Below are 72,089 nucleotides of genomic sequence, written 5' to 3' on the forward strand. Positions count from 1 at the left end.
GCCTTCGCGAACGCGAGAGCTTGAACGCGAACACGATGATATGCATGGCAGGCCTTCGCGAACGCGAACGCGATGATATGCACGGCAGGCCTTCGCGAACGTGACGCTTGTAACGCGAACGCGAAGAAGAAATTGAGGCAGCGAGTTTTTTGGCCTTCGCGAACGCGAAGCAATGGTCGCGAACGCGAAGAAGGCCTATCTGGGAAGAATTAAAAGTCCCAAAAACGGGGGTTTGAGTTCATAACTCAAAATCTATTTTGGAGCTCGGTAGAAGGCGATTTTTGGAGAGATTCTTGCGTGGGTGTTTGGGGTAAGTGATTCTTATCCAGTTTTGATTGATTTTTATGATTATGTCTTTGAATCCATCATTTAATTCGGATTTAATGGAGGAAAAATCAAGATTTTTGTAAAATCTTCCAAAAACAAAAATTTAAGATTTGGAAGTCGAGTTGTTATTGGAATTTGATAAAATTGGTATGGTTGAACTCGTATCGAAATGGGTGTTCGGATTTCATGAAAATTATATCGGGTTCTGAGAGGCAAGTCCTGCGTTGACTTTTTGGAATAAAATTTTAAGTCGACGTATTATTATCTGGAATTGTTTCCGATGAATTTTAATGAAGTTATACAATTAATTTGGATAGATTTGAGCTGTCCGGAGGCCAATTCAAGCAAGAAGGCCATTTTGGAATATTGGCCTAACTTCAAAAAGGTAAGTGTCTTGCTTAACCTCGAGTGGAGGAAATTCCCCTTAGGCATTGAGTCTTATATACAACTTGGGTAATTGAAAGCCATGTACGCGAGGTGACGAGTACGTACTTGATTTATATGTACAAATTTTATTGGGTTAAAGTCTTGAGCATATTGTGTAGCAAATTGGATAATTATTGGCATATATTTAATCATCTACTTGTCGTGCCTAAACCCTTGTTGTTGACTTTGTTGTTATATGACAATGGGATGTGATTGTTATTTGATTATTTATGAAATTTCGTGAATTTGCTGGTTTGATAATTATTGGAATTTAATTTATTTTGGATTTTTCCCTCTCTAAATAATTAATTAAATGAGCTTAAGAAGAGGTGTTTATATAATTATTGAAAATTTAAATTTAATGAAGACTTTGCTTTATGTCGAGTAATTTCTATCTCTATTGATTGTTTTTGGGTGTTGTGCACCTTATGGTCGAGCCATGGGCTCCTTATTGTGGGAAATAACGTATTGTTGATTTCTGTAGCAAGTTGTAATATTGGGGCACTTGATGTGCAATTTGTGATATGTTGTAAGATTTGAGCACCTGATGTGCAATTTGTGATATGTTGTAAGATTTGAGCATCTGATGTGCAATCTGTGATATGTTGTAAGATTTGAGCACTTGAATGTGTAATTTGTGTAAATTTGGGCATTTGAGGTGCAAGTTATATTATGTTGTGATATTTGTGCACTTGAGGTGCAAGTTATATTTTGCTGTGATATTTGGGCACTTGAGGTGCGATTTGTGAAATATTGTGATATTGATACGCATGCGGTGAGATAAGGGTGGCTTGAAATGCGTGGCTAGTAGGGGAACTACTAGAAGTCATGCGGTGATATAAGGTCAGAGTGTTGAAATGCATGCGGTGAGATAAGGGTGGCTTGAAACGCGTGGCTAGTAGGGGAACTACTAGAAGCCATGCGGTGTGATAAGGGTGGCTAAAATGTGGGATGCTATTTCGGGAAAATAATTTCTTTAAAATTTAATGTGAAGGCTCCCGCGGTGATATAAGTAAATGAGATATTGTGAATTTATTTATGATTTGGGACTACGAGGCGGTACCTCGGAAGTGCCCTGTTGATATTTCTTTATTCATGTTCTTGCCTTGGGTGATTTTGTTTCATTTAATATGTAAATTCTTGTCTTCTTCCGTGATGTACTAGTTGACTTTATTATTATGTGTTTTGTGCTCCTAGTTGTATTGTGTTGACTTTGACTTTTTAGCACGAGACTCTGAAGAAGTATATTTCTGTTTTTTCTTACTGATTTTCGATGATTGAGTTGATTTAAATAAAAGGAATTATTATTATGTTTTAAATTAAATAGTTTTACAACCAAACCAGTAGTTTATCTGATGCTTTGATATAAGTGCAAAGTTATTTTCTTCACCTAAATGATTCTAAAATAAATTCATTCATTTATTGATTTCTTACTTGATTTAAAGATTTTCTAACCTTACTTTATTGTAAAATAAATTGATCATGTGGATCTTATATACATTGAGGTTATTGACACGTGAGTTGTCCGTGCAGTTGAGATATGAAATGAGGGCACGAGGTGATAGAGAAATATGATGATTTAATTATGGGCACGAAGTGCCGTGGAGATATGAAAAATGGGCTGAGACCCGTATTTATGAAAAACATGAAAATGGGCTGAGACCCGTATTTTTATGATTTTGAAATGAGGTGTCACATGGTGACTTTTTAATTGAAAGAATTATATTCAAAATATTTATTTGAAAGGATTTTTATTCGTAAGAATTATATGTGAAAGATAATTAATTGATGAACTTGATTTAACTGGGTGTAATTGTATTTATTAATTGTTGAGCGATATTAAATGAAAATCTTATTGTCTTACTGTGCATATCATTGGTTGTTTTATGTTGCCTTGTTGTGATATCACTGGTTGAGTTGTTGTTATCATTGCTGGTTATTTTCCAGTACTATTGTATACTGCTATATTGCACAGGGTATTAGACTAGTGAGTGTCTTGATTGTACCTCGTCTCTACTCCATTGAGGTTAGTCTTGATACTTACTGGGCACCGCTGCGGTGTGCTCACTCTATACTTCTGCACATTTTGTGCAGAGCCAGGTATTGAAGATAACGGACTTGAGTAGAGTTAAAGCAAGATCGTAAGGATTCAAGGTAGAGCTGCTTGGTCGTCGCAGTCCCTTGGAGTTCTTTCATTCCATTGTACTGTTAACTTGTAATCAAACAGTATTGTATATTCGGTCCTCGTGATCATTCTATGTATTCAGTTAGAGTTCGTGACTCAGTACTACCAGTCTTGGGAGGTTGTATATTGTAATTATTTCCGCTGTTAGTTTTGATTATTTATTTAAATTAAAATAAAACCAAAAAAAATGCTTAAAAATGCAATGGAAATCGGCTTACCTAGTCTTAGAGACTAGGTGCCATCACGACTCCTGTGGTGGGATTTTGGGTCGTGACAGTGTCCCGGTTTCAAATAGAACGAATGGACCTGCCACCGTTCGCTGATGATTGGTCTGTTTAGACTTTAACCCAAGGGCTCAATGTACGAAGCTCGGTGGCTTCACAGCAGTTGAAATAAAATCTGATAGAATATCCGGCCATTACTTGGGCCGACGTGCATAACCGGTATCAATCGAAAATCAGAGTCAAAGATGATCAACTCGGGGCCCCTTCGGGATCCTTTTATCCCGTCATAACCATTGACAGAGTCAAGAGAGACATCGATCGTGAACCGAGATCAAACAGGAATCAGTATAGGCCGTATAATGGAGACCGAAGAAGTAGTGGGCCTGGGCGGAACACTATGAGAAATGAAAGGAGAAGTGATCGAGGTAAGAGAAACCGGGAACTCATGAGCAAAAGCAGCTTCGAAAGGCCCATCGGGCCTAAAGAAGCACCAAGGTTATCGGAATACAACTTTAACGTCGATGTTGCTTCCATTGTATCAACTATCAGACGCATCAAAGATACCAAATGGCCTCGAACTCTACAATTCGATCAACCCCAAAGGGATCCTAACCATATGTGTAAATATCATGGCACTCACGGCCACAGAACGGAGGATTGCCGACAGTTGAGAGAGAAAGTAGCCCGACTATTCAACAACGGGCATCTTCAAGAATTCCTGAGCGACCGAGCCAAGAATCATTTCAGGAATAGGGATTCTAACAAACAGACCGAACAAGAAGAACCTCAGCACATCATTAACATGATCATCGGTGGGGTCGATGTCCCTTAGTGGCCGATGTTGAAGCACAACAAAGTGTCCATCACGAGGGAGAAACGAACTCGAGATTACATACCGGAAGGAACCTTGTCTTTCAACGACAAGGAAGCGGAAGGGATCGTACAGCCCCACAATGATGCACTTGTAATATCTGTACTCATAAATAAAATTCGAGTTAAGCGTGTGTTAATTAATCCAGGCAGCTCGGCCAACATTGTCCAATCAAGGGTCGTGGAGCAGCTCGGTCTACAAGATCAAACTATGCCTGCAATCCGAGTTCTAAACGGATTCAACATGGCATGTGAAATCACTAAGGGTGAGATAACATTACCGGTGAACACCGCTGGGACCATCTTGGAAGCTAAGTTTTATGTGATCGAAGGAGACATCAGGTACAACGCTTTGTTTGGGAGGCCATGGATCCATAACATGAGAGCAGTGCCCTCGATACTGCACCAGGTACTGAAATTCCCAACACCCAGCGGAGTCAAAACAATTTATGGGGAACAACCGGCCACCAAGGAAATATTCGCAGTCGATGAAGTAATCCCAACATCTACAATCTCAACATCAGAGGATCAGAACCAGATGGTCAAAAACGGGGCCAAATAGCAATCACTAATACCAGCCTTGATAGAATCGGAGGAACAAGGGGTAGACGAGGACGATGACTATGGGGTCCCCAGATTTTTCATAGCCCCCGATGACTCTGACACTATAAAATCAACGGTCGAGGAACTTGAACAAGTCGTATTGAGTGAACACTTACCCGATCGAAAGGTATACCTGGGCACGGGATTAAGCCCCGAGCTCAGGAAAAAACTCATTCAATTTCTTATAGCTAATGAAGATTGTTTTGCTTGGTCCCACCTTGATATAACAGGGATCCCGCCGGAGATAACCAATCACAAACTAAGTCTGGACCCGAAGTTCCATCCGGTCAAGCAGAAGAGGAGACCCCAGTCCGAGGTCAAACATATTTTCATCAAGGACGAGGTATCTAAACTCCTTAAAATAGGGTATATTCGGGAGGTTAAATACCCGAATTGGTTAGCAAATATAGTAGTAGTCCATAAAAAGGGAACAAATTAAGAATGTGTATAGACTATTAATATTTAAATAAGGCATGTCCCAAGGACTCTTTCCCTTTGCCCAACATCGATCGCATGATCGACGCCACGGCCGGCTACGAGATCCTCAGTTTTCATGATGCCTACTCCGGGTACAACCAAATACGGATGAACCGGTGTGATCAGGAAAAAACCTTTTCATCACTAAATACAGCACATACTGCTATAGCGTGATGCCATTCGGGTTAAAAAAATGCCAGCGCCATTTACCAACGCCTAGTAAAATGGATGTTCGAGGAACAAATAGAAAAATCAATGGAGGTTTACATTGACGATATGTTGGTTAAATCCCTACGAGCAGAAGACCATTTAAAACATTCGCAGGAAACCTTCAGCATATTGAAGAAATACAATATGAAGCTGAACCCGGAGAAATATGCGTTTGGAGTTAGGTCAGGTAAATTCCTCGGATTCATGGTATCCAACCGGGGAATCGAGATCAACCCAGACAAGATCAAAGCCATCGAAGATATCACAGTTGTGGACAAAGTGAAGGCCGTGCAAAGATTAACCGGGCGCATAGCCTCCCTGGGGCGATTCATCTCGAGATCCTCCGACAAAAGCCAACGATTCTTCACACTATTGAAGAAGAAGAATAACTTATCATGGACCCCGGAGTGCCAACATGCCTTGGAGGAACTCAAGTGGTATCTATCGAGCCCACCGCTGCTTCACACGCCGAAGACAGACAAACAACTATACTTGTACTTGGCAGTATCAGAGATAGCGGTAAGTGAAGTCCTGGTCCGGGAAGATCAAGGTACGTAATTTTTAATTTACTATGTTAGCAAGACCCTAGGTGAGGCCGAAACTAGGTACCCTCACCTAGAAAAACTGGTGCTCGCTTTGCTAAGCGCCTCTAGAAAGCTAAAACCATACTTTCAGTATCACCCCATATGTGTTGTGACTACTTATTCGTTGAGGAATGTTATGCATAAGCCCAAGCTCTCAGGCCGGTTGGCCAAATGGGCCGTGGAAATCAGTGGGTACGATATTGAATATCGACCCTGGACCACCATTAAATCTCAAATTTTGGCAGAGTTTATGACCGACTTTACACTGGCCCTAATACCTGAGGTCAAAAGAGAGTTATTAATCAACTTAGGGACCTCCTCGGGGATCTGGACCCTCTTTACAGATGGCACCTCAAACGCAAAAGGGTCCGGACTTGGCATCGTATTAAAGCCACCAACAGACAATGTAGTTAGACGATCTATTAGGACTGTGAAATTGACTAACAATGAGGCCAAATATGAGGCCATGATTGCACGTCTCAAACTAGCCAAAAGCTTGGGGGCAAAGGTGATCGAATCCAAGTGCGACTCCCTCCTTGTGGTGAACCAAGTTAATGGGACATTCGAGGCCGGAGAAGAACGAATACAAAGATACCTGGACAAGTTGCAGGTAACATTACATCGGTTCAAAGAATGGACTTTGCAACACGTACCTTGGGATCAAAACAGTGAGGTTGATGCCCTCGCTAACTTAGGATCATTGGTCAAGGACGACGAGTTTAACTCGGGGGTAGTCATACAACTTATGAGATCGGTAGTGGAAGAAGACCATGCCGAGATTAACTCAACGAGCCTAACTTGGGACTGGAGAAATAAATATATAGAATAAGACCGGAAAACTACCCTCGAATACAAAAGAATCGATGGCCTAGCGTACAAAGGTAGCAAGATTTAGCCTGTCCGAAGACGGAACCCTGTTCAGAAGAACATTCGATGGCCCACTCACGATATGTCTAGGACCAGGGGATACCGGGTATGTTTTGAGAGAAATCCACGAAGGCACCTGTGGAAATCATTCAGGCGCCAAATCATTGGTTTGAAAAGTGATTAGAGCCGGCTACTACTGGATCGATATGGAGAAGGATGCGAAGGAGTTTGTACGAAAATGTGATGAATGTCAAAGACACGCTCTGATGATTCATCAGCCCGGGGAGCTACTGCATTCAGTTTTGTCACCATGGCCGTTCATAAAGTGGGGAATGGATATTGTTGCCCCCCTTTCATGGGCACCAGTAAGGCTCAATTTATATTGTTTATGACTGATTATTTTTCTAAGTGGGTGGAAGCCCAGAGCATACAAAAAGGTCAGGGAGAAAGAAGTCACCGATTTCATTTGGGACCACATCATATGCCGGTTTGGAATTCCGGCCGAGATCGTATGCGACAATGGGAAACAATTCATCGGCAGTAAAGTAAGCAAATATCTCAAAAATCATAAGATCAAAAGGATCCTATCAACACCCTACTACCCTAGTAGGAATGGACAAGCAGAATCGACCAACAAAACCTTACTCAAAAACCTCAAAAAGAGGTTGATCGATGCCAAAGGAAAATAGAAGGAAATCCTACCCGATCGAAGTCCAGTACCGAGGCTACCCCATTCTCATTGGTTTACGACGCCGAAGCTCTACTACCAGTCAAAGTCGGAGAATCGAGTCTAAGGTTCCGATATGCAACTAATGAATCAAATGACGAGGCTATGAACACGAGCCTAGATCTATTAGATAAAAGGTGCGAAGCAGCCCTTGTCCAGTTGGCTGCCCAAAATAAAAGCGGATTGAGAGATATAACAATCGAAGGACCAACCTTCGACATTTCAATATCGGGGACTTGGTGCTAAGAAAGGTCACGCTAAATACCCGAAACCCGAATGAAGGGAAGTTGGGACCAAACTGGGATATGACCACTGGCTGCTTCTGTGACCCTCCTGGCTGCTTCTGTGGCTCCGCACCTACGGCCAAAACCTCGCAGGTGTGGTTACACCAGATACCAGCTGCCTTAGCATTTTCCTTAGTCCAAAAATCGACCCGTTAAGCATCTGAAACACACCCGAAGCCCCCGGGACCCCATCCAATCACACCAACCAGTCCAATAACATAACACGGACATGCTCGAGGTCTCAAATCACATCAAACAACATCGAAATCATGAATCGCACCCCAATTCAAGCTTAATAGACTTTAGAACTTCAAACTTTTATATTCGATGCCGAAATCTATCAAATCACGCCCGATCGACCTCAAATTTTGTACACAAGTCACATTCGACATTACGGACCTACTGCAACTTCCGGAATCGAAATCCGACCCGATATAAAAAAGTCCACTCCAGGTCAAACTTCTTAAAATTATCTAAATTTCCAACTTTCGCCCAAATGACCCCAAAATGATCTACGGACCTCATCCACTCCGGATGCGCTCTTAAGACCGGAATCATCATACAGAGCTATTCCTAGACTCGGAATCCCAAACGGATGTCGATATCATTGAAATGCACTTCAACTCAAATTTATGAAATTCTTCCAAAATGATAACTTCCATAATAGGCGCCAAAACGCTCCCGGGTCATCCAAGACCCACTCCGGACATACGCCCAAGTCCAAAATCATTATACAAATCTGTCGGAACCTTCAAATCCCGATTTCGACGTCGCTTACCCAAAAATCAACCCTGAGCCAACTCCTCCAACTTAAAGCTTCTGAAATTTAAATTTTCTCTCCAAATGAACTTTGAATTTCTCGAATTTCAATTTCGACCACATGTACAAGTTATAATACCCGAAGTGAAGCTACTCAAGGCCTCAAATCGCCGAATGACATGCTAGAGCTCAAAATAACCGGTCGGGTCGTTACACATCTACAAGATGATCACATGTGTGCTTGTTATCAACCCGCATTTGTCCTTTACGAGGTTACTAGCTCAATTAATAAGATTAAGAGTACAGTTTCCAGATTATACAATTAAGACACTTTGTCTTGATAATACTGGTGAATTTACGTCCCATGCCTTTAATGATTGTTGCATATAAACTGGGACAATAATTGAGCATCCAGTTGCTCAAGTTCATACTCAAAATGGTCTAGCGGAATCATTGATAAAATGCCTTCAATTAATTGCCAGACCAATACTTATGAGAACAAAACTTCCCATTTCAGCATGGGGCCATGCTATTTTGCATGCGGCAGCTCTTGTGCGGATCAGACCCACAAGTTATCATAAAATCTCCCCAATACAATTGGTTTTTGGTCAGGAGCCAAATATTTCCCATCTTAGAATATTTGGATGTGCAATATATATTCCAATTGCTCCACCACAACGCACAAAGATGGGACTCCAAAGACGACTGGGGATATATGTTCGGTATGAATCTCCTTCTATTATAAAATATTTGGAACCTATGACTGGAGATTTATTTACGGCAAGATTTGCTGATTGCCATTATGATGAATCAGTATACCCAATATTAGGGGGAGAAAATAAGCAATTGCAAAAAGAGATAGATTGTAATGCATTATCACTATCTCATTTAGATCCTCGAACAAATCAATATGAACACGAGGTTTAAAAGATAATTTATTTGCAAAATATTGCAAATCAACTGCCAGATGCATTCACTAACCTACCAAGGGTGACTAAGTCACATATTCCAGCTGCTAATGCTCCTATTCGAATTGATGTCCCGGTTGGACAATCTATAAATATAAATGAGTCTAAGCCACGCTTGAAACGTGGTAGACCAATTGGTTCCAAAGATAAATATTCTCGAAAGCGAAAAGGAGCAAATGATCTAGGAGATCATAATATGGAGAAAATTGCTCAAAAAGAGCCCCGTGACATAACAAATGATAAGACTTCAGAGGAGGTCCAGGTACCTGAAAATAATAAGAATGAAAAGATCTCAATAAGTTATGTCTCTACGGGAAAAAGGTGGAACCGAAATAATATTATTGTCGACAATATTTTTGCTTATAATGTTATTGTTGAGATAATGCAACAAGATGAGGATCTTGAACCAAGATCTGTCGATGAATGTAGACAGAGAAATGATTAGCCAAAATGGAAAGACGCTATCCAGGCAGAAGTAGCGTCACTTGAAAAACGTGAAGTATTCGGACGAATAGTCCGAACACCTGAAGGAATAAAGCCAGTGGGATACAAATGGGTTTTTGTGCGAAAACGAAATGATAAAAATGAAGTCGTTAGATATAAAGCACAACTTGTGGCACAAGGATTTTCGCAAAAACCTGACATTGATTATATAGAGACATATTCTCCTGTGGTGGATACAATCACTTTCAGGTATCTTATAAATTTGGCAGTCCATGAAAAACTTGATATGCGTCTGATGGATGTTGTCACAACCTACTTGTATGGCACATTAGACAACGAGATTTATATGAAAATCCCTGAAGGGATTAAAGTTCCCGAAACTGATAAAAGTTTTCGGAAAACTTGTTCAATAAAGCTTCAAAAATTCTTATATGGATTGAAATAATGAGGGCGAATATGGTATAATCGCCTGAGTGAGTATTTTCTGAAAGAAGGATATAAGAATGATCTAATTTGTCCTTGTATATTTATAAGAAGGTCTGGACCTGAATTTGTTATAATTGTTGTGTATGTTGATGATCTAAATATCATTGGAAATTCTGGGGAGCTTCCAAAAGAAGGAGACTGTTTGAAGAAAGAGTTTGAAATGAAAGATCTTGGAAAGATAAAATTTTGTCTTGGTCTACAAATTGAGCATATGAAAGATGAAATTTTTGTCCATTAATCAACTTATACCGAAAAGATCCTAAAGCGTTTTTATATGGATAAAGCACATCCATTGAGTACCCCGATGGTTGTGAGATCACTTGATATAAATAACGATCCATTTCGACCTCATGAAAATGATGGAGAGTTTCTTGGTGATGAAACTCCATATCTTAGTGCAATTGGGGCACTAATGTATATTGCAAATAATACTCGACCAGATATAACTTTTGCAGTAAGTTTATTGGCAAGATTTAGTTCCTTTCCAATAATAAGACATTGGAATGGTATTAAGCATATTTTTAGATACCTCCGGGAGACTATTGATATAGGATTATTTCATTCTTATGAATCCGATTCACAAATGACTGGCTATGCAGATGCTGGTTATTTGTCTTATCTATATAAAGCCCAATCTCAAACAGGCTATCTATTTACTTGTGGAGGTACAACTATTTCATGGCGTTCAACAAATAAACTTTAGCTGCTACATCTCACAAGCATGTAGAGATAATAGCTATTCATGAGGCTAGTCGAGAGTGTATATGGTTGAGATCAGTGACTCAAACACATTCAACAACTGTGTGGTATTTCTTTAAAAATGAAGATTCCAACGATATTCTATGAAGATAATACTGCTTGCATAGCTCAACTTAAAGGAGGATATATCAAAGGAGACAGAACAAATCACATTTCACCAAAGTTCTTTTTCACACACGATCTTCAGCAAAATGGTGAGATAGATGTTCAACAAATCCTTTCAAGTGATAATCTAGCAGATTTATTCACTAAGGCAATGCCAACATCAACATTTGAAAAGTTGAGACATAAGATTGGAATGCGTTGTCTCCGAGATATCAAATAAAATTTTTATCATGGGAGTATAATACGCGTTATACTCTTTTTTCCTTAACCAAGATTTTGTCCTAATTGGGTTTTCTTAGTAAGGTTTTTAATGAGGCAGCACTCAATGCGTATTATAAGATATGTCTACTCTTTTTTCTTCACTAAGCTTTTTCCCACCGGGTTTTTCCTAGTAAGGTTTTAAAGAGGCACATTATCTATGGACATTCAAGGGCGAGTGTTATAAATATATTAAAGTGGATGTCCATTGAATACTCCATACATCCCTATTCCATGAACCATTTGAGTTCATGTATTTAGTTAATTCATCACTTAATATTTGTAACCTTTAGGTATATTCTTGTAACCTTTCATGTATCTCATATCCTATAAATAGGGTATACTTTATCTTATTAAGTACACACAAGAAACACACTTGAATAAGATAACGTATACATTCTCTTCCTATATATCATGTCTCTATTACTATATTATTCTATTTTGCTCTCATTTCTTAATACGTTATCAACACGAGTTGCTCAAATCATTATTACTTTGCCTGCTCCACCGGGCTCTAATTTCATTCTCGTCTTTTGAAGTTGAGTCTTTTTCATACGGTATGTATTTACAGTTTTATTCTTAGCTGCGTTTTAATATATATATATATATATAAAAGCTATTAACTTTGAAAAGCATTATTTCTGAAATAGAATTTTATAGGAGCACTCCAAATGATGAACTAATTCTCGTCACCAACGTAACAACATTTCATCCCTATAGTATATAGTATTGTCAAAACAAAGGGTAACAAAAAAAAAACTATATGCCAAGCACCAACTAAACATTATAGAAACCTAAAATCTAAAAAATCAAGAAGAAGCAAAGCCCTAACAAGCCCATGGGAAACCACATGAAATAAAGGGGTGATGCTCCATTTGTTTGAGAACCAACTTTTATATAAACTTTTTGGCCAATTTGGCAATGGCCAGGAATTCCGCAGATGTAATAGTAATCGCCAGGGGCTGAAAGTGTAAAAGAGTCTTTGCCTGTGTTTAAAGTGGCTATTGGAGATGTAACTGTGCATGACTCATATTCTTGGCTGCTCACTTGCATCACATTGTGGTATTTGTTGTAGTTGAAGACTGCACGTATAAAAAAGAAGAAGAATATTATAACTTGACCATGCAATAAAAAGTTGCAACTTATATGTCTTAATTTATGTGTCATACTTTCCTTTTTAATCTGTCCCAAAAAGAATACCATATTTTCTTATTTAGAAATAATTCAATTAAATTTCCTGTTTTACCCTTAATAGGATGATTTAATTATAGTCATACAAATATCTACGACGTATTTTAGAGCACACGTTTTAGAAATCTTCCGTTCTTTCTTAAACTTCACATAGAATCAAACACCGCCACATAAATTAGGACGGAGAGTAGTAACTTTTTTGTTTGTATTTAAAGATACTAGTGTTCATATATATATAAAGACGGATTTCCCACTTAGTTGAGAAAATTATAATTTAGTATAGAGTAGCATGAATGTAATTTGGGAAAACCATGAAAACATCTTTTGTTTTTCTTATATAGAGTTCTGAATATGTCAACTTCGTACATTAAAAAGTCAAAGTAAAGCATTAGACTAAAATCTCAGCCTTCAAGCATTTACTTTGAGTTGTATCAAGTCGGCATAAGGAGAGCAATATATGTCCTTATATCAAGTCCTTACTCTACCCATTAGTAATTAGGAGAATAATCTTATCCTTTGAGAATAATAAAAAATGGACAGTGTTTAATTGGAATATGAAAACGTGACTAAATTGGTCCTAGTTATTCTTCGGGGCGGAGTGGAGGAAGGAAATTCTCGAACGCGGAAAGGATCCAATGAATTCGAAAGAATTGGTATGAGATGAAAATCTCATATACGAGTGACAGTAAGGGTAAATAGTTTAAGTTACGTGCACGACAATATATAGATTTCTCTTCGAAACACGTATGATTTGGTAAATATTATGTCAGTGTATATAACTTAAATATTCCTAACCCCAATTTCTTCGTCGTCAAAACATGAAAGAGCTATATGATGACACAAGAATATACAAAAGAGAGGAAAATATTACTTACTCAGGGTATCATTGACTTGAAATTTCTTCGTAGAAGCCCAGTGATTGTAATCAACCTTCCCTATAATGGTCCAACCTTGTGAGTCTCCAACCTCATACACAGTGGCCATGGATAGTCGCGTGGAAGTGGCTATAACTGCAATGATGAAGCAGAAAAGTGTTCTCTTTGTAAAAGTCATGGCTGAACTTTGGAGAGAATACTGTGAATAATAAGGGGAAGTGCATGGTTAGCCATTGATTAGAGATGTCTTTACTCTTTGGCCACTGTTTAAAATATATTTACTTTTTAGTCAGTGCTTAATAATCTTTTACCTGTCCGGACGAAAATGCCATTGTACTAATATTAAGGACATGGTGTCCTTAACTTCATGAATGCTGTGTAAATATTAAGGACAATGTCTTATATTTGCACTTTTCGTTGTTAAACTTTAGGACATCATGTCCTTAACTTCATATGTGCAGTGGAAATGTTAAGGACATGGCGTCCTTAACTTCATGTGTGCAGTGTAAATGTTAAGGATATAATGTTCTTAACTTGTATTTGCACCTTCTGTTGTTAAACTTTAGGACCCTATATCCTTAACTTCATATGTGCAGTGTAAATGTTAGGACATGGTGTCCTTAACTTCATGTGTGCAATGTAAATGTTAGGGACATACTGTCCTTAACTTTATGAGTGTTATGTAAATATTAAGGATATTGTGTCATTAACTTCATGAATGTTATGTAAATATTAGAGACAAAGTGTCTTGTATTTGCACCTTCCGTTGTTAAACTTTAGGACATCATGTCCTTAACTTCATATGTTTATTGTAAATATTAAGGACATGATGTCCTTAACTTTATGTGTGCAGTGTAAATGTTAAGGACACCATGACCTTAATATTTACACAGCACTCATGAAGAAAGGGTAAAAACGTCTTTTCGTATTAATTTTAATAGAGTTGTGATTATTTTTGCTAACATTAAAAAAACTGGATAAAAATTAAATACTATATTAAAAAATGGCTATCCCACGCCATTTCTACGAATAATAATGCTTTTATGGATGTAAAGGCCCCTTTAAATAAGCACGATATAAAACCATAATTACTAGGAAACCAATTATATAATTTTTTTGGAATTTTTTTTTACTCTATTTATGGAAATTAATATTAAGGAAATAATGTAATAATTAAGTACTTAAGCATCACGACACGTCGACACCTAAATGTAGCTAGGAAAAGAAAGGTTTGCATTATTACAGAATTCTCCTTTCCTGCTAAGGAATATGAATAAAATAGGAAAATGTCAAAACTGAAAACTTTGCCAAAGTGGCGTTACCTTTGTACACTCAAAGAAATACTTTAAGTAGAATTTTAATTTTTCCGCGTACGCAGCATAAAAATATATATGCCCTCATAAGGTTAGTAATATTTTTCGTAGTTTTATCGAAAACAATTATTAGGAAATTTTTTATTTTTAACTCTTGCAATTGTTTTGGTCAACACCGATAATAAACTTTGTTTTTCTCAACATTTTGAGGCTTTTTGACGCAAAATATAATAAAAAGTTACAACCCAACACAACACTTTAGACCCACGTTGCCACAATTTAAGTTTACTTTCTAAAATAGCATGTAAGTGATATTTTCTATTGGAAATAGTCTATCTATCCTCACATGGTATGAATAAGGTTTGCGTACATACTATTCCCAGACCCCATAATATGAGATAATATTGTATATGTTGTTATTGTTGTGTGTAAGTGGTATTTATTGTAAAGCCTTTTCTATTTGAATCCTTAAGCCTAGAGTTAACACTCGTACGTGAAAATTTTGTGGTAAGATTCATTTTAAAGTCTTAAGTTGGCAAAAGTGTCTAAATAGATTTTAAATGATGATTAGAGTTAAGTTGCGTGGGTGCTATCTTGGTTCATTATGGTTATCCTGCTTGCCTTGCCTAAAAGTGTATTAGGCGCCATATTGATGGGTTGAGATTTTGGATTGTGATAACTATGACATAAGGATTATGAGATGATGTTATTTTAAGGCCCTCAGTTAGTTGACCTTCGGGTCTCATTCTTATGTTTATCCGTTTTCTCTATATTTTTATTGTCTTTTGTTTATTATTCGTACAGGTTATACCCCTTCGTCGAGATTAGGCTCGATACTTATAGAATATATGGAGTCGGTTGTACTCATACTACACTTCTGCACTTCTTATGCAGATTCCAGTATTGGCCCTTGTAGCGCATAGAGGAGATTGCTCGGATCAGATCTATTCAAAAGACTTGAGGTAGAGCTGCATGGCGCCCGCAGTTCTTGAAGTCCACTTTCTTGTTTGTTTTACTATTTATCTTGTATCAAACAGTTGTATTCCATTTCAGACCGTGTTTGTAGTATTCTAGTCGCTCATGTACTTGTGACTCTGGATTTCTGGGATTAGTATAGACTATATATATATATATATATATATATATATATATATATATATATATATATATATATATATATATATCCTAACGTCCCTACCGTTGGGTAATTCTTTAGCTAACGTTGGCTTGCCTAGCAAGTGGATGTTAGGCATCATCACAACCCCGTGATTGGGATTTCAGATCGTGACATCTCTTTTCAATCAAAACATATATGTCTTAGTTTAATCAATTTGTCTCTCGAATATAAATACAACTCTCTTCTCCTCTTTTTATTTTTATTTAATTATATTTTTATTAATTAAAAATCTTGATATATAGTTTTATTTTATGGTTTAAATTTTCGACTGGTAAATAAAATAAAAAATTTAATAAAAGTCTTTCTTAAAAATATTTAAAATAATTTCTCTATTTAAATAGTAAGTATTAATTATAAGATGATCTTAATTATATTTATATTGATTAAAAATATTGATATATATTTTTATTTTATGGTTTAAATTTTAACTAGTAAATAAAATAAAACTTTAGCTAATGTCTTTCATAAAAATATGTAAAAATATTTCTCAATTTAAACATTAAGTATTAATTATAAGATGATAGTAATACTATCTTTTTTCGTAGTTGCACTAAAAAATACTTTTTAAAAGATTTGGCCAAACATAATTTTATCAAATACTAAAAGGACTTTTTAATGAATTTAGCCAAACATAAACTATTTCTCTCTAAAAGTATTTTTTTGAAAAATCTGTTTTGACAAAAGTATTTCTCAAAATTAGTAGTTTTAGGAAGCTTGGCCAAACAAACTCTATTTATAGCCGATTTGGCCAAACCTTAGAATCTGCTTAATTTGAAAAGTGATTTTTTGCTAGAAATACTTTTCAAAAAGTACTTTTGAAAAAATAGGAGTTTGTGTATGCCTAGTCAACTTGAAAATCACTTTTGTCAATATTAGGTATCAATTTGTGTTTGGGCAAGTTTTCTAAAAATATTTCTATTGAGAAGCAACTTTATCACCTTGTCAAAGCAACTTGTGTTATTACACAAAAGTATTTATTTTTTTCCTAGAAACTTGGCGAAATACATCAAATCTCTAAAATAAATATATTTATTTTTTCAAAACTTGGCCAAGCATGCTGTTATTAGTATATTTTATTTTTTTTATTTAAAAGGAGTGTAAAGTTAAAAGTGGACAATTAAAAATAAATGGGAGTACTTATTTTATGCCTGTTCAAGTTGTAATCTTTTCCAAGTCAAAGATATTGGTGTCAAAGAAGGAACACAAAGTCAATACACATAAAATCGGCCTTAAATCCCCTTTCTTTTATACTGAATATAAAGCCAAAAACAAAATCAAAAATCCATTTATTAATCCAACTTGGCTCTGTCTCTTACCATTTTCGGACACCAGCAACAATAATCCACAATCTAAACCCCCCCCAAAGTGCACACATTTTTGAAGTTGCCAAAAACTTAGCTTTAATCTGGTTCTGACTCTATCCAAATTAAGGAAAAAATTCGGAGTTGAAGTTGCCAGAAGTGAAAATTCTGTTGAATTTGAGTCGATAAATTCTTGAGAAATTTCCTCAAAGCGCGTTGATTATTGGGTTGGTGGAATCAATTAGGTGTTCAATATTTGAGCCGTATCTTCTAGGGTTTTGTTCATTTCACTGTGTGCTCAAGAGCCTCTCTGTTTGGTCTTTTCTGATTGGTGAGATTACTTTTCTTTGTTTTATTTCATTTCAACGCTTGTTGCTGTGTAATTAAGGTGCCATTTTCTTTAGTAATTGAAAGGGCTTCTTGCAATTACCTGTAATTTCATCAATAATTGCAAGTCATTTTTACTGTGCTGATACTTGTTTGCTTGCTTATTTTCTATTCCCTCTGACCAATTTGATGTGACACGCTTTTCTTTTTAGTAGAATGACGAAATAATTTTGATTTTTAACTTCTTGTTTTACCTTAATGAGATGAATTATAGCCATACAAATATTTATGTGATGTTTTAAATCACAAATTTCAAGTCTTTTTTTCTTAAGTTTTGTGTTCAATCAATTTGTCGCATAAATCGGGACATAAGGAGTATATTGTTTGTATAATACAACAATGAAATATCTTTGTGCTACATTGTGGTGCTAATTTGGGGAGCAAGTCCAAACCCCATGATTGAAACTTAAAACGTAGAGGCTATAGAGAAGGATTTTATTAGTAGTTGATATTGATGAGATCAGAGTGAAAGCCATGGCTTGAGTCATTTAATAGAATAGAGTGTAGAATGAAACTTTTCACATAGTAATAGAGTTTAGTCTTATTATAAACCCATCTTAGATTCCCACTTGCTTTTCTGGCTTTCTGTGTTTCAAGTCTCAAATAGAATTGTGTTCGGATAGTATCTAGCTGCAGTGAAATAACAACTTTGAAATCTAAATAGTGAGTGTTATGTTGTCGGAAGAATCGCTGAGCAGTTAAGGCATTGGAGTGACGATTTGCGATTACAGGTCAAAATCCCCGTTATGACACTCAGTATGAGCGCAGCTGCTCCAGTCTTCTCGGCAGGATTATTTGGTACTTGTGCTTGTGTTTAGTAGCGGTTTGCTAGGTGGATCAGTTAGCAAGTTGTCCCGAACACCATTGTCACGATAAAAAAGGTGAGAGTTATGTTCTATAGACGTCCTGGAAATTAGGTTAGAGTAGGAAGTCATTAAACTAGATAGTAAAACTTGTAGTGAACAAACAACAACAACAACAACAACAACAACAACAACAACAACCCAGTAAAATCCCACTAATGGCGTCTGGGGAGGGTAGTGTGTACGCAGACCTTACCCCTACCCCCAAGGAGTAGAGAGACTGTTTCCGAAAGACCCTCGGCTCAAAAAAACAAAAAAACAAAAGGACAAAAAGGAGACAATATTAGTATCACAACAACAATCATAGGAAAAATAGGAACACCATGAAATCCAGAAGAAAGATGTAAAGCAAAGGGAGACAATATTAGTATCGCCACAACAATCATAAGAAAAATAGGAACACCATGAAATCTAGAAGAAACATGCAAAGCAAAAGCGATAGCTAGTAAATAGGACCTGCACTGAAAAGTGAAATAGTAAGACACAACATTGCCACTAGCTATCTTAAACAAAAACCCTACATGGCTAGTCCGACAATGGTACGAAGTAAGGCACGACTCAACTAGCTCCTAACCTACAACCCTAATACTCGACCTCCACATCTTCCTATCAAGTGTCATGTCCTCGGAAATCTGGAGTCTCGCCATATCCTGCCTGATCACCTCTCCCCAATACTTCTTAGGCCGCCTTCTACCTCTTCTCGTGCCCTCCAGAACCAGCCGCTCACACCTCCGTATCTGGGCTTCTCCTTTGAACATGTCCGAACCATCTAAGTCTCGCTTCCCTCATCTTGTCATCAATGGGAGCCACGTGGACCTTCTCCCGAATATCATCATTTCTAATCTTATCTATCCTAGTGTGCCCGCACATCCACCGCAACATCCTCATTTCTGCTACTTTCATCTTCTGGATATGTGAGTTCTTAACGGGCCAACACTCAGCCCCATACATCATGGCCGGTCTAACCACCGCTTTATAGAACTTATCTTTGAGTATCAGTGGCACTCTCTTGTGTAACAGGACTCCAGATGCTAACCTCCACTTCATCCATCCTACCCAATACGGTGTGTGACATCCTCGTCGATCTCCCCTCCCCCCGGGATAACCGAACCAAGGTACTTGAAGCTGCCTCTACTCGGGATGACTTGCGAATCAAGCCTCACATCCACGCCCACTTCCCCTGGTTCAGCGCTGAACTAACAAATGTTGACTGAATACATATGCAGAATCAGCCAGCTACAGGAGGGGTTTTTGTTTGGGGGGGGGGGGGGGCTGAATAAAAGCTTGACCCTAATTTGACAGAAATATTCTCCATTCAGATATTAAAGTTGCTACAACACGACAAAATCTTACGTGGTATTTCTCATGTGGAGCATGAGGTTCTCAGTAAAAGTACGCAACAGGAATTTATAATTTTTGGATTCAGAAGATGTCTTATTTCCCTTCCCGTATGTGTGGTAATATTGACTTTAAAGGTCACGTCTCTAACCAAACTAAAACGACTAGATAGAAGATTCAAGTCAAGAGGGCTCTCTTAATCTCATACTTAATCTCACATGGATGTATAAGTTGCTAATCTATGTTCTGACAAACCAGACGTAATGCAAGTGTAATAACAACTAATCCTAATTCCTTAGTTACAACTAGTGAATATTGTTTATATAGATTCTTTGTTTCCATTATATTATGTTCTTAGCTTAGTCTGCATTGATTTCAAAAGAGTTTTAGGTCTTTTGGAATAACTTTGCTCTTTGTGATTTTAGGTCAATCTTGTCCTGTTTTAACACTGTCAATCATCGTATCGTTGCCCTTAACCCGTACATCTAGAGGTTAGACATGTACTAACTCAGGCAACCTTGTCATATTTTATCTTCTATGTGTACTACTTGCACCATCTGTCGGCTGTGATTATCTCTAGTGGTCCAATCTTGTATGATGTATATTCATCTTATTCTCTACAGTTCTACCACATTCATATTATGGATATATTGGACCTTCGAGGCAACTTCGATACAACATTGTTTACCTCTATTCAGCAATCTCTTCGCAATGTCATTTTTCATGCATGATGTTGTTAATCCCATGGACAAGTTGTAACAAATATACAATTTGATTGTCCTTGTTGTAGTAACCTCGATGTAGTTCCAACATGACTGCTAAATCTCCATAACTGCTAAATTTGCATAGTGGATATTCCTTTTCTTTGTAAATACAATTGTGCAATAAATGAGTTTATATTTATATTTGTATGACTTTTAGACTTTTATTTTTTTGATACTCAGTGAAGTCGTCGGACTTCCCGGTTATGCACTCTAATAACATGCCTCATACAGATACTGTAAAGGGCATAAATGTTACTTTAAGGGATACACCTTCAAAGTATTTAACTCAAACAGGTAGTGTAGTACAGAATTGAAGGAGGAGACACGTTGTTAGTAAATTTCTGAAAAAAGCAAGGGAGGAACTCTGGGAAATAAAATGTAACACATAGAGAAGGATGAGGGAGCACGTTTAGTCCAGAGTGGCATAGTCCAAGAGTAGGATCACTAAAAGTGTGATATGAGAACACATTAAGATTATGAACAAACTTACGAAAAAAAATTAAGAGCATGACCAAACACTGATCATCTTCCTCGTGACACTTGTGTCTTTGAAATATACTTTTTTTGGCTCAAATGAAGCAAATTTTAAATCCTTTTAGAATGTCAGAGATCCTTATCTGAATGAGTTTTTTAAAGATAAGAATCAGCTGTATTCCTGGAAATTCTCAGCTAGTGATTTAGCTAAAGTGCTTCTATACAATATTGCGACTTAATTTTCTCTTAATTTTTAGCATAGTTTGCAGATCAGTTTTCTTATCTACTGAATTGAAGAGATAACTTATCCATTTTATCCTCTGTGATTCAACTGAAGTGTATAACCTTAGTGTATATTATTGATTTGGTTTACTGAGGACTTTGATTTTAATTGACCAGGTGGAATGGAGATATCATTGTTAAAAGTGCTTCTCAACAATATCACCTGTTTTTCCCATTTATCATCAAGTGATCACATAAGTGGTGAACTGGTTCGTAAATATTATTGTAAGATTGAGGATATACTGAAGCTTGTAAAGCCGATTCTTGACGCCATCGTTGATGTTGAAGCTGCTTCTGGTGAGCTGCTTCTGAAAGCATTTGCTGGGCTGGCTCAATGTGTTGATGAACTGAGGGAGCTATTCGAAACCTGGGAACCGCTGTGCAGTAAAGTTTATTTTGTACGTTTGGAGATCTATCCTCTTGTCATAACTTTCATGTCTTCAATAAGCAGATTATCTTATTACAGTCTGCACTTAATAGTACTTAAAACTTTTAAAATTAAAGAAAACTCTATTGTTGTTTCTTTTTGTGCTTATAAAATCTTCATGACTAACATGTAACACATTTTCAGTATTTTCAGCTAAATTGTATAGTATCTTTCTTGCTGATGTTTTGATTTTGGATGATATGTAGGTCCTGCAAGCTGAACCATTGATTGGGAAAATTCGATCATGTAGCCTTGAAATACTTGAGCTTCTTAAATCTTCTCATAAAAGCCTTCCTGCTGATGTAACTTTGACAACTCTTGAGGTAGGAACTAAGAACATGTCTGTTCTTTCTATCCTTTTAGTTTTCATCTAAGTTGCTCGAACTCTTCACTTTTGGTGACGCACCCGTGTCGACACAACGTGGGTGTGGGATCCGTAGCGGATCTGGTCAACCGCTTTTGGGTACTTTGACCAAAATCGACGGAGAAATTCAGGGTAGAAACAAATCAAAGCAAAAGCTAGGGTTGAAACTGAAGAAAATGGAATACCTTGTATATAGAAATTTTTATGTCAGTCTTTTTCCTTTTATCCCCTTCTTTGATTCTCCTCTTGATCAATATTTTCTCTTCTTGGAATACCTTGTAATTTTTTCCACATAATGTTTTTAATTTAGACATATTTCTAGAACTCTATTTTTAGATATTTGAATTACTTTTAGCTGTCCCCGCACCTATATCCGTTACCTGGATCTATACCCCGAATCTGAAAATTTACATCATGAAGGAGCCGACCTCTAGATCTACACCCGAGTCCGAGCAACTTAGAGTTTCATTCATCTGACCCTGCTGTGAAATCTGCCTCCCTTCTCTCTCTCTCTTTCTTCATTGTGTTTGTCAATTTTCCCCCATTTTTAACGTGGATGTCTTTTGTTTGGATGGCAGCTCTATATACTGAAAATTAAGTATGTAGATTATGAAATGATATCAATGACAATCACAAAGGTTATTAAAGCTCAAGTGGAAGGCTTGGGAACCAGCTCAGATAGCTTTGCCAAAGTTGCTGATTGCCTAAGCTTGAACTCAAACCAAGGGCTTTTGATTGAGCTCGTGGCCCTTGAAAAATTGAAAGAGAATGCTGAACAAGCTGAAAAGAGTGAAGAAGTTGAATATATTGAGCAAATGATAACTCTTGTTTCTCATATGCACGATTGCTTTGTTACTACAAAACAGTCCCAGAGTTGTACCGCTGTGCCAATACCTCCTGATTTTTGCTGCCCTCTTTCACTTGAGTTGATGACCGACCCTGTAATTGTTGCTTCTGGTCAAACCTATGAGAGAGCTTTTATTAGGAGATGGATTGATCTTGGCCTCACTGTTTGCCCCAAGACACGGCAAACTCTGGGACATACAAATCTCATTCCCAATTACACTGTTAAGGCACTTATCGCAAACTGGTGCGAAATAAACAACGTAAAGTTGCCTGATCCCATAAAGTCCTTGAGCTTGAACCATCCATCTTTGTCACCAGACTCCACACAATCTTTAGGTTCTCCGAGAAAGAGTTTGATTTCATCAAGTGTAAACCAAAGAGAGGAATCATCTCCATCTGATCCCCGTTCCTCTTCAGAGGAATCTTTACCTGGAGTTCATGGTAATGTACTTGCTTTTGATGTTGAAAGGATACATATTAAGAGTGAAGACCGGATGGCCCACTCTGGAGAGATAAGTTCACATGGTCATAGTACATTAGTAGCTGATGAACAGTTCCCTCTGGGTCATAATCGAACAACCTCGGCACCCAGCACGCTTTCTAATTCAAACTTTTCCCCTGTAATTCCTGGTGATGGAAACAAGGTGTCAGAAGATACTGCTGTTGCTTCAGGGGATGTTGGGTTGGATTCCAAGCCTGCTGCTTCTGTCCTTCCAAAGGAGCCAGAATTTCCATCTACACCAGAGATGAGACCTCGTAATCAACTGATCTGGCGTAGACCAACCGAGAGGTTTCCAAGAATAGTTTCTTCAGCTACAGTTGAAAGAAGGGCTGATCTTTCAGAAGTTGAGGAGCAAGTAAAAAAGTTGATTGAGGAGTTGAAGAGCACTTCCCTCGATATGCAGAGAAATGCTACGGCTGAACTCCGATTACTTGCCAAGCATAATATGGATAACCGTATGGTAATTGCAAATTGTGGTGCTATCAGCTCGTTGGTTAACCTACTTCACTCAAACGACATGAAAGTACAGGAAGATGCTGTTACTGCACTTCTCAACTTGTCAATTAATGACAACAACAAGTGTGCCATTGCAAATGCTGATGCAATCGAACCTCTGATTCATGTCCTCCAGACAGGGAGTGCCGAGGCCAAAGAAAATTCTGCTGCTACTCTTTTTAGCCTTTCCGTGATGGAGGAAAACAAGATGAAGATTGGGAGGTCTGGAGCAATCAAACCTCTTGTTGATTTATTGGGAAATGGAACTCCAAGGGGCAAGAAAGACGCAGCGACAGCTTTATTTAACTTGTCAATACTTCATGAGAACAAGTCTCGTATTATACAGGCTGGTGCGGTAAAATATCTCGTAGAGTTGATGGACCCTGCTATTGGGATGGTTGACAAGGCTGTTGCAGTTTTGTCCAACCTTGCTACCATTCCTGAGGGACGAGCAGAAATCGGTCAGGAAGGAGGGATTCCTCTTCTAGTTGAGGTTGTTGAGCTGGGCTCCGCAAGGGGTAAAGAGAATGCAGCCGCTGCTCTCTTGCAACTATGCACTAACAGTAGCAGGTTCTGCAACATGGTTCTCCAGGAAGGAGCTGTACCTCCATTAGTTGCATTGTCGCTGTCTGGCACCCCAAGAGCAAGAGAAAAGGTCTGATGCCAGAAATTTCATCCATTTTCTTGCTTTAATTTCTTTGCAGTGATAGTGGAGTAATATTTTTGCACCATCAGGTTAAGTTATCCAGCAAATAACAAGTAACTATTTATAGCAGAAGTAATATGATAACTTGGAAAATAGAGTAAATAACCTGTTATAACATGTTAAATTATACTTGTATCACTTAATCAACCCAATAATAACACCTTGAAATTGGAAGATAGATGAACTAGGGATTAGGGTTGAATTAACAAGAACTTAACCATAAACTTGATAAACCCTTGAAATCACAGTAATAATCACTAATCAAGGATAGAAGAAAGAAATGATTAACCTAAATTAAATGACTCATACAAGAATTACTTAAACCTAAATTAATCCAAGAGAGGTCATTGAGGAGAAATGAGACGAGCCCTGCACTCACATTGAGTATCCATGTTCTTCATCAAAAAGCTAACTAATGAAATAAACCCTAAATGTCACTATTTATAGTAGCTATTAACTAATTACAAAAATGACCAAAATAGTCCATGGCTAATTTGCTCCTTCAATCGGACATTTAAGCTTGATCATTGTCCTTTTAAAGCAATCTAATGACTTGATATCAACTTGAAAGTTCCCCTTGCATTAAGTTCTAATACGTGCCTTAACACTCTAACCCTTTTTCATTTCACTTTTGTGGCTACATGCAGGCTCAACAACTCCTCAGCTACTTCCGAAATCAACGGCATGGTAATGCAGGAAGAGGTTGATTTATATATTCAACATTCAGGCACATACTTTTCTTTTATTTAACTGATAAAATGATGTGGGTAAATTTGATGTTATAAGTACTGTATGTGGAGATCATAGTTCCTAGAATGTTTCCAACATTTGTGATATCTGCAAAAGAATGGCTCAGATGATTCTACCTGAATAGCTTTGTATGTAAATGTGGAGAAAATTTTAGACAAGCAAGAAGTTGCTGATTGCAGCCTTCGTAATTTTACAGTGGTGAGATTGGTTGATGACAACTATTCTTTCTGTACTTCGATATATAAGTACACTGTACCAATACTTGAGTTCTAGATTTCAAATATTTAGATACCACTGTTAGTTGCTCACTGAACTTGTATTTTCCCAGATCAGATGTTTGGATTTAGGGGCGGCTCAACACGGTTGGTGGCCTAAAGCCAAATCTTGCTGAGAGGCTTTATTTTTTTTTATAATTTTTTTTTTGTATATATTTTATTTGAAGTCTTTTTTCCTAACACTTTTTATTTGGAAATTAAGTTTAAACCATCAATATCAAATTAAGTGACTACTTACTATGTTTTAAGGAGCTTTCAAGGTTAACAAAATATATTTCCAGAGATTTTGATCATCTAGTTGAACTCAATTTTTTATCACTAAATAGAAAACAAAATATATTCTCATACCCGGTCAGCAACAATAACAAATCAATTAAAAATAATACTTTTTACTTTGTAAAATACTCATTTAAAATAAATAAATAAATCATAAAAATGGGGCCCCAACATTTTGGGGGCCTAAAAGCCGTTGCTTTACTCGCCTTACCTTTCAGCCGGCACTATAGATTTGGTATATCATAACTGTAGCAATTAGACAATCTTTTTTGGTATATGAGTATTTGTATTCAGTAATATATTAATTCACATAATATCTTGATTGATGGAGAAGAAAATGTTCACTGATTATTGAACCTATTCATTAGTCTGTAAGAAAACTTGGAGAGATAGATCGATGGTCCATTCCGTTGTACAAACAAGAAAGGTTGGATGTATATGGAAGAGAATACAAAATGGAAAATAAAAACAAAAGATAAATGAAGTAACGCTCTTCAGAAATGAGATCGAATGAGAAAAATTGGAGCTGAATTGGGAAGATTTTGCCAAGCCCCTTACAGTAAAAAGTGATGGTTTAATTAGGTTGATTATTGAACCTACAGTAAAACGTTCATAGATTATTGAACCTATTGGTTGGTTAGTGTGCAAGACAACAATGGAGAGATAAATCGATTGTTCATTCCATTGTACAAACAAGATTAGTTGGCCGTATATGGAAGAGAGTACAAAATGGAAAATAAAAAGAAAAGATAAATGAAGTAATGTTCTTTGAGCTGAATTGGGAAGACAAGAAGCCCATATTTTCATTTGGGCCACATGACTCAACCCCATGCTTGGATAGGGCAGGCCAGGCATTAGCCATTTAAATCCCAGCCTTCAAGATCAACCTAACATTCCACCACATTGTTGCCCCTACTTAGGTTACAAGCACACGTTACAAGGCTCGGCAATGGAAGATGTCATGTCATTCAATTATATTGTAACAAAAGTCATTCTTCAAAAACGATGTGGGAAATTTGAATTAGATATGTTGTCATATGTTTTCTTTTGCAAAGTAGTGACAATGAGATTACTATTGGAAAAAAAAACAATGAGATTACTTGTATAGGAAGAGAATGAGTGACGAATACATATAAATACTTTGTTTCCTGCTGACTGAAACAAATTTCTTTATCTTTAGATCTCCTTGGAATCATTTGTAGCACTCAATAATACTATTGTGTGGGTAATATGTAAGTAACATTAATTTCTTTTGATTTTCAAGGTTTTTAATTTTTTATCATTGAGCAATAATAAATTAAAAGTTATGATGTTCATATCTATTATTTTTTGTAAGTTTAGTGCTTTTTATACATAAATTTATATTGCGCGTGAAAAATACTTAGTTCAGATGGACCCGCAACTTGAAAGATGCATCCACCCCTGATTGAGATCCGACAAGATTCGAATTCGCACCGAAACATTCTACATTGGAAATAAAAACGCTCTCTAACAAAGGATCTTTCAGATCTTCAACCAGTATAGTACCATTTTTATATGGTCTATGCACACTACTCGCTAATGATATTTTCAATATATTCTCAACTAAAGTAAATACTCCTATCTTGTAATTATAGTGTTTCTACTGAACTTAAAAGAAGGAAATAAATGGAAATTAGACCATCCTCTCCTCACACAATTTTTAGCAATATGAGATTGCATTTCTTATGAAATAACTAAAACTACAAAAATGTAATAAAATCTACCATGGAGAAACTTTATTGTGCTTATGAAGAGGCGAAGTTTTTTTTAATGAAATTGATACTACATAAGGTTTATTATTTAACCACTATTATTATAAACAAGAAGATAAAACAATCACCTTTACAAGTCCTGCATGAACTGGTAACACACAATGCCAAACCACTGGAGATTTAGCATGCAACAACGGCTCCTGTTAACTGTGGAGAGGAAATGGATGATGAATCAACAACAGAAAAATTTAAGGCAATAGCAAGGGAAGCAGATTTATCACCCAGAGCTGGTGAGAAGAGTGGTAAAAAAGGAAGGAAAAAAGGCCAAACAAAAGAAATACCAAAAGCTAAAAGGATTCTGCCTAGAAGGGTTGCATCTCAGACCAAATAATGATCAAGATATTAATCTGGAATATTAGGTCTGTCAACACTCAACAGGCCTTTTCTAGGGTAATCAATATGCAAAGGGAGCACAATTTCTGTGTGATAGCACTAATGGAGCCTTTTAAGAATTCAGGGCATATACAAAGATATAAGAGCAGATTGAATATGAAAACTGCCTTCTCAAATGTGAATGAGAAGATATGGTTGTTCTTCAATACTGTGGTTGAATGGGAGTTGGTTACAGACAATGCTCAACAAGTGACTGTAAAGGTGTTCCATCATGATCTTGACCAGCACATTTTGATGACCTTTGTGTATGCAAAATACTCATATGTGGAGAGATTCGAGTTATAGGACAACTTGTATTACTTGGCAAGTGACATGGAATTACCTTGGTTGGTGGGAGGTGACTTTAATATGATATTACATGAAGATGAAAAGATAGGGAGACGTCCAGTATACTCAATTGAATATGAGGACTTTGCTTTTTGTGTAAACTCATGTGGTTTGTTTGATCAAGATTATAAAGGAAGCCCTTTCACATGGTGGAATGGAAGACCTAATACAGAATGTATTTTTAAGAGACTGGACAGAATTTTTGTCAATTTATAATTTTAGAATTTGTTTCCAACAACTGAAGTGGAGCACTTGATTAGAACTGGATCAGATCATGCACCATTGCAAATGACTTGTGGAGAATAGGGCAACAAATATGTCAACCATTCAGAATTTTAAACTTCTGGACAAAACATGCTACATTCATAGATGTAGTGAGACAGAACTGGAGTTCTGATTTTATTGGAGATCCTTTTTTAATGTTCAAGCACAAACTAAAGAAGGTGAAGTCAATATTATCTAAATAGAGTAGGGATACTTATGGTGACATTTTCAAGCAGTTGGCAATCTTGGAGGATATTGTTAAGGTGAATGAGATTTTGTTTGAAGAGGAGCCTACAACTGAGAATAGAATTGTCCTTCAGAAAGCTCAGTAAGAATTAAAAAGGTAGCTAAGCATAGAGAAATAATACTGGAAATAAAAATCTGGAATGACATGGTTTGCCGAGGGAGATAGGAACACCACATTTTTCCACAACATTGTTAATGGAAAGAGGAAGAAGCTTACCTTAAAAAGAATTCAGAGTCATATTGGGATTTGGCTAGAAGATCAAGAACATATGGCTTCTGCATCAGTAGAATTCTACCAAAATCAATTCACAACAGAAGGGGATATTACTGATTTATCAATACTGGACAATGTACCAAATATGGTCTCAGTGGAACAGAATTTGGAATTATGTAGATTCCCTATATTAGGGGAGGTCAAAGCTGTAATTTTTGAGCTCAATGGAGACAATGCAAGTGGACCCGATGGTTTTACTGGTTTATTTTATCAAGGATGTTGGGAGGTGATATGTTATGATATTCACAATATGATACTTCATTTCTACTCTGGTGCTAGGCTGCCAAAGTCAATCACTCACACCAACTTGGTACTACTTCCAAAGAAGCCAAGAGTTGAAACATACTCAGACTTAAGGCCCATAAGTTTGAGTAATTTCATTAACAAGGTGATCTCTAGTGTTATCCATGATAGGCTGGAAAAGTTTCTGCCTTCATACATTTCCCCTAACCATCTGGATTTCTAAAGAGAATGAGTATTTTTGAAAACATCCTACTTACACAGGAGATTGTCACTAACATAAGGATGAGAGGCAAACCTGCCAATGTGGTGATAAAATTTGACATGACAAAGGCATATAATAAGATTTCATAAAATTACTTGAAGCATGTACTGAGAAGGATGGGCTTTGTAGAATATTTCATCAACTTGATTTGGAATATCCTTTCAAATAATTGGTACTATGTCTTGGTCAATGGGCAGTCTTCAGGTTTTTTTAAATCCTCAAGAGGTGTTAAGCAAGGAGATCCACTGTCTCCGTCCTTATTCATCCTGTCAGCTGAAGTATTATCAAGGTCCTTGAATAAATTATTTGAAGATGAGACCTTTGTGGGATTTGGCATGCCTAAATGGTATAATCTCTTGAACTATTTATCTTACGCTGATGATACTATCATTTTTGCATCAGCTCACCAATCATCCTTGACCAAGATAATGACTGTATTATGAGACTATGAACAATGCTCAGGACAACTAATCAACAAAACAAAGAGCTCCTACTACATGCATACCAATGTTGCACAATCTCTATTTCAAGAAGTTAGAAACATCTCAGGCTTTGCAAAAAGTCAATTCCCTTCCATATATCTAGGCTGCCCTATTTTCTACACTAGAAGAAGGAATGAGTTTTATGAAGATATAATCAAAAAAGTGAAGGCTAAGCTATATGCTTGGAAAGGTAAACTCTTATCATTTGGTGGAAAGGCCACTCTAATCACTAGTGTACTACAAAGCATGCCAGTTCATCTTCTTTCTGTCCTAGACGCTCCTAAAAACATTCTACAATACTTGCAAAAAGTATTTGCTAGATTCTTCTGGAACACTAAGGAAGAAGGTAGGAGTAGACACTGGTCTTTTTGGCAAAACCTATGCCTGCCTAAAGAAGAAGGGGGAATAGGTTTCAAAACATTGCAGGATGTATCAAAAGCTCTATTTGCTAAGCTTTGGTGGAGGTTAGGACAACCAAATCACTGTGGTCTAATTTCATGTGGAACAAATAATGTAAAAAGGAAAGACCAACTGTAGTTACCTTTAGAGGTGGCTCCCATGTGTGGAGGCAAATGTTGAATGTTAGAGAAGAAATAGAATATGAGATCTTGTGGGAGATACACAATGGCACAACCAACATATGGCATAAAAATTAGACTGGATTGGGTCCACTATATCATGTCCTACCTGCAGACTTTGAAGTGGATGAGGAGTTGCAAGACGTTTTAGAATTAAGACAAGGAGGGGCATGGAATGAACAACTCCTGGATGACACTTTTCCTGAAAATATTGCAGACCACATTCAAAAGAATATCCATTACAATGGACATGAGGAACAATGGGACAGACCATACTGGATGCCTACAACCTCAGGCAAATTAAATGTTGGTAGTGCTTGGTCTATTCTGCGACATAGAGTAGACTACAAGTTGGAACATAAACAGATGTGGACAAAAGGTTTTCCATTCAGGATATTATTTTTCTTCTGGAGACTGTGGAGGCATAAGTTGGCCACAAATAATTTGTGGAGGAGGCAAGGATATATTGTTATGTCTATATGCTGGTGTTGCCAACAACCAATGGAGGAAACATATGAACACATCTTTCTGCTTAGCCCTACTGCTTCAAAGGTATGAAAATTATTTTTGGGAGCTGCAGGGATTACGGTTCCACTAATTCAAGTGAAGAAAGTAATAAGAATTTGGTGGAATGTAAAATGCTGTCCAAAATTAAAACCACTATATCAGGCAACTCCTGCGATTATTACCTGGCAGCTATGGAAGAAAAGAAACACAAGAAGAAATGGTGGAATAGTTTCTACAAACAGAGTGATCCATGAAGTCAATAAAATATTGCATTACTTGGCAAGATTTAGATATCCTTGGCTATCTAATATACCTATGCTTTGGCCTGAAATGATACACTTCTTAGAAAAGTACATACCAGTTTTGATCACTACAAACGTGATTTGGCAACTTCCAACTGAAGGTTGGTATAAATGTAACACTGATGTGGCATCAAAGGGGAACCCTGGACCTAGTTCAGCAGGCTTCTGTGTTAGAGATGACAAAGGAGATCTATAGTTTGCACTATCAATTCAGCTAGGAGTGACCACCAATGTTGTAGAAGAAGCAAAAGCAATACTATAGGGGTTACAATACTGCCTAGAACACGCACTGCATCCACTAATACTAGAAACTGATTCAATGGTGTTAAAGAAGTGCATTGAAGGGGAATGGGAAATACCCTGGACTATTAAAGCAGAAGTGCAAAAGATTGTTGAGATAAAGGCTCATTTCAATGTGATGTTTCAACATGTCTTTAGAGAGGGCAACAAACTTGCTGATTTTATAGCTAACACAACTTTCTATTTTGTAGGTACAATATCTTTCCACTCTTCTAATGATTTACCAAATGTAGGAAAGACACTAATCATCCAAGACAAGGAACAATTGCATAACCTTAGAATTAGGATTGCAAGAAAAATCACGACACATTGAACACTGTTACAACAAGACACCTATATGCCTTATCAATTGTAGTTATATTCAGGCAACAACATGAAGGTTTCACAAAGGCATCATTCTCATCCTACAAGCTATGCCCAAATGTCTCGACAAAAAATGAGAGATTTCTCAGTAGGAAACATAACAACATTTATGTAATCCTTATGATACAAAGATCTACTACAGTGGCAGAACAAGAAAAACTTGTATTAAGGAGTACGACTTTTGCTGTTGTGGTCTGGAAGGTATTGAAAGGTTGTGTGCTATTGAACGACATACAATAACAATATACCTACCATACAACTTATGTAAAAAGATGGAGGATATCGTATCATGACTGAATCTATAGAGCATTCTACTACATAAATTGGGAAGGAATCATACAAAACTGGGTTTCAACCAAGTTTAGATTTAATGAATGGTTACTATACTTCTACACTATGAAGATTTCAAATCGAATGTGGTGTAGCTTCTGTGGATTTATGCATCTCAGAAATGCAAATGATGGCGCCTGGTGAGAGATTTATTGGTGCTACATGTGAAAGTTTGCAATTGTGTGTATATTCAAAAGCAACATTACAACCTGGAAATATTTGAGTAAATGTTGTGTAACATCCATTTTCCAAATAGGTTATTTCTACTATATTAAATAGCATTAGCCGTTTCTTTACTATTCATTTTAATTCTTGTTGGTCAATTTATAATATTTGGACCCATTTTGGGATTTATTATATATAATAAATACTAGGTGAATAACCTAGTAGTATATTTGCTAAAAACAAAACAAAAACTGGGCCCGGCCGTTACTCAACTGGATACTCTTGGCAAGGAGCTTTAAATGGCCAAGTCAGTGGCGGAAATAACCAGGGCTGATGCTGAAGAGATGGTGGCCTAGTACAGAGCTAACGCTGAGGCAGCCCAGGACCGTCTGAAAGTCACTATCGAATACGTGAAGTGGTAGTCCCGAAGAGAGGCTCTCGAGGAAGTTCATGCCAGGGGTTTCGACCTTTCGGCCTAGATCGAAAATGCTAAGAGACTCGAGGCCGAGGCTAAGAAGTTGGCATATCCTGAGGACGAGGAAGGCTCTGAGGGTTCCGGCGAATTCGAGGGCGGAGAAGACCCCGATGGTCCCGGTGACGAGGCGAGCTCCGGCGAAGATCAGGCTCTGGTGCCTTGTATATTTTCTTTATTTTTGTATTTTTGCATATTTAGTTGAGGCCGTTTGGACTTTGTAAAGATCTTTATATATATACAAGGTTTTTCTTTTTTCTATTTGGCAATTGTGGAGTTTGTTTCTTTTAGATTTTTCTTTACGATTGCAAAGATTTCAAATGCCTTAGCACGTAGTAATAAGGTCTTGTTCGGAGGTCCGAACAAGGCTTGTTCTCGATGTAATTTTGCTTAAAAATTGTGGGGGCTTGGTATGACCGAAAGCTTTTTTCAAAGTGCTTACTTAAAAGTTTTTAGATTATAATTGTGCCGAGGGTAGCCTTTGAATCGGTTTGGAATTTTTGAAGGCCTTATATTTTAGTTATGAGTTACGGACGTCTCCGAGTCGTTTCTAGGATAGTCGTAGCCTTTTAAGTTTGGGTATTGCCCAATAGGCTTATTACCCCGGGCTTTGGTACCTGAGTCATTTGGGCCTTCCCAGGATAACAGTCCCCGAATGGGGATGGTAGTAGCCTTTAAAGTTCGGGCACTGCCTAATTGGTTTTGCGCCCCCGGGCTTCGATAGCCCATGTCGTTCGAGTCTGTCTTTGGATGACAGTCCCCGAGTGAGAGTGATCCCTTGGACCCGAATAGAGGTGGCCCTTGGGCTTGATGTCCTTAAGGAATAAAATGTAGTAGTTCTTAGGAGACAAAATATATATCTGCAAGGTAGAAACTATCTATCATTTCTATGCGCAATATACATGATTGCAAATGTGTACAAGCTTCGTGATATGGCTTAAGTGGTCTATGTGGCCACGGTTCATTTAACTGTTTGGCCCATACAATAAATCCTATCCACCGAGCCCAGATTGTTTGAGTACAAAGTTTTTTTCCTTGCTAAAATCATTATCCGAGGGTGATGGTCCCTAGTATTTGAGGCTAATCATAGAGAGGGCTCGGATACTGTTTATGTGACCCTTAATTCCGGTTCATAGCCGGTCTTCAATTCTAAGTTAGCACGATCTATTGTTGCCTCGTTAAAAACCTTGTCGGAAAACCCATTTGGGACAAAATCGCTTCAAAGGAAAAAGAGTGCAATACGTGCTTTCAGGCCTAATAACTGCATCACTCTTTTGTTGTTGCCTGGAAGTGTTAGTTCAATTCGTAATATATGTAAAGAAAAGAATGAATAGAGTCGTAACTTAGCAGTAGTACTGTTTTTAGTGGGCCATGTTCCTGTTGTTTGGTAGTCGCTCACCGTTCCCTGATTCGAGTTTGCATGATCCTTTGCTGGTGATCTCGATAATTCGATACAGACCTTCCTAATTCGGTCCCGGCTTACCTTTGTTCGGGTTCTAGGTGTTTAGTGTCATTTTTCTTAACACCAAGTCCCCTATATTGAAGTATCGGAGGTTGGCTCTCCGGTTGTAACTTTCGATCCGTTATTTTTGGGAGGCTAACCAGACGAGGGAAGCCTCTCGCCTCTCGTCCAACAGTTCCAAGCTCGTGCTCATGGCCTCATCGTTTGACTTTTCGGTCTCATATCGGAACCTAAGAATCGGTTCTCCTACTTCGACCGATATTAACGCTTCGGCACCGTAGACCAACGAGAACGGGGTGGCCCCGGTACTAGATTTTGAGATCGTACGATATGCCCACAGGACTTCGGGCAAAATTTCTTTCCATTTTCCTTTTGGCGTCGGTCAACCTATTCTTAAGATTTTAGAGTATGGTTTTGTTCGTAGATTTTGCCTGCCCGTTCCCACTAGGATGATAGGGTGTCAATAAGATCCTTTTAATCTTATGGTCCTCGAAATATTTACTCACTTTACTACCGATGAAATGCTTCCCATTGTCGCACACGATCTCTGCCGGCATTCCAAACCGGCATATTATGTGGTCCCAAATGAAGTCAATAGCTTCTTTCTCCCTGACTTTCTCAAATTCCTGGGCTTCCACCTATTTAGAAAAATAGCCAGTCATAAATAATATAAATTGAGCCTTACCGGGTGCCCATGGTAGGGGACCAATGATGTACATTCCCCATTTCATGAATGGCCAGGGTGACAGGACCGAATGTAGTAGCTCCTCGGGCTGACGAATCATCGGTGCATGCCTCTGACATCCGTTGCAGTTTCGCACGAACTCCTTCGTGTCTTTCTCCATGTCGATCCAGTAGTAGCTGACTCTAATTATCTTACAAACCAATGATTAGGCACCCGAATGGTTCCCGTAGGTGCCTTCGTGAACTTTCCACAAAATAATTCGGTATCTCCCTGTCCCAGACATATGGAAAACGGGCCATCAAATGTTCTCCTGAATAGGGTGTTGTCTTTGGACAAGCTGAACCTGGACGCCTTTGTGCACAAACCTCTCGATTCTTTAGGAGCCGAGGGCAGTTTTTCGGTCTTCAAGTAATCTATATACTTGTTTCTCCAGTCCCGGGTAAGCTTGTCAAGTTTATCTCGGCGTGCCCTTCTTCCACTACCGATTTCATGAGTTGTACGTTCCCGGGTTGAATTCATCGTCATCAACTGATGATCCTAAGTTAGTAAGAGCACCGACTTCCCTATTTTGATCCCGAGGTACATGTTGCAAAGTCCATTCCTTGAACTGATGTAACATCACCTGTAGTTTATCCAGGTACCTTCGCACTCGTTCTTCTTTGAATTCAAATGTTCCATTGACTTGGTTCATCACAAGGAGGGAATCACACTTAGCTTCAATCGCCTCGCCCCCAGGCTTTTAGATAGTTCGAGACCTGCAATCATGGCCTCGTACTTGACCTCACTGTTAGTCAATTTTACAGTTCTAATAGATTGCCTAACTACATTACTTGTTGGTGGCTTCAACACGATGCCAAGTTTGGACCCCTTTGCGTTAGAGGCACCGTCCGTAAAGAGGGTCCAGATTCCAAAAGAGGTTCTCGAGTTCAACAACAATTCCTTCTCGACCTCGGGTATTAGGGGCGACGTGAAGTCGGCCACGAAGTCCGCCAAAATTTGAGATTTGATGGCAGTTCGGGGTCGATATTCGATATCTTACCCGCTAATTTCCACGATCTATTTGTAAAATCGTCCTGAGAGCTCGGACTTATGTATTATGTTCCTCAACGGGTAAGTATTCACGACAAATATGGGATGGCATTGAAAATACGCCTTTAACTTCCTGGAGGCACTTAGCAAAGCGAGCGCTAATTTTTTCAGGTGAGGATACCTAGTTTCGGCCTCGCCTAGAGTCCTGCTAACATAGTAGATAGGAAATTGCATACCTTCCTCTTCCCGGACTAGGACTCCACTTAACGCTATCTCGAATACCGCTAAGTACAGGTACCACTGTTCACCTGCCTTCGGAGTATAAAGCAAAGACGGGCTCGAAAGGTACCGCTTGAGTTCTTCCAAGGCTTGTTGACACTCCAGGGTCCATGAGAAATTATTCTTCTTCTTTAATAACGTGAAGAACCGATGACTCTTATCGGAGGACCTTGAAATGAATCGACCCAAAGAGGCTATGTGCCCGGTTAATCTTTGAACGGCCTTGACATTGTCCACCACGATAATGTCCTCTATGGCCTTGATTTTATTGGGATTGATCTCGATTCCCCGGTTAGAGACCATAAATTCGAGAAATTTCCCGGACCCGACTCCAAATGCATATTTCTCCGGGTTCAGCTTCATATTGTATTTCTTTAATATGTTGAAGGTTTCATGCAAATGTTTTAAATGGTCCTCTGCTCGCAGGGACTTAACTAACATATTGTCAATGTAAACTTCCATTGATTTTCCTATTAGCTCTTCTAACATCCGATTTACTAGGCGTTGGAAAGTGGCACCGGCGTTTTTAGTGCGAATGGCATTACATTATAACAATAGGTGCCGTACTTAGTGATGAAGGATGTTTCTTCCTGATCGCCCAGGTCCATCCGAATTTAGTTCTACCCGGAATACGCATCGAGAAAACTGAGGATCTCGTGGCCGGACCGTCGCATCGATCATGCGATCGATGTTGGGCAAAGGGAAAGAGTCCATGGGGCATGCCTTATTCAAGTCTTTGTAGTCTATACACATTCTTAATTTATTCCCCTTTTAAGGGACTACCACTACGTTTGCTAAATAATCCGAGAACTTAACCTCCTGAATGGATCCTATTTTATGGAGTTTCGATACCTCGTCTTTGATGAATGCATGCTTAACTTCGGACTGAGGCCTCCTTTTCTGTTTGACCGGGTGGAACTTCAGATCCAGGATCAGCTTGTGAGTAGTTATTTTTGGCGGGATCCCTATCATGTCAAAGTGGGACCAAGAAAAACAATCTATGTTAGATATAAGGAACTTAATGAGTTTTTTCCTGAGCTTGGGACTTAACCCGGTTCCCAGGTATACCTTGCGATCAGGTAGGTGCTCGATCATTATGACTTTCTCCAGTTCCTCGACCGTTGATTTGGTGGCGTCGGAATCGTCGGGGGATATCAAAGACCTGGGAACTCTGTAGTCATCATCTTCACCCGTCCCTTATCTTTCTGGTTCGTTCGGGTCCGGCGTCGGTGATTGCTATTTGGCTTCTTCCTTGGTGACCGAACTCGGACCCCTTGGTGTTGAAAATGCGGATATCGAGACTACCTCGTCGACCGTGAACATCTCCTTTGCGGCCGGTTATTCTCCATAAATTGTTTAATCCCTCCTGGCATTAGGAATTTCAACACCTGGTGCAATGTCGAGAGCCCTCCCCTCATATTGTGAATCCACGACTTCCCGAACAGAGCATTATGTCTCATATCTCCTTCGATCACGTAGAACTTTGCTTCCTGAATGGTTCCCGTGATGTTCACCGGTAGTGTTATCTCCCCTTTAGTGGTCTCACATGCCATGTTGAATCCGTTAAAACTCGGATTGCAGGCATAATTTGGTCTTGTAGACCCAACTGCTCTACGACTCTCGATATGATGATATTGGTCGAGCTACCTGGATCAATTAACATATGCTTAACTCGAGATTTATTTATGAGTACATATATTACTAGTGCATTGTTGTGTGGCTGCACGATGCCTTTAGCGTCCTCGTCATTGAAATATAAGGTTCCTTCTGGAACGTAATCTCGAGTCCGTTTTTCCTTTGTGATGGATACTTTGGTGCATTTTAACGTCGGCCCCTAGGGGACGTCGACCCCATAGATGATCATGCTAATGATGTGCTGAAGTTCCTCCTACTCGATCTGCTTATTAGAGTCCTTATTCCTGAAATGATACTTGGATCGATCGCTCAGGAACTCTCGGAGATGTCCGTTGTGGAATAACCGGGCTACTTCCTCTCTCAGTTGTCGGGAATCTTCAGTTATGTGGCTGTGAGTGCCATGGTATTTACGCATTAGGTTGGGGTCCCTTTGGGCTGGATCGAACTGTAATGGTTGAGGCCACTTGGTGTCTTTGATGTGTCTGATGGCAGATACAATGGCAGCAACATCGACATTGAAGCTGTACTCCGATAACTTCGGTACTTCCTTAGGCCCGATGTCCCTATATAAACTGCTTCTGCTCATGAGTCCATGGTTATTTTGACCTCGATCGCTTCTTCTTTCACTTCTAATAAGGTTTTGCCCAGACCCATTACCTCTTCGATCTTTATTGTATAGTTGATACCGGTCCTTATTTGATCGGGGTTCACGATCAATGTTCTTTTGGATATGTCAATAGCCCTGATGGGATAAACGGACCTGGAAGGGGCCCCAAACTGATCATCTTCGACCCTAATTTTTGATTGATACCGATTATGTACGTCGGCCCAAGTTACAGCCAGATATTCTATTAGATTTTGCTTTAACTGCTGTGAAACCAATGAGATTCGAGTATTGAGTCCTTGGGTGAAGGCCTGAATGGCCCAATCGTCTGTGACCGGAGGCAAGTCCATTTTTTCTATTTGAAACCGGGACACAAATTCCCTGAGCATCTCATTATCTCTTTGTTTCACTTTGAAAAGGTCTGACTTCCTAGTCTCGAACTTGATGGCCACAGCGCGTGCTTTCATGAAGGAGTCTGCAAGCATAGCAAACGAGTCAATAGAATTAGGGGGTAAGTTGTGATACCATATCATAGCTCCCTTTGACAAAGTTTCCCCGAACCTTTTCAGTAGGACAAACTCGATCTCATCATCCTCCAAGTCGTTCCCTTTGATGGCGCACGTGTAGGTGGTCACATGCTTATTTGGATCAATTGTTCCATTGTACTTAGGAATTTCGGGCATGCGGAACTTCTTTGGGATTGGCTTCGGAGCCGCGCTTGGAGCAAAAGGTTTTTGAACAAACTTCTTGGAATCCAGGCCCTTTAATGTCGGTAGTGCTCCTAGGATTTGGTCGACCCTGAAATTGTAGGTTTCCACCTTTTTGCCATTGGCTTCAATTTTCTTTTCTCCCAATTCTACCCGTTTTGTCAGTTCCTCCAACATTTTAATGATCTCGGGGTTAGTCCCGGGTTCAGCTTCACTAGGACTTTCTATGACTAGTTCGTTTCTCAGAGTGAATTCCCGGGACGGCTCGAGCTCAACTCTGCTGGAGGCGCGACTTTGGTTTTGTAGTTGGGCTATCACTGGCTGTTGAGACTGTATCATTTCGAAGATCACTCGCAAGTTGATCCTATCTCCTTCACCGTCTTGTGTATTTTGGGCTACTGATCAGTCTCCCCCACAGACATTGTTCTCAGGATCGATAGGCAAATTTGCATTGATGGCCACATATGAGTTGGCGTCGATCAGGTCCGTAGCCGGAACTCCATTGGGAACGACAGGAGGCACCTTGTTACTGGGTACCATATTGTTGTTCTCACCATGGTGACCAGACTCCATCCACGTTTAGAAGGGCAGATTGGGAGTTCGACATTTTAAACTTTGACCTGAAATTAAAGACACTTCAAAGACCAAGTGTAAAATAGGCTGTGTTATGGAAATTTGTATCAAACTGCCACTATTATCCTTAACCCCACGGTGGGCACTAAACTGTTTACCCTAAAAAATGGATAACAATTAAATTTGTAAGTGGTTTTAAGGATACGCGGATTAATTTGATACAAAGTGATAAATTACGTCAAATTGAACAAACAAAGATAATATGGATTCAAACCACACAATGAGGATAGTTTCAGCCTTAATGAAGTATTCGCCCTCGATCCGGGCTCATTATGTCCAACACTGATGAACAAGAGAAAGAGCTAATAGCATAGAAAATAATAATATATTGCTTCGTCAATTTTTTAAGCTTGATTCTTTTTCCTTTTTCTTTATGATTGCCAAGATTTTGGATGCCTTAGCATGTAATAATTAGGTCTTATTCGGAGGTTCGAACATTGTTCATTTTCGATACTATTTTGCTTAAGGCTGGTGGGGGGCTTGGTATAACCGGAAACTTTCCCCAAAATGTTCATTTAGGATTTTTTTTTATAATTTTATCAAGGGTAGCCTTCAAACCGGTTTAGAAATTTTGAAGGCCTTATGTTTTGGTTACGGATCTCGGACATCTTCGAGCCATCCTAAGACTATCGTAGCCTTTTAAGTTCGGGTATTACCCAATGGGCTCGTTACCCCGAGTTATCCGGGCTTTCCCAGGATGATAGTTTTGAATGCGGATGGTCGGGGCCTTTAGAGTTCGGGCACTGCCTAATAAGCTTTGTGCCTCCGGGCTTTGATAACCCTAGTCGCCCGAGCCTGCCTTGGACGATAATTCCTGAGTGAGGGTGACCTCTTGGATCCGGACAGAGATTGCCCTTGGGGTCGATATCTTTAAGGGACCGAATGTAGAAATTCTTAAGGTATAAAATATTTATCCATAAGGAGAAACTTTCTTTCATTTCTATATAAGGTTACAAATCTATACATGCTTCGTGTCAGAGTTTGGGTGGTCTATGTGGTCACGGTTCATTTGACCGTTTGGCTCTTACAATAAATCTTATCCACCGAGCCTAGGTAGTTCGAGCATAAAGTCTCTTTCCTTGCCAAAATGATTATCTGAGGGTGATGGCCCCAGTATCGGAGGCTGATCATAGAGAGGCCTCGGATACTGCTGATGTGGTCCTTGACTCCAATCTTCGATTCTAAGTTAGCACGATCCACTGTTGCCTCGTTAAAAACCTTCCTGGAAAATCCATTTGGGACAAAACCGGTATAGGGAAAAAAGAGTGCAACACGTACTTTCGGGCCTAATAGTCGTATCGTTCCTTGATCGTTACCTACAAGTGTTAGTCTAATATGTAAAGAAAACAGATGAATGGAGTCGTACCTCAACAGTAATATTGTTTTAAGTGGGCCACGTTCCAAATGTTCGGTAGTCGTTCACCATACATTGCTTCAAGTTTGTAAGATCCTTTGCGGGAAATCTCGATAATTTGATACGGACCTTCCCAATTTGGCCCCAACTTCCCCTCGTTCGGGTTCCGGATGCTCAACGTGACCTTCCTTAACACCAAGCCCCCGATACCGAAGTTTCAAAAGTTGGCTCTTCGATTGTAATACCTTTTAATTCGTTGCTTTTGGGTGGCCATCCGGACGAGGGCGGCCTCACTCCTTTCATCTAGCAGTTCTAGGCTCGTATTCATGGCCTCATTGTTTTACTCTTCGATCGTATATCGGAACCTAAGGCTCGATTCCCCTGCTTCGACCGGTATTAGAGCTTCGACACCGTAAACTAATGAGAACGGGGTAGTCTCGGTACTAGACTTCGAGGTCGTACGGTATGCCCATAGGACTTCAGGAAACATTTCTTTCCATTTTCCTTTGGCGTCGGTCAATCTCTTTTTGAGGTTTTGGAGTATGGCTTTATTGGTGGAATCTACTTGCCCGTTCCCACTAGGGTGGTAGGGTTTTGATAGGATCCTTTTGATCTTATGGTCTTCGAGGAACTGTAACGACCTGACTTGTTGTTTTAAGAATTTACGCGCCCTGTTCAGTAACTTAAGGTCTCGAGCATCCTCGCAATATGTATTATGACCCGCGTGTATGGTCGAGTTTGATTTACGGATGATTCGGAGAGATTTGGGACACTTAATCCCTGAGATGGAAGCTTAAGCCTTAAGATTTTTACCGTAGTCGGAACTGTGTGAAGATGACTCCAGAATAGAGTTTTGTCGATTTTGTTAGCTCCGTTGGGTGATTTTGGACTTAGGAGCGTGTCTGGACTGTGAATCTGAGGTCTATAGCCAATTTAGGCTTGAAATGGTGAAAGTTGAATTTTTGAAAAGTATGACCGGGGGGTTGACTTTTTGATATCGAGGTCGGAATGCGATTCTGAGAGTTGGAACATCTCCATTATGTTATTTGGGACTTGCCTGCAAAATTTGACATCATTCCGGGTTGGTTTGATAAGTTTCGGCACGAGTTTTAGAAGTTCATAAGTTCGATTCGTGGTGTGATATGTATTTTTGGAGTTATTTGATGTGATTTTAAACCTCGAGAGAGTCCGGGTTAGGTTATGGAACTTGTTGGTATGTTTAGACGGGGTCTCGGGGGCCTCGAGTGTGTTTCGGATGGGCTACGGGCCATTTCCTTCTATTTTTGAACTGATGTTTTCTGTCATTTGGTTTCCTTCTTTGCGAACGCGAAGGGACTCCCGCGTTCGCGAAGAGGAATTTGAGGGACTGATGGTTTACCCTTCGCGAATGCGAAGCTATGGATGCGAACGCGAAGAAGGAGCAAGGCAAGCCTTCGCGAACGCGAAGAAGAAAGGAAGATTGGGGCCTGGGGTCGTTTGGCCTTTGCGAACGCGAAGAGTGGAACGCGAACGCGAACACGAAGGAGTTGGTCAGCTGGTCATCGCGAACACGACGAGGTATTCGCGAACGCGAAGAGGAAATGATGGGGCAGAAACAATTAGCCTTCGCGAACACGACGAGGAGGTCGCGAACGTGATGAAGCATTTGAGGCAGTTGGGTTTTGGCCTTTGCGAATGCGAAGCAATGGTCGCGAACGCGAAGAAGGACTATCTGGGCAGAATTAAAAGTCCCAAAAATGGGGGTTTGAGTTCATAACTCTAAATCTAATTTGGAGCTCGGTAGAAGGTGATTTTTGGAGAGATTCTTGCGTGGGTGTTTGGGGTAAGTGATTGTTATCTAGTTTTGGTTAATATCCATGACTATGTCTTTGAATCCATCATTTAATTCGGATTTAATGGAGGAAAAATCAACATTTTACAAAAATCTTCCAAAAACGAAAATATAAGATTTGGAAATCGAGTTGTTATTGGAATTCGATAAAATTGGTATAGTTGAACTCGTATCGGAATGGGTGTTCAGATTTTATGAAAATTATGTCGGGTTCCGAGAGGCAAGTCCCTCATTGACTTTTGTTGACTTTTTGGAATAAATTTTTAAGTCGGCGTATTATTATACGGAATTGTTTCCGATGAATTTTAATGAAGTTATACAATTATTTTGAATAGATTTGAATGGCCCGGAGGTCAATTCAAGCAAGAAGGCGATTTGGGAATATCGACATAACTTCAAAGAGGTAAGTGTCTTGCTTAACCTCGAGTGAGCGAAATTTCCCTTAGGCATTGAGTCCTATGTGCAACTTGGGTAATTGAAAATCATGTACGCGAGGTGACGAGTACCTACTTAGTTTATATGTGCAAATTTTATTGAGTTAAAATCTTGAGCATATTGTGTAGTAAATTGAATAATTGTTAGCATATATTTAATCATCTACTTGTCGTGCCTAAACCCTTGTTATTGACTCTGTCGTTATATGACAATGTGATGTGATTGTTATTTGATTATTTATGAAATTTCGTGAATTTGCTGGTTTGATAATTATTGGAATTTAATTTCATTTTGAATTTTCCCTCTGAAAATAATTAATTAAATGAGCTTAAGAAGAGGTGTTCATATAATTATTGAAAATTTAATCTTTTATGAAGACCCTCCTTTATGTTGAGTAATTTCTATCTCTATTGATTGTTTATGGGTGTTGTATACATTGTGTGGAGCATTTGGCTATTTGCTGTGAAATTATTTGACTTGGTTGTAGCTTTAAAATTTGGTTGTCGCCATTGAAAAATTGTGATATGAATTGATTTTTGTTATGTTGTTGTGATAATTTCCCGTGTAAAATATTGTGTTGTGTGAGTTGTTATTTTTGGGAGATAAGGGTGGCATTTCACCGTTGATATTACGTGGTTATAAAGGTGGCATTTCGCTGTTGTGTTTGTTGGCTATTGATATTGTCTGGGCGGAGCGATAAGGGTGGCTAAAGAAGCGATAAGGATGGCAATATGAGCGATAAGGGTGGTTGTTGATATTGTTTGGGCGGAGCGATAAGGGTGGCTATAAGAGCGATAAAGGTGGCAATGGGAGCGATAAAGGTGGCTATTGTCAGTGACGATATGTGATGATGTGGGGTTGTGGTGTTGACAATTTTCATGTGATGTTGTGATTTTCTATTGTTTATTCTTATACCTTGTGCAACTTGTCTTGTTGTTAGTAAATTGATAATAATCTGATTTATGTTGAAATTGGGAGCATGTGGCTATTGCCAGGCAGTTTATAAAATAAAATATGGGCACGAGGTGCCGTGAATTGTGATATGAAATGGGGATATTGGCACGTGAATTGTCCGTGCAGTTGTGATATAAAATGTGAGCACGAGGTGCTGTGATGAAATGATAATGATATTTGGCACGTGAATTATCCGTACAGTTGTGATATGAAATGAGGGCACGAGGTGCCGGGAAAATATGATGATTTAATTACGGGCACGAGGTGCTGTTGAAATATAAAAATGGGCTGAGACCCGTATTTAAAAAAAAAATATGAAAATGGGTTAAGACTCGTATTTTGATGATTTTGAAATGAGGTGTCACATGATGACTTTTTAATTGAAAGAATTATATTCAAAATATTTATTTGGAAGGATTTTTACTTAGAAAGTATTAGATAAAAGAATTGTATTTTGAAAGATATTTATTTGAGAAAATTGTATTTAAAAAGATTTATTGAAAGAATTATATTTGAAAAATAATTATTTGAGAAAATTATATTTGAAAGAGAGTTATCTGGAAGAACTATGTGAAAGACATTTATTTGAAGGGTTGGACTTAATTGAGTGTAATTGTGCTTATTAATTGTTGAGTGATATTAATGGTATTCTTGTTGTTTGTTGTGCATATCACTGGTTGTTTTATCCTACTTTTATTATTATTTGTTTCCTATTATTTTGTATATCATATTGCACAGGTTATTAGACTAGTGAGTGTCTTGACTGTACCTCGTCTCTACTCCATTGAGGTTAGTCTTGATACTTACTGGGCACCGTTGTGGTGTGCTCACTCTACACTTCTGCACATTTTTGTGCAGAGCCAGGTATTGAAGATATCGGACTTGAGCAGAGTTAAAGCACGATCATAAGGATTCAAGGTAGAGCTGCTTAGTTGTCGCAGTCCCTTGTAGTCTTTTTATTTTATTGTACTGTTAACTAGTAATCAAACAGTCTTGTATATTCGGTCCTCGTGACCATTCTATGTATTCAGTTAGAGTTCGTGACTCAGCACTACCAATCTCGGGAGGATGTATATTCATATTTGTTCTGCTATCAGTTTTGATTATTTATTTAATTTTTTTTAATAAAAAATGGCTTCAAAAAATAGTTGAAATCGGCTTACCTAGTCTTAGAGACTAGGTGCCATCACGACGCCTGTGGTGGGATTTTGGGTCGTGACAGTTGGTATCAGAGCTCTAGGTTCATGGGTTCTACGAGTCATGAACGAGTCTAGTAGAGTCTTGCGGATCGGTACGGAGACGTCTGTACTTATCTTCGAGAGGCTATAGAACTGTTCGGAAATTTCCATTTCTTACATTCCTGTCGTGCAGAATTTGTTGAATTTGGAATTTGAACCTTTGTATCTCCATTCTCTCACAGATGGTGAGGACACATGCTACTGGGTTAGCTGAGCAGGCATCCGCACATACTGCTAGGGCTGCAAGAGGCCGGGGCCGAGGTAGAGGTCGAGGTCGAGGAAGGGCACGTGCTGAGACTAGAGCACATGTCAGAACAACAATTGAGGAGCCACTAGTAGCTCCAGTTGGGGGACAGGTACCAGAAGCACCTGTTGTTACCCCAATACTTCAGGAGACTTTAGCACAATTCCTGAGTATGTTTGGTACATTAACTCAGGCGGGATTGATCTCTGTTGCACCAAACATTCTACAAATTGGGGGAGTAGCTCAGACTCCTACCACAACTCCAGAGCAGCAGTTCACGTTGGACAGGTTTCGGGTGTAGTACCGGTACAACCTGTTATTCCGGTTCTGCCTGAGGTTAGGCCCGAGGCATCAGAAGAAGAACAAAAGAGACTTGAAAGGTTTAAGAAGTATGATCCACCAACCTTCAGTGGAACAACGACAGAGAATGCCCAAGAATTTCTAGAAAATTGTCACCGTATTCTCTACACCATGGGTATTGTGGAGGTGGGCGGAGTTGCCTTTACTACATTTCAACTATCAGGCGCAGCGTATCGGTGGTGAAAAATCTATGAAGAAGGTAGACCAGCTGATGCCACACCACCAACTTGGGCTCAATTTTCAGAAATGTTCTTGAAAGAGATTGTTCCCTAGACTCTCAGAGATGCGTGGCACAGAGTTTGAACAGTTGTGTCAGGGCACTATGACAGTGTCAGAATATGCTATTAGGTTAAGTGAGTTATCCCGTCATGCACCTATCTTAATTCCTACAATCAGAGAACGGGTCCGCAGATTTATTGAGGGGCTTGATTATGATATTAAAATATGCATGGCTCGAGAGTTGCAAACTGATGCTCCATTTCAATAAGTAGTGGAGATTGCAAGGAATATTGAGGGTGTTCTAGGCGAGGAAAGGTAGTCTAAGGAGGCCAAAAGGTCTCGAAGATCTGGAGGGTTCAGTAGATTTTATTCTTAAGCTAGAACCCATTATATCGAAGGCTTGAGCAGCCGGTCAGCTCAGTCCGCACATCAGATTATTCGGGGTGCTCCAGTTTATAGTGCACCATCGACATGAGATTTTTACAGTGGTTATTCCAGTTATACGGCACAGACTCAGTACGAGCAGCCGCGACCTCAGGGGGTTGTTATGAGTGTGGTGATACTAGGCATATCATGAGAGATTGTCCCAGACTCGTGAGGGGTGGATTTCATCAGGACACTCCAGCTACAAGCTTTATCCCAGTTGATACTCCACGTGCACAGTCAGTTGGAGGTGGAGGACATGTGGGTAGTGGGCGCTTAAGAGGTGGAGGCCCGACCCGTTGATTTAATCACTATGATTTGGCTGAGGCCAATACACCAGATGGTGTCGTTACAGGTATGATCCTGATTTTTGTTATAAAGGATAATTTCCCTTAATTTTATTCGGTTCTGAATATTGAGGTGAGTCCTCCTATTATGCTCCACTTATGGGTGAGCTTCGTAAATTTGTGACCCATTTATATGAGATTAATTGATGATGTTGGAATTAATTATGAACAACTTTTAAGACCAGAGATGTGGTGATAAGCATACATATGATGTGGTTCATGTCCTGATATCATTATGATCAGGCAATGCTGAGATTAATGTTATTGATATATACCCTGTAGTATTTTTTTGGGTTGTGGATATGTTGTTAGGAGTTGTTTGGGTTTTACTCTGGTAGATGGATAGGCCCAATTACAGGGGAGACTCTGCCGAAATTCCCGAAAAATTTGGGAGTTAGTAAAATTTGAAGGATTGAGAATTTCAAAAGAAGAGACAAATTATGTTATGTGTTTGAGGGCAATTGATCCTAAGTGGGGAATAATGCAGCACCCCAAAGAAAGTTTTGAATTATTCAACACTATCGAGAAAATTGATGTGTGCATAGACATGAGTTTCTATAGCCAGTTGAGACTAATACTGTGCGTTGTTGTGAGAAATCAGGCCTTTTGAAGATATTTGAGTGTAAGAAAATGGCCTTAAAGTTTATAAATATGGATAAAAGGAATAATCTCAAGTGATATGATGTTGTCGGGCTTATCTCAAATGTGGTAACGTGGAATCAACTGTGAGTTTATGTGTAAAAGTAAAATTATCAATTCGGTAACCTTAGAATAATTCTTAGAACGTTCGAGGATGAACGTTTGTTTAAGAGGTGGAGAATGTAACGACCCGACTTGTCATTTTAATAATTTACGCCCCGTTCAGTGACTTAAGGTCTCGAGCAGCCTCGCAATATGTATTATGACCCGTGTGTGTGGTCGAGTTTGATTTACGGATGATTCGGAGAGATTTGGGACACTTAGTTCCTGAGATGGAAGTTTAAGCCTTAGGATTTTTACCGTAGTCGGAACTATGTGAAGATGACTCCAGAATAGAGTTCTATCGGTTTCGTTAGCTCCGTTAGGTGATTTTGGACTTAGGAGCGTCTCCGGACTGTGAATCTGAGGTCTGTAGCCAATTTAGGCTTGAAATGGTAAAAGTCGAATTTTTGGGAAGTTTAACTAGGGGGTTGACTTTTTGATATCGGGGTCGGATTGCTATTTCGAGAATTGGAACAGCTCCGTTATGTTATTTGGGACTTGCCTGAAAATTTTGACGTCATTCCGGGTTGGTTTGATAGGTTTCGGCACGAGTTTTAGAAGTTGGAAGTTTTAGAAGTTCATAAGTTCGATTCGTGGTGCGATTTATATTTTTGGCATTATTTGATGAAATTTGAAACCTCGATAGAGTCCGTGTTAGGTTATGGAACTTGTTGGTATGTTTAGACGGGGTCCCGGGGGCCTCGGGTGTATTTCGGATGGGCTACGGGCCATTTTCTTCTATTTTTGAACAACTATTTTCTGTCATCTGGTTTCCTTCTTCGCGAACGCGAAAGGAGTCCCGAGTTCGCGAAGACGAATTTGAGGGACTGATGGTTTACCCTTCGCGAACGCGAAGCTGTGGACGCGAACGCGACCATGAACGCGAACGCGAAGAAGGAACAGGGCAAGCCTTCGCGAACGCGGCCTAGGAAACGCGAACACGAAGAAGAAAGGAAGATTGTGGCCTAGGGTCGTTTGGCCATCGTGAACGCGAAGGAGTTGGTCAGCTGGTCATCGCGAACGCGATGAGGGGTTCGCGAACGCGAAGAAGAAAGGAAGATTGTGGCCTGGGGTCGTTTGGCCATCGTGAATGCGAAGGAGTTGGTCAGCTGGTCATCGCGAACGCGACGAGGGGTTCGCGAACGCGAAGAGGAAATGATGGGGCAGAAACAACTGGCCTTCGCGAACACGACGAGGAGGCCACGAACGCGATGAAGGATTTGAGGCAGTTGGGTTTTGGCCTTCGCGAACGCGAAGCAATGGTCGCGAACGCGAAGAAGGCCTATCTGGGCAGAATTAAAAGTCCCAAAAATGGGAGTTTGAGTTCATAACTCAAAATCTAATTTGGAGCTCGGTAGAGGGAGATTTTTGGAGAGATTCTTGCGTGGGTGTTTGGGGTAAGTAATTCTTATCCAGTTTTGATTAATTTCCATGATTATGTATTTGAATCCATCATTTAATTCGGATTTAATGGAGGAAACGTTTTTGATTTGGAAGTCGAGTTGTTATTGGACTTCGATAAAATTGGTATGGTTGAACTCGTATCGGAATGGGTGTTCGGATTTCATGAAAATTATGTCGGGTTCCGAGAGGCGGGTCCCGCATTGACTTTTGTTGACTTTTTGGAATAAATTTTTAAGTCGATGTATTATTATCCGGAATTATTTTTGATGAATTTTAATGAAGTTATACAATTATTTTGGACAGATTTGAACGGGCCGGAGGTCAATTCAAGCAAGAAGGCGATTTTGAAATATCGGCATAACTTCAAAGAGGTAAGTGTCTTGCTTAACCTCGAGTGGGGGAAATTCCCCTTAGGCATTGAGTCCTATGTGCAACTTGGGTAATTGAAAACCATGTACGCGAGGTGACGAGTACGTACTTGGTTTATATGTGCAAATTTTATTGAGTTAAAGTCTTGAGCATATTGTGTAGTAAATTGGATAATTGTTGGCATATATTTAATCATCTACTTATCGTGCTTAAACCCTTATTGTTGACTCTGTCGTTATATGACAATGTGATGTGATTGTTATTTGATTATTTATGAAATTTCGTGAATTTGCTGGTTTGATAATTATTGGAATTTAATTTCATTTTGGATTTTCCCCTCTGCAAATAATTAATTAAATGAGCTTAAGAAGAGTTGTTTGTATAATTATTGAAAATTTAATCTTTTCTGAAGACTTTGCTTTATGTTGAGTAATTTCTATCTCTATTGATTGTTTATGGGTGTTGTACACATTGTGTGGAGCATTTGGCTATTTGCTGTGAAATTAATTGACTTGGTTGTAGCTTTGAAATTTGGTTGTGGCCATTGGGCAAATTGTGATATGAATTTATTTTTGTTATGTTGTTGTGATAATTTCCCGTGTAAAATGTTGTGTTGTGTGAGTTGTTATTTTGGGGACATAAGGGTAGCATTTCACCGTTGATATTATGTGGTTATAAAGGTGGCATTTCACTGTTGTGTTTGTTGGCTATTGATATTGTCTGGGCGGAGCGATAAGGGTGGCTAAAAGAGTGATAAGGATGGCCATAAGAGCGATAAGGGTGGCTATAGGAGCGATAAGGGTGGAAATAGGAGCGATAAGGGTGGCTATTGTCAGAGATGATATGTGATGATGTGGGGTTGTGGTGTTGAAAATTTCTATGTGATGTTGTGATTTTCTTGTGTTTATTTTTATACCTTGTGCAACTTGTCTTGTTGTTAGTAAATTGATAATAATCTGATTTATGTTGAAATTGGGAGCCTGTGGCTATTGCCAGGCGGTTATAAAATAAAATGTGGGCACGAGGTGCCGTGAATTATGATATGAAATGGGGATATTGGCACATGAATTGTCCATATAGTTGTGATATAAAATGTGAGCACGATGTGCTGTGATAAAATGATAATGATATTTGGCGCGTGAATTGTCCGTGCAGTTGTGATATGAAATGAGGGCACGAGGTGCCGGGCAAATATGATGATTTAATTATGGGCACGAGGTGCCGTGAAAATATGATAATGGGTTGAGACCCGTATTTACGAAAAATATGAAAATGGGCCGAGACCCGTATTTTGATCATTTTGAAATGAGGTCTCACATGGTGACTTTTTAATTGAAAGAATTATATTCAAAATATTTATTTTGAAGGATTTTTACTTAGAAAGTATTATATAAAAGAATTGTATTTTGAAAGATATTTATTTGAGGAAATTGTATTTGAAAAGATTTATTGAAAGAATTATATTTGAAAAATAATTATTTGAGAAAATTATATTTGAAAGAGAGTTATCTGGAAGAACTATGTGAAAGACATTTATTTGAAGGGTTGGATTTAATTGGGTGTAATTGTGCTTATTAATTGTTGAGTGATATTAATGGTATTCTTGTTGTCTGTTGTGCATATCACTGGTTGTTTTATCTTACTTTTATTATTATTTGTTTCCTATTATTTTGTATATCATATTGCACAGGTTATTAGACTAGTGAGATTGTCTTGACTGTACCTCGTCTCTACTCCATTGAGGTTAGTCTTGATACTTACTTGGCACCGCTGTGGTGCGCTCACTCTACACTTCTGCACATTTTGTGCAGAGCCAGGTATTGAAGATAACAGACTTGAGCAGAGTTAAAGCGGGATCGTAAGGATTCAAGGTAGAGCTGCTTGGTCGTCGCAGTCCCTTGGAGTCTTTTTATTTTATTGTACTGTTAACTTGTAATCAAACAATATTGTATATTCGATCCTCGTGACCATTCTATGTATTCAGTTAGAGTTCGTGACTCAGTACTACCAGTCTCGGGAGGATGTATATTCATATTTGTTCCGCTGTCAGTTTTGATTATTTATTTAATTTAAAAAAAATGGCTTCAATAGGTAGTTGAAATCAGCTTACCTAGTCTTAGAGACTAGGTGCCATCACGACGCTTGTGGTGGGATTTTGGGTCATGACAGGAACTTGCTTACTTTGCTGCCGATGAACTGTTTCCCATTGTCGCACACGATCTCGTCGGCATTCCGAACCGATATATTATGTGATCCCAAATGAAATTGATGACTTCCTTCTCCCTGACTTTCTCATATGCCTAGGCTTCCACCCACTTAGAAAAATAGTCAGTCATAAATAATATAAATTAAGCCTTACCGGGTGCCCATAGAAGGGGACCGACAATGTCCATCCCCAATTTCATGAACGACCAGTGTGACAAGACCAAATGCAGCATCTCCCCAAGCTAATGAATCATCGGAGAATGCCTATTATATTCGTTGCATTTTCGTACGAACTCCTTCGCGTCCCTTTCCATGTTGATCCAGTAGTAGCCGGCTCTGATTATTTTCCGAACTAATGATTCGGTGCCCGAATGATTTTCATAGGTGCCTTCGTGGACCTCCCTCAGAACATACTCGGTATCTCCTGGTCCTAGAAATATTGCGAGTGGGCCATCGAATGTTCTTCTGAACAGGGTACCGTCTCCGGACAAGTTGAACCGGGCCACCTTCGTACGTAGAGCCGTCGATTCATTAGGATCTGAGGGCAGTTTTCTGGTCTTCAGATACTCTATATATTTGTTTCTCCAGTCCCAAGTTAGGATAATTGAGTTTATCTCGGCGTGAACTTCTTCCACTACCGATCTCATGAGTTGCACGACCGCCCCCGAGTTGAACTCATCGTCATCGACCGACGATCCCAAATTAGCAAGGGCATCGGCCTCACTATTTTGATCCCAAGGTACATGTTATTGAGTCCACTCTTTGAACCGATGTAACATTACCTACAACTTATCCAGGTATCTTTGCATTCGTTCCTCTCTGACCTCCAACGTCCCATTAACTTGGTTCACCACAAGGAAGGAGTCTCACTTAGCTTCAATCACCTCTACCCCCAAGCTTTTGGGTAGTTCGAGACCTGCAATCATGGCCTCATATTCAGCCTCGTTGTTAGTCAATTTTATAGTCCTAATAGATTGTCTAACTACATTACCTGTTGGTGGCTTCAATACGATGCCAAGTCCGGACCCTTTTGCGTTCGAGGCACCATCCGTAAAGAGGGTCCAGATTCCCGAAGAGGTCCTCGAGTTTAACAACAACTCTCTTTCCACCTCGGGTATTAGGGACGGTGTAAAGTCGGCCACAAAGTCTGCCAAAATTTGGGATTTAATCGTGGTCCAGGGCCGATATTGGATATCGTACCCGCTGATCTCTACGACCCATTTGGCCAATCGTCCTGAGAGCTCGGGTTTATGCATTACATTCCTCAATGGGTAAGTAGTACAACACATATGAGGTGACATTGAAAGTACGGTTTCATCTTCCTAGAGGTGCTTAGCAAAGCGAGCGCTAGTTTTTTCTAGGTGAGGGTATCTAGTTTCGTCCTCGCCTAGAGTCGTGCTAACATAATAGATTGGAAATTTCTTACCTTCCTCTTCCCGGACCAGGACTCCACTTATCGCTACCTCGGACACTGTTAAGTACAGGTAAGAATGTTTGTCTATCTTCAGAGTATGAAGCAGAGGTGGGCTCAAGAGATACCGATTGAGTTCCTCCAATGCTCGTTGGCACTTCGGGGTCCATGAGAAGTTATTATTTTTCTTCAATAGTGAGAAGAACCGGTGTCTCTTGTCGGATGACCTCGAGATGAATCGCCCCAGGGCGGCTATGCATCCGGTTAGCCTTTGAACGGCCTTGACGTTTTCTACAATGGTGATATCTTCGATGGCCTTGATCTTATTGGGATTAATCTCGATTACCCGATTGGATACCTTGAACCCAAGGAATTTCCCAAACCCGACTCCGAATGCACATTTCTCCGGGTTCAGCTTCATATTGTACTTCTTCAATATGCTGAAGGTTTCCTGCAAATGTTTCAAATGGTCCTTTGCTCGCAAGAACTTAACCAATGTATCGTCAATGTAAACCTGCATTGATTTTCCTATTTGTTCTTCGAACATCCGATTTACTAGACGTTGGTAAGTGACACCGACATTTTTTAGTCCGAATGGCATTAGGTTATAGCAGTAGGTGCCGTACTTAGTGATGAAGGAAGTTTTTTCCTGATCGCCGAGTCCATCTGAATTTGGTTGTACCCGAAATAAGCATCGAGAAAACTGAGGATCTCGTGGTTGGCCGTTACATCAATCATGAGATCAATTTTAGGCAAAGGGAAAGAGTCCTTGGGACACACTTTATTCAAGTCTTTATAGCCCACACACATTCTTAATTTGTTTTCATTTTTAGGGACTACTACTATGTTTGCTAACCAGTCCGGGTACTTAACCTCCAGGATGGACCGTGTCATATCAAGGTGGGACCAAGCGAAACAATCTATATTAGCTATAAGGAATTGAATGAGTTTTTTCCTGAGCTCGGGACTCAACCCCATGCCCAGGTATGCCTTTCGATCGGGCAAGTGCTCGATCAGTACAACTTGCTCCAGTTCCTCGACTGTCGATTTGGTAGCATCGGAATTTTCGGGGGCTATAAAAGACCTGGGAACCCCATAATCGTCATCTTTATCGGTCCCCTGCTTCTCTAGTTGGGTTGGGGCTGGTGTAGGTAATTGCTATTTAGGTTCTTGCTTGGCGACCGAACCCAGACCTTTTGTCTTTGTAAGTGTGAATATCGGGACCACCTCGTCAATCGCGAACATCTTATTTAAAGCCGGTTGTTCTCCCTAAATTGTTTTTATCCCTCCCGGTGTTGGGAATTTCAACACTTTGTGCAGAGTTGAGGGTACCGCCCTCATGTTGTGGATCCATGGCCTCCTAAACAGAGCATTGTACCTCATGTCTCATTCGATTACATAAAATTTGGCTTCCTGAATAGTCCCGGCGACGTTCACCGGTAATGTTATCTCCCCTTTAGTGGTCTCACATGCCATGTTAAATCCGTTTAGAACTCGCATTGCAGGCACGATCTGATCTTGTAGACCGAGCTATTCTACGACCCTCGATCTAATGATATTGGCCGAGCTACTTGGATCAATTAACACATGCTTAACTCGAGAATTGTTTATAAGTACAAATATTACCAATGCATTATTTTGGGGATGTACGATCCCTTCAGCGTCCTCGTCGTTGAAAGACAAGGTTCCCTCTGGCACATAATCCCGAGTCTGTTTTCCCTTGTGATGGATACTTTGATGCGCTTTAGCATCGGCCCATGGGGAACGTCGACCCCGCCGATGATCATGTTAATGACATATTGAGGTTTCTCCTGCTCGATCTATTTATTAGAATCTCTATTCTTGAAATAATTCTTGGCTCGATCGCTCAGGAACTCTCGGAGATGTCCGTTGTTGAAAAGCCGGGCTACTTCCTCTCTTAATTATCGGTAGTCCTCTGTTCTGTGGCCGTGAGTGACATGATATTTACCCATTTGGTTAGGATCCCTGTGGGCTGGATCAGACTTTAGAGGTCGAGGCCGCTTGGTGTCTCTGATGCGTCTGATGGCGGTTACGATAGCAACAACATCGATGTTGAAGTTTTACTCTGATAACCTCGGTGCTTCCTTAGTCCTGATAGATCTGTCAAAACCATTTTTGCTCATGAGTCCTCGGTTATTTTGACTCCGATCGCTTCTCCTTTCATTTCTCACAGGGTTTCGTCCATATCCGTTACTCTGACGATCATCGATATACGGCTGATATCGATCCCTACTTGGTCTTGTTTCATGATCAATGTCTCATTTGGGTATATCACTGGCTCGGACAGGATAAACAGACCCGGAAGGGGCCTCAAGCTGATCATCTTCAACTCTAATTTTTGACTGATATCGGTTATGCATATCGGCCCAAGTTACGGCCGGATATTCTACCAGATTTTGCTTCAACTGCTGCGAAGACAATGAGCTTCGAGTATTGAGTCCTTGGGTGAAGGCCTGAACGGCCCAATCGTCCGCGAATGGAGGCAGGTCCATCTGAAATCTGGACACAAATTCTCTAAGCATCTCATTATCCCTCTGTTTTACTTTGAAAAGGTCCGACTTCTTGGTCTCGACCTTGATAGCCTCGGCGTGTGCTTTTACAAAGGAATATGCAAGCATAATAAACGAGTCAATAGAATTAGGAGGTAAGTTTTGATACCATATCAGAGTTCCTTTTGACAAGGTCTCATCATCTTCTAAGTCATTCCCCTTGATGACACACGTGTATGAGGTCACATGTTCATTTGGGTCAGTTGTCCGATTGTACTTAGGAATTTTAGGCATGCGAAACTTTTTAGGGATCGGCTTCGGGGCTGAACTCGGAGGGAAAGGCTTCTGAACAAATGTTTTGGAGTCTAGGCCTTTCAATATCGGTGGCGCTCTGGGGATTTGGTCGACCCTGGAGTTGTAAGTCTCCACCTTCTTGTCGTTGGCTTCGATTTTATTTTCTCCCGTTTCCACCCGCCTTTTCAATTCCTCGATCATCTTTATTATATCGGGGTTGGTTTCGGGTTCAACTTCATTTGGCCTATCTGTGGCTGGTTCATTTCTACGAGTGTTTTCCCGAGATGATTCGGGCTCAACTCTACTTAGAGCGCGACTTCAGTTCTACAGTTGGGCTATCGCTGCATGCTGAGCTTGCAGCATTTTGAAGATCACCCGTAAGCTGATACCATCTCCTTCACCGTCACGAGAATTTTGAGTAACTGACCGGACTCCCCCGCGGATACTTTCTCAGGACCGGTGGGCAAATTCGTGTTGATGGTCACATGCGAGCTGGCATCGACCGGGTCGGCGAGCGAAATTCTGTTGGGATCGGCGTGGGGCACCTCGTTACCCGGCGCTATATGGTTGTTCTCTCCATGGTGGCCAGACTCAACATCCATGTTTAGAGGGGCAGATTGGGAGTTTGACATTTTAAACGTAGACCTGAAATCAAAGGCACTTCAAAGAACAAGTGTGAAGTAGGGTGTGTTATGGAAATTTGTATCAAATCGCCGCTATTATCCTTAGCCCCACGGTGGGCACCAAATTGTTTATCCTTAAATCGGATTACAATTAAATTTATAAGTGATTTTAAAGATACGCGGATTAATTTGATACAAAGTGATAAATTTCATCAAATTGAACAAATAAATATAAAATGGATTCAAATCACACGAGGAAGATAGTTTCAACCTTAATGAAGTATTCGTCCTCGATCCGGGCTCACTATGGCCATCACTGATGAACAAGAGAAAGAGAAAATAATAGATAAAATAATAATATATTGCTTTGAAATGCGTGTGACAATGTCGCCTTTGAATAAAAATCATATCCTTTATATAGTAGGAGAGTTTCTTCCCTAGTACAATTCTAGAAAAGATAAAAATCTTCTTTTTCGTTAATCACTGATCTGCTGCCGATACGAGCCGAGATCCGCGTCGTGATATCCGGTCGGGCTCGGATAACACGACCCTTCGTTAGTCGTGTGCAACCATTTGGTAAGGCTTTTCCGAGTTCTTGGAGCTTGAACCGAATCCGTGGGTATGGTCTTGATGGCTCCGGTGGTAAGCGATCTGTTCGGGCATTAGCACGAGAGGTATATCCGGTCGGTCCAGGACATAACGACCCTCTGTTGGTCGTGCTCGATTGCCCGACATGTTCTCCAAAGTCGTTCAAGGTTATGACCGATTCCGAACCATAACTCGATAAGACTCTTGCCCCGATTTCGGTCCCCTGTCATCATGTCCCGAGCTTGGATTATTTTGTCGGAGGCCGGGTTGTACCATGAGCTCGATTTGAACTGTATACACTCCTTTAATGACATTTTTGAAGAAATTAAAATACATATATACATAAGTTGAATTGTAAATATGTAATCACCAAAGAGCATGGTGGGATCAACGAGATCCCTCCACTCTTAAACAGAAACTACCTACTCCCTATGTCCCGATTTATGTTACACTTTTCGCTGAACGAGATTCAAACTTCTTAATTTTAACCATAATTTGAACATATAATCTTTAAATATTTTTAAATAAACTTATATATTCCTAAACTACGTAAAAAGTACTATAAATTGTAGTAATTAACAATTTAAAAAATTAAAAGATATATGAAAGAATCGCGGGCCAAAGAAGGATTTATTTGATTCTCGAAATCCGAATATATACCTTCACATAAATTGAAATTGGAACAGAGAGAGTATTATACTTGTTTTATCGCTGATTTAATGTGAGCTTGATTTCTTCTGTTATTACTAGCTAAGAGAGTTTAGGCTTTGCTATTTATGTTCAAAGAGATGTTGCCGATTGAGATTTCAGCATTTTCATGCAAATCTTTTATCCCATGACTTCAATCAATGTATGGGTTCAACAGAACTTTATGTTTTCGGCTCAATCTTTAGTACATATGCAAAAACTTTATGCTTGTGAGTAAAACACATCAAACTCAAGCTGAAACCAGTGATCTGTAAATTCTAAATTCGCAAGCGATCAACAAGAAGACGACATTAATACTCTCCCCGTTTCAGTTTATGCGAATTTTTTATTTTATGAGAGCTAGTTTGACTAATCTTTACAGCTAAATTGGATTAGATTAACTCAATATTATGAAATTAAAATTTAAATATTCAAAAACTGTACGAAAAGTACTATAAGTTGCAATTCTTCTCATGTCAATATGATGAAAAGATACATTTTAAAATGTTGGTCAAAATTTATATAGTTTGAATCTCGAAAAAGCAAAAATATTCAAATAAACTGTAATGGATAGAGCAATAAACTCAAGTGAATCAAATTTAGCAATAATTTATTAGTTAGAAATTGTGAAAGTCGGGGCCTATATGCATTTCTCTCATAAGTATTTCTTTTTTGTGATTTGTTCATAGATCTTTACTTAATTCCTCTACTCACCCTTCATTTCTAGTTTAGTTTTAGGAAGTAAGGTGATAAGCCTATTAAAGTTACTTGGTTTGATCTCTCTAAGAACGATATTTAGAATACTTTTCATTCAGTATACTTGCATCTGAAAGTCTAATTTATTAATTAATTATTATGTGAGAAACTACTATGGAAACAGATTCTTATTACGATTTAATTTAATTTTTTACTTTAAATTGTAAAATTAATCAAGGTAGAAACCAAACCAAGCTATATGCAGTATATACTCCATTTCATTCTTTATTTAATTTCTTCAAAGACTATTATAGAAGTGGATTACCACGCCTAATTCCTTTGTGTTTTGGACTTACTTGAATTTCCTGCTCTAATTTAAATTCTGCATTTCATTAGCATAACAAAAATTGTATTCAAACTTAAAAACAAGAAGACAAAAACTTAACATTCCTTTTTCGTTTGCTGAAATAATTTATGAATTACATTCTAGAGTATATCCAAACTTCACATGTTTAGTAACATGAGGTCGAATTACTATTAAAAATCATGGACTTAAGATCACTTAAATCCTATTATAAATTGATTATTGTATAATTAAGAAAATAATCTAATAGAAAAACCTATTATGGAACTTATTTTCTTTCTTATCCTAATGATCTTCAGGCCTTCACTCTAGAGGGCTATGAATAAGATTAGCCAAAGTTGTCATAGCATGTGATTGACCTGAAATAATTCCTGCAGTTGAAGGATTTTGTCCCAAAACAATACAATAACCATCATCATAATTCACCATTCCTTGTGCCATAGGTTGCCATACTAAGCTTCCTGCCATAGTTCCCCCTTCTTTTGCCAAAATTGTAGATATTCCTATATACAATACTCATTAATGTGTCTCTTGAACTAAGACTGTATCCTTGACCTCTACTAGACTTGCCAAATTCAGCTAGCACTAGAGGTTTCTTTAGTATAGTTTTTGCATCTTCCCAATGGCTTGTAACCCACCTTTGCATCCATGCTAATTGTGCTTCATCGCTTTGTCCGGATACCCTATAAATGTAAAAAGTTAAAGATTTTTGCATTGTCGATGAGGTAAACAATGTTTGAACAACCAGGCTATTTATAAGGTGTTACGATGAAAAATATGAACTTGTGAGTGGATCAAAGATGTTAATATACCATTGATCAGTGTATAAGTGGATAGTGGCAAAATCTATCTCATTGATAAGATGGTTACTGATAAAATCTGTTCCGACTTGATAACCAGGATTAACTTGTTTCCTTTCAGGAACCGAATCACCATAGAATCCCTCCATTCCTACCTCCAACAAGTGTTTGTTGTCTAGTGACTTCACAAAACTTGCCATTTCTTGAACCCAAGCCTGTTGATGATATTTTATAGATAAAAAATCAGTTGATGATATTTCTAAAATTCAATTAGTTTGGAAATGAATTAAGAAGCATTACTTGATGCTTACATTAATGGTTTTTCCAGAATAGTCAGCTTGGTCGCGTGGCTCATTAATGAGTTCCCATGCCATGATTGTTGGATCATCTTTGTAAGCAACTCTAGTAATCGTATTGAATCTTGTAACGACGTTCTGTAGCAATTTCACAAGAACATAAATTCATATATTAACCACCATATATCAACTTTGTTAATTTTATTTGATAATGAAGTATTACTTGGAAAAAGAAAAAGATTGCATGAATATCAAACAGTCGCTATTTAAGTGAAAAAGTTCCACACATTGTTACCCCATACCTTGATGTGGTTCTTGTAATAACTTTTGAGCATAGGATGAGTTTAGAAATCATCGTCGCTATTAATCTGAGCCCCTGCATTTCGTGCCCATTGGGCATATTGAGCTTTTCCTCCAAAGTCATTCCAGTTGTTTACAAAGCTCAAGATTAAGCGAACACCATATTTCTTAGCTTCCGAGATCACAAAATCCAAACCCTAAATCCATAAATATACAATAATAACCGTAAAATTAGACACCATTTAAATAAGTATCTAACTATTGACACAATTCATGCATAAATTTTATTGAAGGAATTTAACTTGTATTCCTTACATGGTGGAAAGAACTTTTACCAGTACAATTTAACTAGCTAGTTATAGTAGGTGGTTACTCTATTTTTTGGATTAACATATTAGATTTGATAGGTAGAATTATTTGTCGTCATAAGCTAACTTAACCTTTTAATCTTAAAACTCTTTTAGCGCAGGACATAAACTTTACCTGAAAAACTCGTTCATCGTAAACGCTAGGTGATATTTGTAATGCTCTATCACCTCCATCACTGAAAGCCCAGGTGCGACAAACAGAAAGGCCAGCAGCAGATGCATCTTTAAAATCCTCAGTGACTTTGTATCTCTCACTAGGCTCGGCAGCAACGTGCATCAACCAATAGGAGTTGAAACCATTGAATAGAAAAGGGGATCCATTGAGTTCAAAATGGGCACCCTTAACTGCTATAAACCCTACATTAGCATTTCTTGGAACCCTAGCTTCACATGTGAGAGCTAAAAATAAGAGCAAAAGGCCAGAAATACAGCTCGTTCTTGTAAAAGACATTTTGTAGTTTAATTTCTATATTGAATGAAAGAGATGTGATATGCTAGAGGTCACCTTCCTGTTGGCTTTTATAATGAGTTAAAGACTTGCAGGAACTAAAAATAGCAAAACTTGCAGGAACTAAAAAACTTTCCTAGTGGATGCATGGAAATTGAAATTTGGTAAGTTAACCTGAAAATATATCTTATTTATGAAAGTTATCATGGGATGTTGATAGAAGAGGAAGGCAGTTATTTGGTTAAAGCAAAAAGACATGTCTGTTGAAAGAATTATAACGACAAATTATGGGGAAAAGAAAAACGATAAATAAAGAAAAGGAAAAGGTGGAAGCTAGTGGTGTAATATGGGTGATGTATTGCATCCATTGGTTGGTTTTAGTTTAAGGTTTTAACTAGATCTGATCTGATGATAGAAATATACCCCATCCGTTTCAATTTACGTGAACTTATTTTTTTTTTTTAGTCCGTACCAAAAAGAATGATATTTTTCCCTATTTGAAAATAATTTACCTTTATGCAATGATTTATAACCTCATTTTACACCACAAATTTAAAAGTTTTTTTTCTTTTCTTAAATTTCGTGTCCAATCAAATGAGTTTATACAAATTGAAACGGAAGGAATATTATATACCGAAACGTGTGGTCAAGTGATTGTACAATTGGGTTAGTACATTTACTTCCTCTTTTTTTTGGGATAAGGAAAATTTCCTGTAGAGAGTTCTTTTTTTGGTGCTTCTATGAAAGCATTTCCACTTTTTCTGAAAGTCCAGATCATTTGGTAAAGTGGGTTTTGGTATGTTCTATATTACAAATTTATTTATCCTTAATATTTAGGTTTTAACTTAATTATAAATTAATTGTTATACAATTTATTATTTATATATAAATAAGTTTTAAATGAGTATTCATGATCGTAGCCTTTTAATGTGAAAATCAAATTCCACGGATCTTTCGCTTTCACAAATCTCTCTCCTCTCTCCTTTCTCTCTCTCTTTTCTTTTTTTATGCACGACTTCTTCTTCTTTGGATCTCTATGGTTCTCTTCTCTTTTCTCTTCTCCTTTTTCTTTTTTTCTTCAATAATAAATTTGATGTCGTCGCTTATCACCATCGAACCAGTCATTGTTTGTTGCCCCACCAGCCATTGAAAGCCATCAAAAGCTTCAAAACTTTGATTTTGAATTCGTTTTTTTAAAATTATTATTTATTTTGATTGAGTGTTGTTGCAAACGATCGAAAATATTCTTTGGAGTTTATATCTCAATTTAAAAGGTGTTTGCTGAAGATTAGAGTTAATTTTGGATGAATGATTGAAACTCGAAAATAAAGATGTATTAAAACTGTACTATAATTGTATGTAAATTGTATTTAAGTTGTATTCTGTTGTAATTATATATTTTTATTTGAATGTTGTATGAAAGTTGGAAAATAGTTGTATAATATATGAATCATTGTATGAAATTAGTATTTAAGTTATGTATTTTCTTTTTACATAAAGTTGTTGATATTTATCAACGTTGTATAAAGAGAGGACGTATTGATTGGAATTTCAGAGAAGAAGAAGAACACACCACATATAAAATATATATACAAATCATATATAAAATACATACAAAAGACATATTTATATAAAATTTATATGAAAATTGTATTTAAGCTGTATGATGTTGTAGTTGATTTTAACTGGGTAAAAATGATGTATGAAAGTTATAGATAAGTTATAAATAAGTTGTATACTATATAATTAGTTGTATAAAATTTATTTTTAGCTTATATGTTGTTGTGGATGTATCAAATTTGAATATTACGGCATTAAACTTGCCTGATTTAGGTGTTGTCTATTGTTAGTGCCTCTAATGCTTTGGTTTGGCGTTACTTTCTAGTTTAAGCTATGAAAATAGTTTTACTAGATTTGGTTCTCAATTAAGTCTTGAACTATTTTACGTTATTGTGGTTCGACATTATTAGAAATGCTATACTACAGTTAAAGCACTATTGGAAAGAGGAGAGGAGAGAAAAAAGGAGAAGGTGTAACTGAATTCCATAATTTAAGATATAAATAATGGATTTTATATGGAGAGAGGCGACACAGAATAGGGAAAGAGGAGAGAGGAGAAAAAAAGGAAAGAGTGTAACTGAATCCCCTAATTTAAGGCACTAATAATGAATTGTATATAAATTGTAAGCAATCCTTGTTTAGGGCGGGTAATATATAAAATTAGGACTATTTTGGTAAATAAGTTTTAAATATTGTATAAGAACGAAAAAACCCCTTTTTGTATTCAACAGTCCTAATTTTTAATCATTTTAATTTTTACAAACTACTACTACTACTACAACTATTAATAATAATAATAATAATAATAATAATAATAATAAACAAAAGAAAAAAAGAAATGAAGAGATCATAACATATTTTGGGGTGATTCTTTTGTGTTCTTAAGAGATAAGTCATATACTTAGCTCAAGATGTTGAACTTTAATTAATTACTTCTTTTTGAGGAGTGAAGAGAAGGAATTTATAGAACCTTTTTCCCATTTTTGGAATCTCAGAATCTGCAATTCAGTAATCTATATTCATATCCATTTATTAATAGCTAATCTTTGAAGTAAGGAATTCCTCTCCCTTATCTCTAAATTCTCTCACTGAACAGATGGCACACCCAAATGACCCTCCCCCACTCCGCCCACCTGACCCTAGTAATGGTAATTCGACAACTCACCTACCAGAACCTATTCTGTCTAATCAACCACCTAGTAACAATGCTTCAATGGCTACCTTGGATCAAACAAACACCACCAACCCCACCGGAAATGAAGCCGTCGGGATTAATACCTCCACAAATATCTAAACCAAACAATCTTCTACCAATCCCCACATATTTCGCCCCGCCCCAACCAAAGATTTCTTCAAACTTTGACCGACCACAACACCGTAAAGAGTAAATTAGTGAAAACCCCATCGTTGGCCACCAAAAACCTCCCCATACCACAAGAACACAACCAATAGATCCACTAGATACTCAGACTCTAGTTCCAAGCAACAAGCAGATGGTAATACCTTCAACAGGTGGTAATAGACAACATGACCCATCGGGTAATAACAGAAATGACCAAGCCATCTCAAAACCTTCTTTTGTCGCCACGGTTTAAGCCAAACTTTCAGCGATCAGTGGTCCTCCACCTGTGGACATTGTATATGGTACCCATCTTGGTAAGCCTGCAGTTTTCTTTTCTGCACAAGTTTATTTCATAAGCTTGGCATAAGAATGCAGATCTACTATTATTGGGAAGTTCTATAGAAATAAACCTACCATAGAGGAGATTAGGAAAGTCCTTGTGAGACAATTTCACTTAATTGGCTCAATGAAAATTGCCTATTTTGATCCTAAACATGTGTACATTGATTTCATAATGAGGTAGATTATAACCACATTCTCTTTAAGGACAACCGATTTTAAACCCGGGGAGGAAACAGCCATTGTCCCAGTGTGGATTTTGATTCACCAATTACCATGGCATTTGTTCAACTGGCAGGTTATTTCAAAAATTATGAGAGAGATTGGAGTTGCAGTTGCACCAGATCAAGCAACCTATTCCATATCATGGGGTATTGTTGCCAAAGTTAGAGTTGAGATCGATTTAATTACTAAAACTTAGATTGGATCAATTGTGGCTTGGTTTCAAATGACTCGATGGAACTCCAGATGGCAGATGGTTAGATATTGAGTATGATAATGTCCCAAGTTACTGTCTTTATTGCAAAATGCAGGGCCACCTTGAAAGTCAATGTAGAAATAGGATTAGGGATGAAAGAATCAAGTCCCAAAGAGAAGAACAAGTAAGAAAGGAGAGGAAGAACAAATCGGAGGATGATTATCAAACGGTAACAAGAAGAAGATTTCACGACCCAATTTCATACTAGGTCGAGACTGCACCTAACGCCGCCGTTAGGCAAGCCCATAAGCGAGACTACTATTTATTTATCCCTTTTTAACATATTTTTAATTACACTAAATTTCATGCAACTATGATAAGTCCTTTTAAACAAAACATCAATATAATAAGTACATACTCTGCGGTGATAGAAATGACAAGTACAGCAGTACATAAGTGCTACAAATCCCCAAAACCTGGCATCACAAGTACATGAGCAATCTAGAGAATATACAAAACTACTAAAACTATTGCTTGAAAGTAATAGACGAGAATAATAAATAAGATGGAAGGAGGCTCCGGTGTTGTGGATCGTAGCAAGGCAAGAAGCTCACACTTAAGTCTCCGTAGATGATCGGCTACGCGCCCGCGTGACCACTGGTGGAACCTGTCTCTGTACCAACACATCACTGCATAAGTGTAGCGTGAGTACGAAGAACAACGCGTACCCAATAAGTATCTAGTCTAACTTCGAAGAAGTAGTGACAAGGGGTTGATTTGACAATTACTAGAGGTCAATAACAATAATGAAATTGCATAAAGTAGACATGGTGAACATACAACAGGTATCAATGAGATAAATAAAAACAACTACAATAAATACAACAGGAGTCTGTAACATATCACTAACATCTCATAACTGGCCATGAAGACCCTAACTCAATTATATCAAAACTGGAACCCGTTTCGTTTATTAAGCACCAAGTTGCCGAGGCGAACGGCCCGATCCCATAAGAATAGTGGTACTCAGTACTGCCGAGGCGAATAGCCCGATCCCATAAGAATAGTGTTACCATCATATTGCTGAGGCGAACGGCCCGATCCCATACGAGTGGTGTTACCATACTGTCGAGGCGAACAACCCGATCCCATAGGAGTGGTGTTACTATACTGCCGAGGCAAACGACCCGATCCCATTAGAGTAGAGAAGTTTACCTCGCTTGCAGAAGTACTTGCGACGCGATAGGACATGGATTTTTCATAGTTATTTAGTATTCCTCAATTTTCCAAAATAAGAAGGCTAAGTCGATAATTGCAACTTTAAAATCCCTAGTCTCATATCTATTTAAGACAGTCAATACACAAGATAAACACAACAGTACAATTAAAAGCATGATGTGGATATAAGTCTACCCGGACATATCATGGAATATAGTTACGCATGGACTCTTGTCACCTGGTGAATACGTAGCTCCCCACACAAGTAATACACAACAAGATACACCTAAGGGGATGAGTTTCCTCTTACAAGGTTAGACAAGAGACATACCCCGTTTTCAAGCTCACTTCTGATCCACTAATCCCCTCTAAAAGCCCCAAGTCGATGTCGAACAATCCGAAACTAGTCAAATATTATATAACCTAATCAATATATACTCAAAAGTTCATAATTTAGCTATTAGAGTAATTACCCAACCCAAATTGGAAGATTCTTAAAATTTGCCCCTAGACCCACGTGCCCGGATTCCGAAAATTTTATAAGATAAATATCGCCCATAGCCTTATGAACTCAAATATATAATGTTTACTTAATTTCATGACCAATTTTGTGGTCAAATCTTATTTTTACCAAAACCCTAGGTTTTTCACAAATTCCCCAAGACTAAATGAAAATGTGAGGAAAAAGGTCTAAGTACCGTAATAAAAGCCCTTTCACCAGCCGCAGATGTCGCATGGTTCGCAAATGCGACAAAAGCATCGCAATTGCAAAGTCTGATCATTTCTGTCCAGGTCGCATTTGCGACCTAAAGCTTCGCAAAAGCGAAGTGGCGCTGATCACAAAAGAGAAGGAAAAACTCGCAAATGCGAGTCCTGCCTCGCCCAGGCTTCATCGCAATTGCGAAGCTCACCTTGCAAATGCGAACAAAACCTCGATTTGTGATACCCGAGGCACCAGCCAAAAAACCAGAAAAATTGAAGTCCTTCCACCCATCCGAACGCGTCTGAAACTCACCCGAGCCCTCGGGGCTCCACACCAAACATCCACACAAGTCTAAAAATATCGTACGAAATTGCTCGCGCGATCGGAACACCGAAATAACATCTAGAATGACGAATTAGATGCCAAAACACATGAATCAAATCATGAAACTTAAAAACTTCTAAAAACACTTTCGCGCGTTCGATTCCTATCAAATCAACTCGGAATGACGCCAAATTTTGCGTGCAAGTCATAAATCACCATACGAAACTACTCCCAAGCTCGAAATCCCAAACGGACTTCGATAACAACAAAATCTACTCAAAACCAAACTTAAAGAACTTGGAAAACCTTCAATGCGCCAACTTTCAATATTAAGTGCTGAAATGCTCCCGGGTCATTCGAAACCTTATCCGAACACACTCTCAAGTCCAAAATCACCATACGAACCTCTTGGGACAGTCAAATCCCGGTTACGAGGTCGTTTACTCAAAACGTTGACTCAAGTCAAACTTAACCATCATATGCTACTATTAAGGAACTAAGTGTTCCGATTTCAACCCTAACCCTTCCAAACCTAAACCAACTATCCCCACAGGTTATAAAACAGTAAAAGTACATATGGGAAATCTTAATTAGGGGAATGGGGATCTAGAAAGCAAAACGCCCGGTCAGTTCGTTACATTCTCCACCCCTTAAACAAACGTTGTTACTCGAACGGGTCTAGAATCATACCTGGAGTGCTGAAAAGATGCGGATATCTACTCCTCATGCCCTCCTCATCCTCCCAAGTCGCTTCCTCGACTCGTTGACCCCTCTACTGGACCTTCACCGCAACAATCTTCTTGGACCTCAACTGGCGAACTTGCCTGTCAACAATGGCAACTAGCTCCTCTTCATAACCCAAACTCTCCTACAGCTGAACCGTGTTATAATCTAGCATGTGCGACCTGTCGGCATGAAACCTCCGGAGTATAGACACATGGAAGACCGAATGAACTCGCGATAGACTGGGAGGTAAAGCAAGCTCATAATCAACCTCCCCAACTCGCCTCAACACCTCAAATGGGCCAATAAATCTTAGGCTCAGCTTGCCCTTCTTCCTGAACCTCATGATTCCCTTCATCGGCAAGACTTTCAAGAGAACCTTCTCGCCTACCATAAATGATAAATCACGCGCCTTCTGATCTGAGTAACTCTTCTGTCTAGATTGTGTTGTACGAAGTCGCTCCTGCATCAACTTTACCTTTTCTAAGGCATCCTTTACCAAATCAATACCATATAACTTAGCCTCGGCGGGCTCAAACCATCTGATAGGCGAACGACATCGCTGACCATATAAAGCCTCAAATGGAGCCATCTCGATGTTGGACTGATAATTGTTGTTGTAAGAAAACATGGCCAAGGGAAATAATCTATACCACTGACCCCAAAAATCAATGACACATGCTCTAAGCATGTCATCCAGAATCTGAACTGTCCGCTTCGACTACCCGTCGGTCTGCGGATCAAAAGCTGTGTTGAGCTCTACTCGGGTACCCAACTTACTCTGTATTGCTCTCCAGAAATGCGAAGTGAACTGAGGGCCTCTATTTGAAATGATGGAAACAAGCACATCATGAAACCGAACAATCTCCTTAATGTACATGTGGGCCAATCTCTCTGAAGAATACATAGTCACAACCGGATAAAGTATGCCGACTTGGTCAACCTGTCGACAATGACCCAAACTACATCAAACTTCCTCAAAGTCCGCGGCAACCCAACTACGAAGTCCACAGTAATGCACTCCCATTTCCACTTAGGTATAACCATCTGCTGAAGCAGGTCACCTGGCCTCTGGTGCTCATACTTGACCTGCTGGAAATTTAGACATCTCGCCACATAATCAACTATGTCTTCTTCATCCGCTGCCACCAATAATGCTGCCTCAGGTTGCGATATATCTTCGTATCCCCTGGATGAATAGAATACCGAGAATTGTGCACCTCCTCTAAAATTTTCTCCCTCAAGCCATAAGCATTAGGAACACATAGGCAACCCTGGAGCCGCAGAATAACACCCTCACCGATAGTAACCTCCTTGGCACCACCCTGTAGTACCGTCTCTCTGAGAACCAACAAGTGCGGATCATCGTACTAACAAGCCTTGATCCGCTCGAGTACTGAAGACTGAGCCACACACATGCAAGAATCCGACTGGGCCCTGAAATATCCAACCTCACAAGTTTGTTAGCTAAGGATTGAATGTCCAAAGACAATGGCCTCTCCTTTGCTGAAATGAATACCAAACTGCCCATACTCTAAGCCTTTCTGCTCAAGGCATCCACAACCATATTCTCCTTGTGCGGATGATAAAGGATGGTAATATCATAGTCCTTTAGTAACTCAAGCCACCTGCGCTGCCTCAAATTAAGATCCCTCTGTTTGAACAAATTCTGCAAGCTGCGATGATCGGTGTAAACCTCACAGGACACCCCATAAAGATGATGCCTCAAGATCTTGAGAGCATGAACTGTCGCGACCAACTCCAAATCCATGTACGGGGTAATTCTTCTCGTGGGGCTTCAGTTGACGTGAAGCATATGTAATAACTCGCCTCTTCTTGCATCAATACACAACCCATGCCAACACGTAAAATGTCGCAATACACAATATACAACCCTAAACCGTAAGGCAATACTAACACTGGTGTTGTAGTCAATGCGGTCTTGAGCTTCTGAAAGCTCGCCTCACAATCTTCGGACCATCGGAATGGAGCACCCTTCTGGGTCAATCTAGTCAAATGTGCTGCAATAGATGAGAAGCCCTCCACAAACCCGCGATGATGACTTGCTAACCCCAGGAAATTCCTGATCTAAATTGTTGTGGTAGGACGAGGCCAACTCTGGACTGCCTCGATCTTCCTGGGATCTACCTTAATACCCTCACCTGATACAACATGTCCCAAGAATGCCACAGAATCTAACCAAAACTCGCACTTTGAGAACTTAGCATATAGCTTCTGTTCCCGCAAGGTCTGAAGCACTAATCTCAAATGTTGCTCATGCTCCCCCATACTACGCGAGTAGATCAATATGTCATCAATGAAGACGATGACAAATGAGTCAAGATACGGCCTGGACACTCGGTTCATCAAATCTATAAACGATGTCGGGGCATTAGTCAAGCCGAAGGACATCACCAAAAACTCATAGTGACCATATCTAGTCCGGAAGGCCGTCTTCGGAACATCTGAAGCACGAATCTTCAACTGATGATACCCAGATCTCAAGTCGATCTTAGAGAACACCCTGGCACCCTACAACTGGTCAAACAAATCATCAATACGCGACAACGGGTACTTGTTCTTAATGGTAACTTTATTCAACTAGCGGTAATCAATGCACATCCGCATGTTCCGATCCTTCATTTTCACAAATAACACCGGTGCACCCCAAGGTGACCTCAGCCTGACGAACCCCTTCACTAGCAAGCTGCTCCTTCAACTCTTTCCTTCATCTCTTTCATAGCCATGCGGTACGGTGGAATAGAGATAGGCTGGGTACCTAGAGCCAAATCAATATAGAAATTGATATCACGATTTGGTGACATGACTGGTAGATCAGAAGAAAACACATCGGAGAACTCCCGCATCATGGGCACTGAATCAATCATCGGAGTCTCTACAGAAACATCCTGAACATAAGCTATATAAGCCAAACAACCCTTAACGACCATGAGTCGAGCCTTCAGAAAAGAGATAACCCAACTAGATGCATTGATAGATGAACCCTTCCACTCCAATCTGGGCAACTCTGGTATCGCCAAGGTAATAGTCTTGGCATGGCAATCAAGTATGGCATGATATGGAGCCAATCAGTCCACGCCAAGGGTGACCTCAAAGTCGGTCATATCAAGCAACAAAAGATCCGCTCTAGTCTCATAACCACATAAAGTCATGATACAGGACCGGTAAATCCGATCCACAATAACAGAATCGCCCACTGGCGTGGATACATATAAAGAAGTACCCAAGGACTCGCGAGGAACACCCAAAAAATGAGCAAACAGAGATGAAACATATGAATACGTAAACCCTGGATCAAATAGTACCGTAGCATCCCTACTGCAGACAGAAATAATACCTATGATTACGACATCTAAAGTTACTGCATCTAGTCTGGCTGGAAAGGCATAGAACCTAGATGGAGCGCCACCTGACTGGCCTCCACCTCT

General features: G+C 39.0%; 1 protein-coding gene and 1 pseudogene across 2 annotated transcripts; one reads left to right on the forward strand and one right to left on the reverse strand.

The window, feature by feature from the left end:
* Positions 1-17,391: 17,391 nt before the first annotated feature.
* On the forward strand, positions 17,392-25,923 carry LOC107821059 (U-box domain-containing protein 4-like). 2 transcript variants are annotated; one of them, XM_016647453.2, is made up of 6 exons: positions 17,411-17,751; positions 20,434-20,499; positions 21,646-21,926; positions 22,162-22,278; positions 22,898-24,817; positions 25,516-25,923. In XM_016647453.2, the coding sequence occupies exons 3-6, from the start codon at positions 21,651-21,653 to the stop codon at positions 25,573-25,575; spliced, it is 2,373 nt and encodes a 790-aa protein (XP_016502939.2). In that variant the 5' UTR covers positions 17,411-17,751; positions 20,434-20,499; positions 21,646-21,650; the 3' UTR covers positions 25,576-25,923. The 2 variants fall into 2 exon arrangements, with proteins under 2 accessions (XP_016502938.2, XP_016502939.2); XM_016647452.2 differs by lacking the exon at positions 20,434-20,499 and having other exon boundaries at positions 17,392-17,751.
* Positions 25,924-60,089: 34,166 nt separating this feature from the next.
* Positions 60,090-62,030, reverse strand: LOC107821060 (mannan endo-1,4-beta-mannosidase 1-like; annotated as a pseudogene).
* Positions 62,031-72,089: the final 10,059 nt, after the last annotated feature.

Source organism: Nicotiana tabacum, chromosome 19, assembly GCF_000715075.1.
Source record: "Nicotiana tabacum cultivar K326 chromosome 19, ASM71507v2, whole genome shotgun sequence".
Classification (NCBI taxonomy): domain Eukaryota; kingdom Viridiplantae; phylum Streptophyta; class Magnoliopsida; order Solanales; family Solanaceae; genus Nicotiana; species Nicotiana tabacum.

Bases quoted from the DNA above. Each gene is read 5' to 3' on its own strand.
- LOC107821059 (XM_016647452.2), top strand. From the start codon at position 21,651: ATGGAGATATCATTGTTAAAAGTGCTTCTCAACAATATCACCTGTTTT. The intron at 21,927-22,161 runs GTACGTTTGGAG...GATGATATGTAG, and splicing joins TGTGCAGTAAAGTTTATTTT to GTCCTGCAAGCTGAACCATT. The intron at 24,818-25,515 runs GTCTGATGCCAG...GGCTACATGCAG, and splicing joins CCCCAAGAGCAAGAGAAAAG to GCTCAACAACTCCTCAGCTA.